Consider the following 71,879-nt stretch of genomic DNA (forward strand, 5'->3'; position numbering starts at 1 on the left):
GCTCTTACTCACTTTGGCAAGATCTTGTAATGTCTGAGAGAATCAGACAGATTAACTGAAAGGAGATGGCAACAACTCAGTGGCTCAACGACCCGAAAAGACCTCATCCAGGTTTTTTCCGGCGTTGAATTGAAGGCTCCAGTTCACAGCAAAGAAAATAACTGGGGAAGTGCTGCAATTTAATAAAAGCCTAGTTTGATCATTCAGTTAGGTACCCAAGTGATACATTTCCTAATAAAGACGAGGAAACCTCCTGTTTTTTATAGTGTCAATAATATATTTTAATCATTGCTGAAAGACATAAGCAAAATGTTAAATAAAACAAATATAAAACCGACATGTAACAGACTGAACTGAAGAATTGTATTCCAGTAAGGCAATGAATACAGTGATTACTAAAGATTGTACTTTTCTTAATGTGTGACTATCAGTAACTTTTAATCTATGTGGGAGGCATGGTAGCACAGTATGTTTTAGTTCTAGGCTTAGATTACTGTCTGTGCAAATTTTCTCAAGTTTTCTACATGTTCACATGGGCTTTCACTGGAAACTCCAGTTTCATCCCACTATTCAAAAATAGGTAGGCACAGTGTCTATACTAAATTGCCCCTCATTGTAAATATGTGTGTGGATGTGTGCAAAAATAGTGTCCTGTAATTTACTGGCACCCCATCTGCGGTAATTTTTTATATACTTCTTGGGGAATGACTACAACCAGTATGACTACAGCCAGGATAAAAAAAGATGCAGAACATTGAAAATAAGTAAAAATGCCCTAAGCTAAATTATGAATGTATACACATAGCTTTTTATACAGTTGAGTAAACCAGAGTCCCTTGAAACAAAGAACCTACAACTATATAGAAATTTAAAACTGACTAAATTAAGACTAGCCTGTGGATATTAGCATGTCTTTAATCTGGCATGTTTAAATGGATAATTTATATGCTAATACCTGATTGTCATCCATGATCCCTAATAAAAAAAAGGAACCTTTGCTTCTAGGCCTGCCCTGGTGACGTAGATCCGGGTAGATCTGGTATGTGAAAATAACAGCAACAGACAGTCAGATTTACACACCTCAGATAGCATCAGAGTAAAAATGACATCAGTAGAAGAATGTGAAACATTTTAAACATCTTATAAAGTAATGCTTAGTTGAACCATGATACTGAGGAATCATCTGCATTGATTGCTTTAAGAAACTTGATGGCATGTAGACTGTTTTAAAATATTTTAGAAATATATTGTAACTGGGGAATGTTACTTTCATTCAAGGAGTGCATAGCATTTTTATTGTGTTTTCTGTAGTGTGGTGAGTCAAAGCCATGTGTCAAACTGTCCTGCTTATGTTCAATTTAATCCGCCACTGCAAAAGGCAGGAGAGCCAGAGGAACCTAGAGAAACCCAGGAATTATGTCTACATCGGTGGTGGTCTGAAAGTGGGACCATGGCATATCTGATTTGCAATGCTGACATGTAAATTTGCCCCCAGGAACACATATAAGTGGGAAACTGGGAAAACCCTTCACATGGGCATTTTTTCAATTTTTTTGGAAGTAAACTTGGATTAAACACAAAAGTGCACAATGAGAAAATTGAATTTCAAATGTCCATTCCAATTGCACAGTGTATAAACTATCTACTTACAGAAACATACAATTGGAAGCTTACAATGTTTAATAAATTCTCACTCTGATTATTAACCTTATCCACATTAATCTCTAACTTATCACACAAAGTCACCTCACAACATTTACACATGAGTCTTTTCACTCATTACTCTGTTGATCTCTGTTAATTAAAATAATTATTGATGCATTTTGTCTATTATGTGTTTATATTAAGTGATGTAGATATTCCGATTTTAGGTGTGTGTAAGTGTGTGTGAGCTCTGCTTTGATCATGAGACAATATAGAAGCTAAACTAGCTTGTCACCAAACATGATGCTTATAGGCAGTTTGCCTACAAGCAGGTCAAAATAAGAAACAAAAATAAATTAACAATTTCCACATTATTTTGGCAGGTTTTTTTTTAGAGTTAAACTGGAATGACATCCGACAAATTATTTTTTTCAGATTGCCAAACTTGTAATGTGTAATTCTTTTAGATAAGCAAATTGTAGTATTCCAGCTTTCTCTCAAGGCAGTATTAATATGTTGTTGCTTGTGTTTTTATGCATAAATTTGCACATCACTAAATGATTTTGTCATTTTTTTATGATGTGATGCTAATGATCTCAACCCCAAAATGTGACACATCACATGACAATAGGTTATGTTTAATTTATTAAAAGTCACCAGATGCAATTTAAAAATATAAATATAATGTTATAATAATATTATAGAACGATTAAACATAATGAGACACTTCAAAGGATATCTTTAAAAGATATTGAATCAGTTTGCTCAAGTAAATTGAGTCAGTGACCAAAGCTTTGAGTGAATGATGGTGAAGCTACTGTACCATTTTTACCTTCTCTTTCTTTAACATTGACAGATGCAGTGTTGGACAGTAACAGAGTAAATGTCATTCTTTAGCTTTTCAAGCACGCAGCAAACCACCAACCAGGGTCGAGCGCGTGTTCTGTTTTTAACTTGTTTTGATTGCTGTTTGGTGGTCATGTCATTTCATTTTCTCCCGCTTATCCGTAATTCGGGTCGCGGGGGCAGCAGTCTAAGCAGACCCCCGCCTTCGACTGCTGCCCAATCCTCACAGCACCGTCCCTTACGGTCCCTCCTGCAGGTGGTGAGCCCACGGGAAGCTGTTTGGTGGTATCTTCTGATATTTACTGTTCAGCATCATTTCAACAGTAAGCAGAACATTTAAAAAGGAATAAATGATGGAAGAAACTTCTGACTCGAACTTGTCACAACACCAGTGGCCTCATAAGCATGATGTTTTGATGTAATTAAAAATAAGGTTTTGGTTTCATGATTATTTTAAAAGATATCGATCAGTGTTTGACTAATTAATATCATTCTATTAATAGATTGGTCATATTAAAATTAAATTAATAGAATTGAATTAGCAACAGTTTGTGATAAAAAAAATAAATAAAAAAAAAACAGAACATTAAAGCCCTAATAAATCATAGTACTTTGGATAATTAATTACATTTAAAAGGCAAATAGTTTTGTACTGTCACCTCAAGTGAAGATTTTAATGGAGCACTTTTTTTTACTGGAGTAATGTTTTACCTAGTGTATCTCTACTTTAGTACATGGTTAGTGTTATTCTTCCACTACTGGACAGATGCTAACTAATACAAAATGCTAGGTGCTAATAATACTGCATCTGACAAATGTCTAGCCATGTGATTAATATTTTAATTTGAACAGCACTCAGCTGGTATAGCTAAATGCGAAATGAATGAGCTTAACACTATGCTGAATTTATATTTTTCTGTATAGGTGTGACGTGCATTTCAAACAATGGAGCAGTTGAGAACATCTTAAGTAGTGGACATTCAGCCAGAGAAAGAGGAGGAGGACTTTGCATGCCTTCCATATGCAGTAAGTGTTAAGGGTTGTGTGCCCATACTAGTGTGCTAATGGTTGGAGCGTGCTCAGCCTGCGGTGGAGTTCAATCCTCCAGGCGGCTGCCAGCAGTGCTGCCATGGGACTGGAGCTCTTTCCGTCATCTGTAGGCCATAATGCCCTTATTGTGCCAAGCATAGAGCTGACTTTACAGACACCACAACGCACCATGATATTGCCACTGTCCTATGGCCGCTGCTATTAAAAACTTGACAAATTTCCAGAGGTTTAGGTCAGACTTTAGAGGACTGTACATTTACTATACTAAATGCTCTGTATACAACATAATGTAGACTTTATAGGACAGATTCCAAAGGTCTAGGAACACCTAAGATATTCATAGTGGGAAAAGTGAAGTAAATTAATTTTAAAAGGAGAAATGTAAAAGTCTTGCTTGTTTTCAGACAGATGACGTTAATAGCTTGGAAACAAGACTGGCTGTGTACCTCAAAATGAGATTACAGGAAATTTATTATTGCTAATAAGTCGAAGTGTCCTTTCATGATGACCAATAATGCATCATTACATGATGCACAGACACATCTGGAAAAGGTTTGTGAGTCATAGACATTCCCATTTACTGTGATATGACGAAAATACATATAAATCTACTCCTGTGGGTCGTACCCAACCCAGGTGCGTATGTAATGCTGTTAATCGTGAATTTTAATACTGAAAATATGGTGCTAAACAAGACACTTAAGCCATCTGGTTGTCCCTGGATTTGTCTTCAGGCCTTGATATGAGCTCTATGACATGATCTGGGCTTCAGTGCTTTGTGTTCCCAAAATAGCTTGAACCATTTGTTTAAAGGCTTGCTACTGGAAAATAACAGTAAGCTAGCTTTTATTTAGCATGTGTTTGGTCTCTCCACATTATTGGAGCACTTCAAAGAGCAGAGCACGCCCAGGCAAGTTTTGTTAAACTGTGTAAAAAGACTTTCCATTGTGGACAAAGAAGAACAGAGCCACCAGATGGATTCTGACAGACACAGTGCTAGAAGCAGGGGGGAGTTATGAATGCGAACAAAAACCAAAGCAACAGAGAAACGCCTTATTTATTGAGCATGAAATGAGGAAATCCTTAATGAAATTCAATTAGCTGCAAGCAAAAGAGAAGTAACTTGTAGGTTTTATGGATCATGTCAAATGAGTACCAATTATCAACCGCCTTCTTACCAATTACAAAACTTTATAAACATCCAAAGTGTAAATGAATGCCTTTTTATTTTGTGTGTGTGTGTGTATGTGTGTGTGTGTGTGTGTGTGTGTGTGTGTGTGTGTGTGTGTGTGTGTGTGTGTGTGCGCATGCACGTGCATGTGCATGTGTAAGTGTTAGGTTTCTCTGAATTTGACTAAAATTACTAAAGTATTGTTTCCGTTGACACTATATCTGATCTGAAATTTAGGGTGTTTTCATGGATAGGGAATTAGATCACCAAGTTTTTCACTGCAGATTTTTTTCTCTTTATTTCTTATAATTTTTTTACTAAAGCAACTCCTCCACATGTTCCTTTCCTCCTCCACTGCTCTTGGCTACATTGATAAGTGCATTAAGATGCTGAAATCTCACTTTGCTTTTCACCCATTTACCTTGTACAATCTTTGGCAAAAATCTAGAAAAGTCTCCTTTGTAGAATCTGGAAGTGCTTTTCCCAAAGTCTTCCATCTCACTTCTCTTTTTTGTAGGTTTAAATGTGCTCATGTAGCATAGGGAGTCATTTTCCCCTCAGTAGGAGAGCTGGGGTCTGTGCTTGGTCTGCACTGGAAAAGTTTATGAATCAGTTTGCAATGCATGAACCAAACAAACTGTATGCAGCTTAGGTTGTTATTGCTTATTTTACAAATTAAATGCATTTATATGCTAAGCATGTGTATATTCATCTAAACATACTGTAGCATTATGTTTATGTTTTGATTTGTTTATGAAAAATGTATTGAACTCTTTTTGAATTGCTTTGTATGTTTGCTCAGCTTCTTATCCTCTATGATTTCTGGTATTTCATTTCAAGTTTAATTAAACGGAATAAAAACAGTGTATTGACACCAACTCATTTTACTCCTCCAAAGCTGTAGACTGCTCCATTGCAATCTTCATACAGTAGAGAAAACCAACCACGTAATAATTCCTGAAAGAGGAAATCCGGGCACCAACGGGAACGAGATATTATTTTTGAGGTTGATGTCAGGATCCAAAACTGTAGACTGATCTCTCCTCTCAAATGATGCTTGACAGGAGCGCTCCTCTAAACTCCCACATTTTTCCAGCCTTTATGTAATACAGGGATAAATGAAAAACCAGCTGCTGTGTTTGAAAAAATATATATAAGGAGAGAGACAGCGTGCTGGGAAATGAGGAAAGTCTTTCTGCTCTTGCAGACTTTGGTCTTGATGGACAGCCAGGAGAACTGCATGACTAACAAACTGTGGATCATCTAATGTCTACTCTCCATAAAAACATGTTGTGCAAGTTTGCCTGCATGATTTTCGTTCTAGCTAAACATCTTTGGACCATTATGTCACACCCTTTTCAAAGCTGAACACATTTTGCAATAAAAGTATTGTTGTGCTTGTAAAAGAAAATATGTCGTAAACGAATTTTATTCTTATTTAGAGTCATGCAGTTAAACAACACAGTGTAACTTTTATTTGTTAAATGCATCATTATGATTGTGATGATTTCATAGTGATGTCTATGTACTTCAAAGTGATACCTATGTACTTCATAGTAATGAATGTGATTAATAGTAAATATTAATATTAATGAGAAATGTGTAATAAGTAATGTGTAATAAGAATTTGCTGTTTGTAGCTCCTGGTTGAGCATTTTACCAAATGTGTAATGCCTTTCCTGGTAACATTTATCAGTGTCTAAATTGAGAGGGATTAACATTGCAGATGGTGGATCACGTTGAAAAATTCCATTTACATTCCAGACCGCTCAAGGATCTTCCAAAAATACTTCTGAATGATAAACTGGTTTTCTTTTACAAAAGAATCAATAACAGATCCCAATGTCTTGCAACAGCAAATAGATTCAGCAGCATGTTGTTTACAAGACAATTTATTAAATCAGTAATTAGGTCCAAACACATCTCCAGCTTATTTTGATAAGGTCCAGAATCACAAATTGCAGTTTTAATATGGAGTTTGTTTGAGCCAGATCTCCACTCTTGACACCAACATACACCCTGATGTGAAGCCAAGAACTAAATAAACCACGGCTTGATTTATGGAAAACAGCAATCGAACTTGGAACATTGTGTGTACATGTGATGAATTGTTTATGACTGAAGAAGAAGAAAAGTAAAAACACAAGGACAAAATAATAGAAGTCTTCTTGGGTCATTGTGGATTAAAACAACATCATGGATATCCTTTATATGATGAAAGATTTGGAATAAAAGGTTAATTCCTCTTTCATGATAACTCATGGCACAGGGCTCTCGAGATTATATTTAGTTACACTGTTCTGTCAACTTTAATTCAGGCAAATGCACTGAATCGTTCGGTTTTATGGTTTGCATTGCTTCAGTGTTTTGTCTCACTTCCATTTTCTGTCACAGCTCTTTAATTCAGTGTAGCTCGCAGATCCCCTGTGGATTTATATTATGTCTGTCATCTGAGTGAGTTCATTAAAAACGGCTGAGACAGAAAAACTCACCTCAACTAATCGTAACTTTTTCCTGAATTATGGTGTCATGCACAGCCACCGGCAATTAATAGTCCACACAGCCTCAGTCAACTCTATATAATTGCTTTGGGTGTTTTTTGAGTAGTCTCTGCTGACGTGTTATAGAACACTGCCCTGTAGTTTAATCAACAGATACGCTTTGCTTTTGTACATTTCAGTTAATTTCATTAATTTATTTATATGATACAATCCTTCTGGAAAGTGGAGAAAAATGGATCTCATGATGCGTATATAAAGTGTTCGAGAGAAAGTAGCCAATGCTACTTTTAAAGGTTAATGTAAGCAAAGAAAGTGCCTTTATTGGCCTTTTAAAAAATATTTCCAAAAAAGCAGTCATAGTAATCGAGTTTCCGTTGCAGAACATTTTTTTTATTGGTTCACATTGTACTATTGTATTGGTTGGTTTATCCTTAAAAGGCCCAGCTGTTTATTATTTCTGCTAGTATGTATAATATAAACTTTTTTCTATATAATGAATGTGTACATTATGTGTACACCATTAAGTGTGACAATGAGAATAAATCTGAATATTGTAAAATTTACACATTTTAAATTTTACACTGCAAATTTACTTAAGAATAGTAATAGTATATTGAATACTAGTACACTGAAATATTAACATTGTGTATTGTTTTCTTGTGCTAGTCAAAAATAAATAAACAAAACTCATCTATCTATCTATCTGTCTGTCTGTCTGTCTGTCTGTCTGTCTGTCTGTCTGTCTGTCTGTCTGTGTTGTCAGCATTGTAATGAAATCATTCTTTCATTTGCATAAATGTATCATATAATATATATTTTGTAAATATTAGATAAGGCAATTATTACTGAAATGCAGCATAATCTCTTTAAACACAGTAATGGTAACCATCTTATTAGTTGAAAGGTGTTACACAAGCTTATTGATTATTAATGTCTCCCTCTACAAACTGTGTAGTAAACTCTGCCCCCTGCTGTTTGACCTCGAAGAGAACAACATGCGATTGTTTTTTTAAATTCACCATGTATTACTTTCCAACACTAATCAGTCCCTATATATATATATATATACATATATACAGTGGGTACGGAAAGTTTTCAGACCCCCTTAAATTTTTCACTCTTTGTTATATTGCAGCCATTTGCTAAAATCATTTAGGTTCATTCTTCTTCCTCATGAATGTACACATAGCACCCCATATTGACAGAAAAACACAGAATTGTTGACATTGTTGCAGATTTATTAAAAAAGAAAAACTGAAATATCACATGGTCCTAAGTATTCAGACCCTTTGCTCAGTATTTAGTAGAAGCCCCCTTTTGATCTAATACAGCCAGGAGTCTTTTTGGGAAAGATGCAACAAGTCTTTCACACCTGGATTTGGGGATCCTCTGCCATTCCTCCTTGCAGATCCTCTCCAGTTCTGTCAGGTTGGATGGTTAACGTTGGTAGACAGCCATTTTTAGGTCTCTCCAGAGATGCTCAATTGGGTTTAAGTCAGGGCTCTGGCTGGGCCATTCAAGAACAGTCACGGAGTTGTTGTGAAGCCACTCCTTCGTTATTTTAGCTGTGTGCTTAGGGTCATTGTCTTGTTGGAAGGTAAACCTTCGGCCCAGTCTGAGGTCCAGAGCACTCTGGAGAAGGTTTTTGTCCAGGATATCCCTGTACTTGGCCGTATTCATCTTTCCCTCGATTGCAACCAGTCGTCCTGTCCCTGCAGCTGAAAACACCCCCACAGCATGATGCTGCCACCACCATGCTTCACTGTTGGGACTGTACTAAACAGGTGATGAGCAGTGCCTGGTTTTCTCCACACATACCGCTTAGAATTAAGGCCAAAAAGTTCTATTTTGGTCTCATCAGACCAGAGAATCTTATTTCTCACCATCTTGGAGTCCTTCAGGTGTTTTTTTTTTAGCAAACTCCATGCGGGCTTTCATGTGTCTTACACTGAGGAGAGGCTTCCGTCTGGCCACTCTGCCATAAAGCCCCGACTGGTGGAGGGCTGCAGTGATGGTTGACTTTCTACAACTTTCTCCCATCTCCTGACTGCATCTCTGGAGCTCAGCCTTAGTGATCTTTGGGTTCTTCATTACCTCTCTCACCAAGGCTCTTCTCCCCCGATAGCTCAGTTTGGCTGGACGGCCAGCTCTAGGAAGGGTTCTGGTCGTCCCAAACATCTTCCATTTGAGGATTATGGAGGCCACTGTGCTCTTAGGAACCTTAAGTGCAGCAGAAATCTTTTTGTAACCTTGGCCAGATCTGTGTCTTGCCACAATTCTTTCTCTGAGCTCTTCAGGCAGTTCCTTTGACCTCATGATTCTCATTTGCTCTGACATACATTGTGATCTGGAAGGTCTTATATAGACAGGTGTGTGGCTTTCCTAATCAAGTCCAATCAGTATAATCAAACACAGCTGGACTCAAATGAAGGTGTAGAACCATCTCAAGGATGATCAGAAGAAATGGAAAGCACCTGAGTTAAATATATGAGTGTCACAGCAAAGGGTCTGAATACTTAGGACCATGTGATATTTCAGTTTTTCTTTTTTAATAAATCTGCAACAATGTCAACAATTCTGTGTTTTTCTGTCAATATGGGGAGCTGTGTGTACATTCATGAGGAAGAAGAATGAACTTAAATGATTTTAGCAAATGGCTGCAATATAACAAAGAGTGAAAATTTTAAGGGGGTCTGAATACTTTCCGTACCCACTGTATATACAGTGAGGGAAAAAAAGTATTTGAACACCCTGCTATTTTGCAAGTTCTCCCACTTAGAAATCATGGAGGGGTCTGAAATTGTCATCGTAAGTGCATGTCCACTGTGAGAGACATAATCTAAAAAAAAAAATCCAGAAATCACAATATATGATTTTTAAACTATTTATTTGTATGATACAGCTGCAAATAAGTATTTGAACACCTGAGAAAAGTCAATGTTAATATTTGGTACAGGAGCCTTAGTTTGCAATTACAGAGGTCAAACGTTTCCTGTAGTTTTTCACCAGGTTTGCACACGCTGCAGGAGGGATTTTGGCCCACTCTTCCACACAGATCTTCTCTAGATCAGTCAGGTTTCTGGCCTGTCGCTGAGAAACACGGAGTTTGAGCTCCCTCCAAAGATTCTCTATTGGGTTTAGGTCTGGAGACTGGCTAGGCCATGCCAGAACCTTGATATGCTTCTTACAGAGCCACTCCTTGGTTATCCTGGCTATGTGCTTCGGGTCATTGTCATGTAGGAAGACCCAGCCTCGACCCATCTTCAATGCTCTAACTGAGGGAAGGAGGTTATTCCCCAAAATCTCGCAATACATGGCCCCGGTCATCCTCTCCTTGATACAGTGCAGTCGCCCTGTCCCATGTGCAGAAAAACACCCCCAAAGCATGATGCTACCACCCCCATGCTTCACAGTAGGGATGGTGTTCTTGGGATGGTACTCATTATTCTTCTTCCTCCAAACACGTTTAGTGGAATTATGACCCAAAAGTTATATTTTGGTCTCGTCTGACCACATGACTTTCTCCCATGACTCCTCTGGATCATCCAAATCGTCATTGGCAAACTTAAGACGTGCCTGGACATGTGCTGGTTTAAGCAGGGGAACCTTCCGTGCCATGCATGATTTCAAACCATGGCGTCTTAGTGTATTGCCAACAGTAACCTTGGAAACGGTGGTCCCAGCTCTTTTCAGGTCATTGACCAGCTCCTCCCATGTAGTTCTGGGCTGATTTCTCACCTTCCTTAGGATCATTGAGACCCCACGAGGTGAGATCTTGCATGAAGCCCCAGTCCGAGGGAGATTGACAGTCATGTTTAGCTTCTTCCATTTTCTAATGATTGCTCCAACAGTGGACCTTTTTTCACCAAGCTGCTTGGCAATTTCCCCATAGCCCTTTCCAGCCTTGTGGAGGTGTATAATTTTGTCTCTAGTCTCTTTGGTCTTGGCCATGTTAGTAGTTGGATTCTTACTGATTGTATGGGGTGGACAGGTGTCTTTATGCAGCTAACGACCTCAAACAGGTGCATCTAATTTAGGATAATAAATGTAGTGGAGGTGGACATTTTAAAGGCAGACTAACAGGTCTTTGAGGGTCAGAATTCTAGCTGATAGGCAGGTGTTCAAATACTTATTTGCAGCTGTATCATACAAATAAATAGTTTAAAAATCATATATTGTGATTTCTGGATTTTTTTTTTTTAGATTATGTCTCTCACAGTGGACATGCACCTACGATGACAATTTCAGACCCCTCCATGATTTCTAAGTGGGAGAACTTGCAAAATAGCAGGGTGTTCAAATACTTATTTTCCTCACTGTATATATATATATATATATATATATATATATATATATATATATATATATATATATATATATATATATATATATGTATTACAGTCCTGTTCCATCCTCGATGTTCTTGTTATAAATACCATTATTTTTATAACAAGAACTTTGAGGATGTATCTGGACTGTAATTAATATTAGCAGTCTGTAATCACTGCACACCTTAACAATGATGAACTCATCGGATTTTACCCAGATGAGGATGTGTTTACTTTTGAGTCTGGTTCCTCACAATGTTTCTTCCTCATGCCATCTCAGGGATATTTTTCTTGCCACAGGCTACTCATTAGGGACAAACTTACAATAAAAAAAAAAAACTTCCCTGTAAAGCTTTTTTGAGTTGTTGTTATTGAGTTGAGTTATTATTGAGTTATTATTTTTATATAAGTTGCAGTGAGACATAAAATACATTTAGTTAATTATACACACTACATATCCTAATAGTGTATCATTAAATAAATAATGTAGATAATAAATATGATATAATGTAAGCTTAGCAATCCTTCAAAGGTTTCTTTCTCTTCATGATTGAGTGGATGAGTGGATGTTCTGCAACTGATCCAACAGTACTGTATTTAAATTGTCTATGTAGTTATCATATTCACATTACTATTTTTTAAATATATGAAATCAGTTTATTATAATTATTTCTGTATTATTATTATTATTATTATTATTATAATTATATGTGTATGTGTTGCTAATTAATGCATTACCAACTATTTCTATACACAAGCATTTGCTTTCCGAGAAACCAGTTGTTTTTCTTTCTTCACAGTGAAATTAAAAGACACACCACTTACTCTACACACACACACACACACACACACACACACACACACACACACACACACACACACACACACACACACACACAAGAAATGTATCTGTTCGTTGTGTGTTTCAGGTGGATGGTTTGTCTGGGCTTGGTTCTTCCTTGCCCTACCCTCAAGTGCAATAATCTCAATTATCTTGTGACGCATGGCAGCATCAGCTACTGTATGTAAAAATAACCCTCTGACTGTTGTTATTGGATACACTGAACAGACAGGGGCAGGAGGAAAACGGATCCTCCTGGTCCGGGTGCTGCCATGGAGACAGGGCATGGCTGTAATGCTTTAGAGACCTGTTCAGCCGGTGCTCCCTCCCACAGGGAAACTGTGTACTGGAGGTTTGGGCAAAATATCTCTGAAACATGTTCTTCAAGTAGAACAGGTCTTTAAATAGAGCACAGTAGTATGAGTGACTCTTAAAAAAAATGGAGCTTTGGCCTGCTCACCTGATTTTCTGTGCATTTGCGTGAGGTAGGGCTTATATTGAGGTGTTGCCAACAGGTGTGAGTTCCAGCAACGTCAGTACCTGGATAACCTCACATGAGACAGAAATCTGTCTGTTTGTTACAGGTCATCTACAAATCCTACAAACCGGATTTTACTTTTAAGGGCTGACAATTGCAGGTAGGACACGATTCTTTTTTTTTGGTTTACTGGATTCTGATTTTTAAAAAAAAATACAAATAAGGAAGTAGAAGAAATTTTTTTTTACAAATCTATGTAAGTAATTGAAAGCTCCAAAACTGACCAAGTTCATCAAACTATCTGTCAGCAGTGATACCAGAGTTGAATTATTTGATAGAAATTAATAAAAAGCTTTAAAACACTGTCCGTTAAACAATTTTGTGTTTTGGTTTGTTTGCTGTGTCTATTATTGATGTGAGAAGAACTAAAGAAAAGCTACATTGTACTACATTGTCATTGTTACTTCAATAACAATGGTTTAACAAAGGTCATATCACACCAGGCAGATTTCCATATATTCAAAACAAGTACATTTCCTTTCCATAGCCTTCTCTGAATACTTCCCTTTTCATTTACAGATAAAAACATTTAGTGATCTATCTTTTAATAAAAATATAAATAAATCCAAAAAAACCCTAATATGTTAATTTACTGTGTATGTATATGAAATCCTCAAAATGTGATTTACCATGTACATATTTACACAACTGTACTGGTTATATTGTGGTTGTCTACTGTAAGTTCTACAACATGGCTGTTTGCCTATTGTGCGAAACTATGCTATAATTGAGCCTAAACCAGTTAGGGGACCATTCCCTTTGTTTCTTCTCTTTAACCAGTTCACATTTTCAATGCAAGTTGTACAGGAAATTTGTGTCTCTATATGGTAAATCCTAATCGTTCGATTCGATCTAAATATTGAAATTGAAATATTGAAAATAAGTATCTCTGAAATTCCTTCACAAGACTCTTAAGATTAGCCAAAGCTAATTTTTGGTGTGTTACTGAAATACTCTTTATTATTGATCGCATTTGAGATTACTTTTTTGAGATGACTCGAGCTATGCAGCAGACGAATAAGCCAAATAACACTCCTGCATCAGAGTGCTATTATGTATACATACATACATTTATGTTTAACGAAAAAAAAAAAAAATACAAAATATATATATATATATATATATATATATATATATATATATATATATATATATATATATATATATATTTTTTTTTTTTCCCATTTATTTATTTATTTATTTATTTATTTTTGTTAAACATAAGTTTTATCAGTAAAATATTGAATAATAATAATAATAATTATATATATATATACTGACAGACACTGATTACATATTTGATTTTAACAAATGCAAAAACAATAACAGCTTCCTATACTGTTGTGTTTCTTTAATCAGGGAACGTGCGAAAGTAAAATGTATTTAGGCTTGGCCTTTGCTTCAGCTTTACTGCTGACACTCCAGAGCCTCCAGATGGTGTCAACACAAACTGCTATTCTGTTGAACGAAGTAATACCTTCTGTACCAGCCCAAGGGATACCTGATAGCTGGAAAAGAGACAATGATGCAAACTTAACAGAAGATGGGGTTAGTGGGGATTATTATTATCAAGCCAACAACCAGTCCGTCACAGTAGTAACAACACAATATAATGGTGATAACGTCAGTGTGGACGCTTTGCCTCAGACTACACTCAGCACAACAGAAAACAATGAAACTTTGATCCAGCAAAATCCAGTCACAGAGAACCCATACCTGGAACCTTCAGCCACTAATGCCAGCAGTGTAAACCTGACAGAGACCAACACCACAAGTCCAAGTCCTGGGAATTCTACTACTACTACTGCAAATACTACAACAACTACTAATACTACAACTACTTCTTCTGATCCTGCTTTTAACATCACTCAGGGCACAACATCATCAAGAAGTGGGAATGATACGACTACAAGTCCACCTCAAGACACAAGTTACACAAGCTCAAATTCTACAACGACAACCAACCAAACCAGTGTTGTACTGCTTAATGAAACAAGCTCCGTTTCCACCACATATGCAAATGGGGGATCTCTTGATGTCAGAGACAACATGAATGGAGGTAAAGGTCAAAACCAACATGACTCATAACTGAAAAATCTTTTGTTCTTATGTTCTTATTTTGTCTGTTTCACTTTATTTAAGTTCCAAGCATTATTTGACAGGGGGTGTGTGTGTGTGTGTGTGTGTGTGTGTGTGTGTGTGTGTGTGTGTGTGTGTGTGTGTGTGTGTGTGTGTGTGTGTGTGTGTGGTGTGTGTGCAGTAAAAGTTAGTAAAAGCCACAAGGTCATGCTACAGTAATCATATTCTGTCTTTTAAAACCAAGTGTGCATGCTACCTTTTCCTGGAAAAATAGCAGGTAACACGATAATTTGTCCCCTTTGTTTGCTTTCTTGTGCTAAATACAGAAATAGTTCTATCCTAATTGAAAATGAGAACAACAACAAAGAAAAAGATTTGATAGCAACCTGGAAATAGGATTCTTTATTCTTTCCGAGACACATATTGTATTGTATTGATATTTTTTAGAAAACAAAAAAGTGCATCCATAGCCAAACAACACATCTCTTGGTTTTCAGCCTCCAGCTGTCCCATATTTTCAGTGTCTCATTTCAGTTATACAACTCCCACTGGCTCAATGTGTAGGCTTCGGTTTCAGGGCTGGCTTGTCTCTTGTGCTGGACCAAGCGCTCTGGTTACTGACACCTAACCTTAAAGCACAATGAGTGCTGTGTTCCCTCATCAAGTCCTGGAAGGGGTTACACCCCCAGTTCAGGAAAACACTAGTTGATGAAAAGCTAACCACTGACCTAACTTTATTATACCCAATCAAAGAAAGCAGGTGTTTCCCATAACCAGTATTTCTTAAAACCTGAGTAGTTAACATGAATGTATTGCAAAATTACTACAAATGCCAACTAAAGTATCAGAACAAGATCTAATCAATATCATTCTCAAAATTGGCCTTATGATCAGCAATTGAGTTTGGTATAATTGAATCATGTGTTAATTGTATCATTTTGCAGGTCTATCTTCAGATGCTCAACTGCAAACCAAAAGTAAGGCATGGGGTGCCATTCTGGGTATCGGCTTTGGGGTGGCACTTATTGGCCTGGTGGTGTATATCATTGTAAAACGAAGGAACCACAGAGATTTCTCTCACAGGAAACTAGTGGAGGAAATGCCAGGTGAACCAGGTAATAACCCATTATATATCATCCTCTTTATGAATTAGATAGCATCAAGAGATGTACAGATTAAACAACATAGAAATAACAGCTTATGCTTCACAGTATAGGACAGAAGTCTTTGCATCAAGTCTTTGGTAAGGGGAAATTTAAACATAATCTGATTTACAATATATTCACATACTATTGAAGTATAAGTACACTAAGAATGCCAAATAAAATCTTTCTGTGTCTTGCAACAAGACAACAATCAAAAATGAAAGGCAAAATCAACAGAAAAATATTTTCTTGCCATGATTTTCTTTGCAGATACAAATAATACAGTCTGGTGTGATGTTTGTGTGGGATTAGAGACTAATACTACAGAACATTACATTCATATGCTGTAAGGCAAATGTATGGGCAGATATCTATATGGGGTTTTAAAACCGGCCATTTCTGAAATATTTCAACTTTTTGTTATTTGTTATAATGATGGAAATGTGTCAAATGTGTCACACTTATACTTACAGTAGTGTTACTGAACGACTTTGTCCTCTTTACTGTCTTTACTGAGGATAAACATTTATGCTAAGCTTTATATATATTCCCTATCTGATTCTGATCACAAAATGTTGCACTGATATTTCTGTATGTCTCTCTGGTTATTTCCTTGCTCTTAATTTGTAAATTTTTTCTATTGATAGTTCTCCGGTTGGACAACGGTGAGCCTCTGGACTTGAAATTTGATGGATTTGCATACTACAATCCTGGAGTGCAAGGAGACAACATTCAAATGACAAATTTTCCTCAAGGACACACTAACTAAAATCTTTTCAATGCCAAACAGACTGATATGATCAGAATTTTGATGATGTAAAGTTTCCTGTTAAGAACAAAGAGAAGCAAATTGCCAAAAGGTCTTTATCTATAGATGAGCTACGATCCAAAGCTTATGAGGTGTTTTGTTTATTCCTTTTACAGGTAAAATGCTGGGAAGTACAGATTAATAAATGTTGATTTTATACTTTAGATGTATTAATTTCCACATAGGATTAACGTGTGGCTTTCTGTCTGCTTATACTACACAGTAACCCATGTAATAATTAAATAAAATAACTTTTATAATAAAAATGATGAAATATCCCTGCCTATGGGCTTTAAAGGCTTCACTACATGTTGTAATATATGCAATTTCGAATATATTTAGATTCATTAATATATACAAATGAATAAAGTAAATGATAATGATAATGTACTGTTTAGTGTATATAGACTATACAGTTGTATAAAATCACCTCTAGAGCCTAAGGGGAAGATTTATATAATAAAAAAAATAATAATTGAAGAATCTAATGGTTCTCATTACTGTTTGTAAAGATTCTCAAAAATCCAGGTGTAATTATCTGAAAGTTAATGTCAACTGGACTTCCATCTGGTTGGATCGAAATGTTTCAACACTCATCCGAATAGACTGAAGAAGCTGCTCAGATCAGTAGTGAAATTTCCCCCAGATGCCCTCAATACTGTTCCTATCGTTTAAAGATTTGCAGCTCATTGGCTGTTTTTGTCAGTGTGTAAATATTTTGTCATTACATCACCATGGCAATATTTTCATGTAGCTATAAATAGAGGCTTTTTTATTTTTAATGGCATTGTAATGACTTAATAAATCTCAGCTAAACCCTCATGTAAATATAGTCTGTACACATTACACACCTTAATCAAAATTCGTTTGAAGGATTTATTCGTTTCCATCTAAAGTAACAATAAAGGAGCTAACTCGTCAAACAAATATTGCTAAGCACAAAGTGCTGCACATCAATATATTGCTTTTCATTTATACACCATATGGCTAAAATGTTGTGCACACTTTACCATAACACTTGTGTTATGGTCTGTACTTTAACATCTCATCCTAGATTTAGTCGTCCTTTGCTGTTATAATTATCTTCACTGTTCTGGCAAAGCCTTTCACTAAATTTGCTCATTTGGCCACACAAGCATCCAAGAAGGCGAGTAGTGCGTTCTGATTTTAATACATTTCAGAAAGCAATCAGTATAGATATGAAGCTGTATAATGTATTTTTTACATGTTGTTAGATAATAATAATATTGATTATAATTGTAATTAATAATAATAATAATCATTATTATTATTATTATTATTATTATTATTATTATTATTATTATTATTATTATCTAAAAACATGTAAAAAAAAATGCATACTTCTACAAATAATAATAATAGTACATGTCGTAGTAGTAGTAGTAATAATAATAAATATTATATTCATTATTTTCATAAAATTATAATAATAACAATGTAAGGACAGAATAAGCGTACCAAGCATACCTTGTATATACACCTTTTCTCATATATATCTTTATATATTTTATTTTTTATATAGTTTACACTTTAATTATCTGCCTTATTTTTCTTGGTTATTTTTCTCCCCCTTCCTATTCCCTCATGCCGGACCATCGTTAAAAAAAGCATTTCACTGCATGTCGTACCCTGTATGTATGTCTATGTGACAAATAAAATTTGATTTGATTTGATTTGAATACTACTACTACTACTACTAATTCTACAAATAATAATAAAAGTACATAATAATAATAATAATAATAGTAGTAGTAGTAGTAATAATAATAAATATTATATTAATTATTTTTTTATAGAATTATAATAATAACAACGTAAGAAAAAAAATACTACTAAAACTACTTTTACAAATAATGATAAGTGCACATGTTGTAGTAGTAGTAATAATAAAAAATATTATATTTTTATATAATAATAATAATAATAATAATAATAATAATAATAATAATAATAATAATAATAGAAGAAAATACTACTACTAGTAGTATATCCTCCAGACCAGTAGGTGGCCCTAGAGGGGTTTCAGTCTCTTTTGTTGCCCTATTGAAGAAAAAAAGAGGTTTTTCTTTATAATTTGTTATTGTTGTACCCTGAAGGTGGGAATGAACTAAACTTCGGAAATGATTAAAACAGAAAAAGTCTTACATTTAAAGAGTTCGCGGGGAAGAAAAGTTCGTGTGGTTCGGGAGCTCTATCTGCGGGAGCAGGTCCCGTGCGGAAGTGCGCTGTGCCAGGCGGAATGTCAACACGGTGAGCGCAAAACCAGGCGCAGTCATGGACATCACTTACATCATTTACTACAGTCCTGATTTTTATACATTTAAAGATGTATTGTCTCAATAAAAGTGGGAATTTGGTATTTCTACAGTTAAAAGTTTGCAGTAGGTAGCATGAATTATGTGTGCCATTGAGCAGTTCACAACTCAGTCTGGAGTCCTGTTTAATTAAAGAATTAATCAGATCAATTATCTACTAAATTAGTAATTAAGTGAATCTAATTAGATCATGCTTCAGGTGATATGTGTTAATTCAAATAATAATTGAATGAGAACAACAGCTGCTGTTGCTTCCAGCAGTATGTATGCTTAATCAGCTTCTGCAGGATTTCTGCCATGTGTAACATTTTGCCTCTAGATCCATCAGAACTAGATCATTGTTAGTGTTGGGTGTGAAATACCTCCACACCTTGCTTCTTCTCATTTAAGGCATGCTTCAAGCTGTTTGTGTGTGTGTGTGTCTGTGATGTTGGAATCACTGAAGGTTCACCATGTTTTGATGAAGATCTTCAGGATTGTTTTACCATGATCATCTTCATGGTGAATCCTGAGACGAGGTTGTTACGCAACCTGGAATCGGCAGGTGCCATGCACTCGTGCTTACAGGCTTTTTATTGTCATTCCAAACATATAAAGTGCAGTGCACAGTGACACGAAACATCGTTCCCTCAGAACCGAGGTGCATAAGACACACGAATTAAAAACGTGGACCTCAGAACTACACAAAACTAACTAATACTACATTTATTGCATTTGGCAGACGCCCTTATGCATTACATTTATCTAATTTGTACAACTGAGCAGCTGTGGGTTTAAGGGCCTTGCTCAGGGGCCCAGGAGTGAATGGATTTCTTGTTCTTTCAGCTGCTCTCATTAGGGGTTGCCACAGCAGATTATTCGTCTCCATACCCCCCTGTCCTCTACATCTGCCTCTTTTACACCAACTACCTGCATGTCTTTCCTCACCACATCCATAAACCTCCTCTTCGGCCTTCCTCTTTTCCTTCTTCCTGGTGGCTCCATCCTCAGCATTCTTCTACCGATATACCCCATGTCCCTCCTCTGCACATGTCCAAACCATCTCACTCTCACTTTGTCCACAAAACTAATTTGTCCAACTAAAATTACTGTACTTGTAAACAATGAAAGTTCTTCTACCCTTTGGCACGTTTTGTAGGTTTTTAAAGGACATCCTTTTAGACAAGAGAAAAACATGCATGCTTGCACACAAACTGTAACCTGAGCTGAAAATGGAGCTCCACGATGATTCTCCAATACGAACTATTGATGTTTTTCTATTACACTATCTATACTTTATGCTTATGCAGATGGCAAGCTGCTGTCCGGGGATGTGACTCATTATGTGGTGCCAGATGCTGGTGTGGTGAGAGACTACCTGGAGATTTTTGAGTTCAGGGAGTTTCGAGGGGTGGTGTTTACACAGACTGCATGCCAGGCTTTACAAAACACACGTGGGCGCAGGTAAACCCTGACTGTTATATGCAATATAGTCTATTTATGTGCATGCGGTGTTTCTTTTGTATGGAAAAATAAAAGCGTCTAAAATGTTGACATGCATTTCTTGTCCTCTTTTGTATAGGCACTATAACCGGCTGCGTGGCCTCCTGAAGGACCCACGGTATGACTGTGTCCTATATGCTAATGAGTTTCAGCGGTTTTCTTACTGTGCACGGAAAATGGGGGAATCACAAGAGAAATGGCAAACAAGGTAAGAAATTTTGGTGTTTTGTACGACTATCTGGTGTTTGGTTAACTAATCTTATGTATCTGTACTTGTTGCAGGTGTGTGTACAATGCAGCGGTGTGGTATTATAACCACTTGGCTAGTCTGATGTCAGTAGTTATGATCACAGAAGACCAGGAGGCCATTAAAGAGTATGGCAGTCAGAACAGTGGTGTTTACGTCGTCTCAACTCAGGTATGATGTCTATATTATAGACTTTCAGTCTGATTGATCCCTGTCACACCGAACAGTCATAACATTATGACCACCTGCCTAATATTGTGTTGGTCCCCCTTTTGTCTGTTTGATCGGACCACATAAACCAGCCTTCGTTCCCCACGTGCATCAATGAGCCTTGGCCGCCCATGACCCTGTCGCCGGTTCACCACTGTTCCTTCCTTGTACCTCTTTTGGTAGATACTGACCACTGCAGACCAGGAAAATCCCACAAGAGCTGCAGTTTAAGAGATGCTCTGACTTAGTCGTCTAACCATCACAATTTAGCCCTCAGCAAACTCACTCAAATCCTTACGCTTTCACATTTTTCCTGCTTCAAACACGCCAACTTTGAGGAAAAAATGTTTACTTGCTGCCTAATATATCCCACCCACAAACGTGCCATAATAAAGATATAATAGTGTTATTCACTCACCGGTCATAATGTTGTAAATAGGGGTGTTCCGATCAGGATTTTTAGGGCCTATCCCCGATCACTGAAAGTTGTATCAACCATAGGGTCTATTTGAAGCCTTTTATTTATTTATCTATCTATTAATTTATTTATGCTACTTGTTAAATAACATCAAAAAGAAAAAATTAGAGAAAATGTAAGTGTAGTTGTGTTTGGTACCTTAACTGATGTTAACTGACTTTATTTTTAATACAGAAAATCATAAATGAAGATTAATGAACAACAGAAAAAATAAATACGTATAAATCCTGCCGTTCATTGCTCTCCTCCTGTCATGTCTTTACTCCCCACTAGAGGGCCGCACCCCACACTTTAAAGAACCACTGACGTAACGTAAATTCAAGTGGGACACGAGTCGCCTGAATCCTCCGTCTTCAAGGCATATGAATTTCATTACTTTGTCAAATATTTCTTTAGACAGCTGAGTGAGTCACACTTGAACCGTCCCTCTCACTCTTTGAAAACTGATAATATAGAGACCACCGAACTTCGGCCGGTTATGTTCGGCGACCGATCAATGTCATAATGACATGGCACCCTGAGTTATAATGTCATAATGTTATGCCTGATCTGTACATAATTCACTGTACCATATTAATTAATCTATTCTTGTGGGTACAAAATATTCGCAGTTGGTTTCATTGTAGTAAGGGGAGCAATATAATATAACAGTTTGGTATATTCAGATCCAGATGTGTGTTATTTATGTCCCTGCTGTGTGAGATTGTGAGTTTGTTTTCAGTAAAGCTTGAAACAAGCACACATCACTGCAGACCAGTGGAAAGTTTCAGACAAAAAAAATCTCACGTCAACAAAATGTTTAATAGACTGTACATATGAACATTTCATAGGAATACCTGGAGAGTTTTTGGCCAAACTTGCATGCAGCTCAAGAGCTGTATGCCTCCATTTCTCAGACCCTACAAGATCGAGAGAATGAAGGGGCAGAGAAAGAGTACTCTGAGCATTTACCTGCAGAGGTTTTGGAGTCTGGGATCAAATCTGGGAGATACATTCATGTAAGAGCCTCTTATTCCAATCAGCTCTACTTACACATGGTAAATGAAGTAGCAGGACTGCTTTTTTTTTTTTGCCTTGGGTCTAAGGTGACCACTGATGTTGCTGCATCCCTTTTTTTCTTGTTTCAAGGGAACCCTGAGTGTGAACAAGCACCGTGCACAGCATGAGGCCTTTGTGCGTTTTGAGGGCTCTGCAAGCAAGAATGCGGGTAAGCAAACCCAAAAACTCTAAATCCATTTAACCACTTTTAGCTGAATTGTGATCATTTCTGTAAATTCTTTGACATGTTCCTAGAGCTTAACAGTGATGTTCTGATCAATGGAATGAAGCATCGGAATCGGGCCATACATGGTGACGTGGTTGCTGTAGAATTGTTGCCTCATGGTGAGTGGAAGGGTCGTAACATGGCTTTAACAGAGGGCCGAGGAGACGAGAAAGGAGGGGAAACTCAGAGTCAGCCTATGCCAACAGGTAACTAACACAAACCTGGACATTGTCTTTACACTGTTATCATTTACTGTTACACAAGCTTCATGCAGTTAAAACCAAAACCACATTATGCAGGCTGAACAAAGTCCTCAGAAACAAGGAGGTTAAAATGGTTTTGACTAATAAAACATGCGTTGTCTAAAAAAAAAAACAAAAAAAAAACCAGCCATATAACTTACAACATTTCATTTGTATACAACTGGTTTTCTGTACTTTTATTAGTGTTTATTGCTTAGTAAACAACTATGGCAATGCATCTTGGTACTTCATGTGTACTGGATATAAATAAGATGTAGTTTTAATTATATAACTGGGTTTTTAGAAAAAATTGCTTCCAGAAGGCAAAGTGACACTAATTAATGATCTTCATTCAAAGTGGAGAGTATTATCAGAAAGATGTAAAGTTTAAAAGGATTAATATAATTAGTACAATTTATTAATTTCAACCAATACAGCATTAACACATAAACATAACTTAATAACTAATACTACTAAGGGAAAGTTCATAGGACTGTGGTGAGACCTGCGATGTTGTATGGTTTAGACACAGTCACATTGAGTAATAGACATTAGGTGGAGCTGGAGGTAGCAGAGCTGAAGATGCTAAGGTTTTTTTTGGGAGTGACAACGATGGACAGGATTAGAAACACGTTTATTAGAGGGACAGCTCATGTAGGACGTTTCGGAGACAAGGTGAGGGAGGCGAGATTGAGATGGTTTGGACATGTGCAGAGGAGGGACATGGGGTATATCAGTAGGAGAATGCTGAAGATGGAGCCACCAGGAAGAAGGAAAAGAGAAAGACCAAGGAGGCTGCGAGACATGCAGGTAGTTGGGTTGAAAGAGGCAGATGTAGAAGACAGGGGGATATGGAGACGGATGATCCGCTGTGGCAACCCCTAATGGGATAAGCCAAAAGAAGAAGAAGACTACACGTTCCCGAAAATGATTTGTGTTTTTCCTCCTCTTTCTCTTTCTGTTCTCCTTTAGGCAGGGTGGTGGGTATCATACAAAGAAACTGGAGGGACTATGTGGTCACGTTTCCTCCTCGAGAGGAGCTGCAGACTCAGTCCCGAAACTCTCTGAAGATTCTGGCTATTCCATGGGACTGCCGAATCCCGAAGATCCGGATCAGCACCCAGCAGGCTGAAGCACTGCAGGTCAGGATTTTATATTACTTATATCTTATGGTAAATATATTACCTTTAATAGCATTTAATTCAAACGTAAATACATACTGTCATATGGTTTTAAAACATATGGACCTGTCCATTTATTGTGTAGAATCGAAGTGACACAAATATATATGTCTTATTTCAGTACATACAGCAGACATGATTTAGATTTCATTACAATTTGTGACACATATGTGATACTGAAAACTGATCAAAAATCAATCAATCCAATTAATGTGGATTTTTGCTAAATCCGTACCTATAATTGGTAGGACGCTGCTCTGACAGCAAGCATTGTGCTCATTTTATATTTAGAGCAACTTACACCTAAGCAGTTGATGGTTAAGAACCCAGGAATGGCCGCTTGGTGGTGATGGGATTTGAACTCATGACCTTTCGAATAAGAAATCAAACACCTTAACCACTGAACTAACATTTCCCATTAAAATATTGTAATGTACACCGATCAGGTATAACATTATGACTATAACAATATGACTAGTAAGTGAATAACACTGATTATAGAAGCAAATATGGTACCATGTGATGCATGTACAATATAAGTAAATGCTAATGTTTGCTGAAGGACCATAGGGTGATTGTGCGAGTGGACTCATGGGAGAGCACTTCTCTCTACCCCAATGGTCACAGTGTGAGAGTCCTGGGGAAGGCCGGTGAGGTGGAGACTGAAATTCAGACCATACTGGTGGAGAACTGCATTAGTGTGACTCCATTCTCTGAAGCCCAGGTGAGCAGCATAGGGATTGTATAAATACTGAATACTACTAATACTGATTTCCTTTGCATATATACTGAATATTTAGTTTTTTTGTGTTTTTTTTTTTTACACGTATCTGTATTTTTGCAGTTGCGTGAGATGCCTGTGAACTCTAAAGAGCAGCCTTGGCAGATAGACCAGGCTGAGATAAGTGCTCGGAAGGACCTGCGTGACACACACCTGGTGTTTAGTATTGACCCTCTGGGCTGTGAGGACGTGGATGACACATTGTCGGTGCGAACGCTGCCAGGGGGAAAGCGTCTAGAGCTGGGGGTCCACATTGCAGATGTCACACACTTTGTTAAAGAGGGATCTCTCACTGATCTGGAGGCTCGCTCCAGGTTAGTGGTTCTAAATTTGTGGTAAATCTTACATGTCAAATAAAGAGCATCCAACTATAACACATCCTATACCTATTTCTGAGTAAATGAATGAAATGGACAGCATTTATTTGATTGAATATGAGTGGTTATCTTTAACAATTTCCATTAATAAAAAAAGACATCAGGAAGTACACTTTTGATCAGATGCAAGACCATTTTAGATTCCATATTATCTGTCTATTCAGAGCAACAACCTATTACCTGGCTGATCGAAGATATGACATGCTGCCAGCGGTGTTGAGTGCTGACCTCTGCTCACTGCTAGGAGGAGTGGACAGGTGAGTCAAACACACACGACGCTTTCTTTGAAAGGCATTTCTAAAGCCCAAAGAGGAATCATGAATGTAGGCTTTTTGGAAAGTCGCTTTGAATCTTAGAAAAAGCCAGAATTTGGCGGTTCCACTTCAAAAACGTCGACTTAATAGGGTTGTCGAGGTAACCAAGGGCGAGATAACTGGGTTCCATTGTGTGTGTGTGTGTGTGTGTGTGTGTGTGTGTGTGTGTGTGTGTGTATGTGTATGTGTATGTGTGTATATATATATATATATATATATATATATATATATATATATATATATATATATATATATATATATATATATATATATATATGATACACATTAATTTAATAGTGCAGATGTATGTAAGGCACAATATTTGTAGAGAATGAAGAGTATAGAAAATTCCATATGTATTATGTACATTGTATGTATAATTGTACAGAAGTTATATACTGTGTTTTATACAGTGATCTAACGTTGTAGTGTAAAGTTCAGTAGTGTGATGGTGGATGGAAAAAAGCTGGAAAGAGCCCAAATCACTACTGAACAAAAGAAAACAAATTTGGGAATTATTAATGTATCAATAATAAATACATGGGAGTGATTGAAATATGTAAAACGATCCTCTGATGCTTTCTATAATCTTATAGATATGCCATGAGTGTTATATGGGAGCTGGATGCTAAGACCCTGGCCATGTGTAGCGTGTGGTACGGCCGCACACTCATCCGATCCTCTTACCAGCTGCACTATGAGCTGGCGCAGAACCTGCTAAATGGAAAAGATGTAAAGGTGCCGGAACTTGCCCAGCTCGAAAGTTCAGTACAGGACCAGAAGCTGGCTGAGCTCCTACAGGCCCTGAAACAGCTGACTCGAGTGGCCAGGCACCTGAGGTCACAGAGGGACAAGGGTGGCGCTTTAGAGCTGGAGGGTGTTGAAGTCAGGGCACAGCTGGATGAAGACAAGAACATCACTGCTCTGGTGCCCAAGCAACCTTTGGAGGTGCATGAGACGGTGGCAGAGTGCATGATTTATGCCAATCACTGGGTGGCACGTAAGATCCAGGAATGTTTCCCACACCAAGCGCTGCTGAGGCATCATCCGCCACCCAGGCAGGAGTTCTTCAACCAGCTGATTGACAGTGCCAAGAGTCGAGGCTTTGTCATTGATACCAGGTAGAGAATTTAATATAATATAATATAATATAATGTGTTGGAATTTTAGAGCTACAGAAAATAACTGGCGTTTTTAATGTTCATACAAATTGCTGCGTGTTTGTATGTAGGTCCAACAAAGCTCTGGCTGATTCTCTGGACCAGGCAGTGGATTCTCAAGACCCCCTGGTAAATAGGCTGTTGAGGGTGATGGCCACCCAGGCCATGTCTAATGCCCTGTACTTCTCCACTGGAGCCTGCCCAGAGGAACAGTACTACCACTATGGTAAAGCTCATACATTCAGTTAGGCCTTCAAACTTTATCATTTACCTACCCATCACCTTTTATGGAAAAGGGTTGGAGCCAACCAGCAGTGTTCCAGAGTCAAGTCAAGTCAAGTCACGTTTATTTCTATAGCGCTTTTCACGACAGACATTGTCTTAAATGATTGACAGAGTGAATGAAGCTTCATAATGACTATATGATTTTTATAGGCTCTAATTGTTAAACATAACAGACTGCAAATTTAAGGTCTTCATCTTTCAACAACTTCAACAACAATTTATAGTTAAGTATAATCATTTGGTCAACAACCAGTATAATGAGTGTGGTTCCTCTCAAGGTTTGCCATCTCGGGGAGTAAGACAAACTTACACTTATATAAAACATATTCATTTTTATCACCACATTATCTGTGTAAGCTGCTTTGAGACAACGTTCATTGTTAAAAGCGCTATACAAATAAAAATTAATTGAATTACATCACTATAAATGGAGATAAATAGGAACATAGACATTCTGTTCTGTATTTGTTAACCATATTGTTAAACTGTTAGGATCCCATCAATGTACCTTAATTTACAGCCTCTTAGGTTGTCCATTTGATGGCACTGATATGCTAATGCACTTTCTTTCTCTCTTTTTATTAATATTACAACTTTCTGGTTATTTAAGGTCCAACCTGTATGTACGATCATCATGTACATAGAAACAGTGTTATTAGCAGTGTTACACCTGCATGTGCATTTCACAGATTCTAACCTGACCACACTATTGTCAATCATAATTGTTAATTATTATTTAAATAATAATTGTACCCTCTGTCTTATTGTTCATTGTGATCTGTAAATTTAACTTAGTCTTAATATTCTGCTATATCTTTTATGTCTGTGACATTGCAGTTTTCCTTTTTTCCATCTATAGTTCACATCTGATTCTCCTCTGATTCTTCAAATTTTGCAGGTCTTGCTCTGGATCGCTACACCCATTTCACGTCTCCAATCAGGCGCTATGCTGACATCATAGTGCATCGTCTTCTCATGGCTTCTGTCCAGTCAGAGAAAGAGGAGTGGTTTCACAAGAGCTTCGCTAACAACAAGGAACTTGAGGAAATCGCTCATCATATCAACAACAGAAACCGAGTAAATAGTTTCAGTTCTTTAACCAGGGCTAGTGTCTGAGTTAATATCATCATCAAACAATACAGTATCATCCTTACACTGAATACTGATGTACTGTTTGTGACCTTATAAATTTTTATATACATTCTTATATAATCAATTACATTTTTAACTATAAAATGTAAAGAATCCAGTGTGACTGTGTATGACACACTGGCCACTATGTGGCAGTGTTTTACTGTATGAGACACTGAATGAAAACAAACTTGTTTTGAAACCTCCAGGCAGCTCAGCATGCTCAGAAGGAGTCAACAGAGCTTTTCCAATGCCTCTACTTCCGAGATAAGGACCCACTCACTGATGAGCGCTGTGTGGCCGATGCTATAATATACTCCATCAGGGCTAATGGCATACTGGTCTTTGTCCCACGGTAAACTGCAGTTTCTTAACACTTCCAAAGTAACACAGATCTTTTGTTAGTTTCTGTTTGTGTTTATATTATAATTAAACATTCACAGTACTTTATATGCAGTAAAAGAACTCTAATAGATTTTTCCTCATGGGTATGTATGTGTTCGCAGGTATGGTTTAAAGGGTGCAGTGTACCTGAAGAATCGGGAGAATCAGGTGGTGAGTGTGGGGGATGACGGTGTGTGTGTGTGGCAGGCGGGGACACTGCAGCGTTATCCAGACAGGATTTGCTCGTGTACCAGCACTGGGACAAACACCTTTTACCTATTCGACCATATAACAGTAAGTACACCCACTAAATTTTTTACATTTACATTTAAACAGGTTTTATATTTTAGGAATTATTTTAAATGATAAAGAAAGCCAAGACACATGAACCAACTTAAAAAATTTATAACTTTTTAAACAACTTTAAATTTCCATACGTTCATCGATCACTATCGACTGATATCCCACAACCTTCTGACGTACTAATGATTATTTTCTGTTACCTCTCAGGTGCGTATCTCTGTGGAAACCTCCCGTTGCCATTCTGACAACTTGCATCTGGAACTCCTTAACAACAAACCACATCAGTCTGCTACCACAGAGTCTCGGGTGAGCAGCCGTGTCCAGTCTGAGCTGATCGAGGAGGTGGTACGCAGGGAAGAGGCATCTATTCAGGCAGAAGTGGAGAAGACGAGGAGACCAAGACTGAGCAAAGAGGAAAAGGAGTTCAGACAGAGCAAAGCACCAAATCTCTACACAATCCTTCAGGAGATCAGTGAGCTCGCCCTGTCCGATACTGCTTTCTGTCACATAAAACAAAACACTGTACCAACATGCACAACGTCAGCTTGAAGATTTAGTACAAATTCCATTGGATTTTATTGCTGGATATTATAAAATGTTATTTTTAGTTACTCTGTTTGTGATTATATGGATGCACTCAAGTGTTTTAAGGATTTACTCAGATATTTGTCATGAAATAAAAACTGGTTAAATGAATTGTAGTGATTTTAGTAATGCACTGATTTACAAATTAATGATTGTGGTTTGGCTGTATTTTTTTTTCTTTTTTCTTTTATATATATTTTTGTACATGATTGTATTAATTGTAATATTTACAACCTTGCACTGAGACTTTACTGGAGTGTTTTATTAAAATATATTTTTATATGTTGTATGTTGAGTTTGTAATATAATCTTGTGATGCAAAACTTTTAAACAAAGAAAGTCCTATATCCAATGAATTAACAGAAGGTCTCACGTGTGAAAAAAATAAAAATAATACAACCTGTTTAAGTGTCACGCTGGTAACTGGACCTCACATCATATTAATGTATTAATACAGAAAGAATTTCTATTTTTGTTACCTAATAAATGTATCCAGGCTGAAGATCGAACATATAGAACACAAGCAGAGAAAAGATGATGATGATCATGTGATCAGGAACATCTCTGTTCTCATGTTTTCCCTCTGTCTCATCCACGTTAACCCCAGACTTCTTGTTGCCTTCTGCCGTGCTCATTGTTTGCTTCGTAAACTAGCCAGTAAATGATACACAAGTGTTAGGTTTAAAAAGCTGAGCAAGGACAGGAAAAAGGTTGATGGGATGAAAATAGCGCAATAAGAAGAAAAGATATTGTCACCAAACATTAAAACTAAAAGTAACAAGCCTGTTTTGAAAATGTAAGAAGTAGAAAGTACAGATATTTGTGTAAAAATCTAACGAGTAAAAGTAAATAGTTGTCTGAAAAATAGTGAAGTATTGATACAAGAAAAATCTACTAAAGTGCAGTAACAAAGTATTTGTACTTTAATTACTTCCCCACCTCTGATGTTAACAAGATCAATTCTTTAGCGTTTTTTTATGCAGATGCGCAAAACAAATCTTATTTCCGGTAAGGCGTGTGTAGCCACAGTGACACTGCGCTAACAATCTTTTATACTGCTGGAATTGCTGTGTATGTTTTTTTATTTTAATAATAAATAGATTTTTTAAAAATGGACCCAAAGTGCGATGTGGAGACTAAACAAACTTGTGATCTGCCACTTAATACGTTCCTAAGGGAACTCGGATTTTAACAAATTTACACATGTAAAAATTATTGCATTCGTTACACGTGAACGCCCTGTACCAAAATATTTTGATACAAATACATGTACTTTTACACTACTAAGAGAGAGAGAGAGCACATCCATCTGTCCATCCATCTATCTATCAAGCCATGACCATGTGGGTTTCCTGTTGGTTCTCCCCCAAACAGCCAATAAAATTAGTTTGCACATAGTTGTCAATGAGTGTGTGTGCCATGAGATGGAGTAGCTCAGAGTGTATTCCAACCTCACTTCCATTGTCCATGAGCTAAGCTTTGTTCACCCTGAGATCCAGAACAGTTTGTAGCTGTTCATGTAATTTTTTTTTTAACCCAGATCTGTTCAGGTGACATTAACACACATCATTATACAAGATACAGAAAAAACACTTTATTTTGAAAATGATAAAATAACATACAGAAAATTATACGAGAGTAATGCAAATTACAAACTTTTAATCGAATACCTTTTTAAAGTGATGTATTAAATAATGCTTTATTATATTATCTACTGAAAAGACTAGGTATGACTTTAGACCTTTAGATCAGTTCAGGCCCTGTTTTCCTTGGTAGCCCAGTTCACTCATTCATGTGTGAATGATATGGCTATCCTTTGCTTATTAGTTAATTTTACTGATGAAATAGTCAAGCAATAAACAGAAAAAAATAACAGCAACTATAAAAAAAAAAAATCTGGGTCAACAACAGCAGTTGGTTCTCATTGTATAATTCTGCATTTTTAATGATGGTTTTATTAAGCTGAAGGAAGTAAAGAAAGCATAAATTGAGTCAGGTTTTTCTCATTATAGATCCTCACAGAGGATGACAAGAACAATACAACCGTCTATTAGCATTTGGATGACTTACCAGATGAGGTATCAGTCTAACAACTACAACTGAAAGTTTTTCACTCTGAATAATTAGTTGGCAGTCATTTTCCATCTATCACAAAAAAATCTGGCGTATTCGGGAAACGTGAAACTGATCAAACGCTCTCAATATCTGGGTCGTTTGTTATTTCTGGAACTGGACTGTCACATTTATTAGTGTTAGGGGAGCTTTGAGATTCCACAGGATCCTGTTTTAAAGGTGTTTCTGGGTTTCCTGTAGTTTGATCCAGTTCTTTCTGGTCGTCTTGGCTGAGGAGATGTGCTGTGGGACTTGGAGCAGGTTCATCCGGGAACAAAGGCTGCCAGGATTCTGAGTTCAAAGAATTTCGAAATAAAAGAAATAATGTACAGACAATAAACAAAACAATATACACAATGTAGTAAAGCATATTCCATGTTGATATACAATATGATATAATAGAAAACCTGTATACTCAAAATGGTCACCTAGCTGTTTTTGTCGAGCCAGTCTTCTTTCCAAAGCCAGCTGTTTGTTGCGTTCGATGCGCTGCTGTTGTTCCTCGGTCAAAGACAGTGATGCAGGAGCAGGAGTGGAGTGGATAAACGGATCTTCAGACAAGCTTTGTTCTACAAACGGGTCTGGATCTTCCTGCAAGCGGACCTCTGCTTCATCTGAAAACAAGATTCTCAGAAGTTTTATATATACTGTATCTATCTATCATATATATATATATATATATATATATATATATATATATATATATATATATATATATATATATATATATATATATATATATATATATATATATATATATATATATATATATATATATATATATATATATATATATATAAAACTACATTCTCCTGCAGCAAACCATGTGCTTTAAGGGAAAGTTCAATGTTTTTCTCACCACCATCATTTCCAACAAAATCCTCGTGAGTCAGGGGCATGTCCAATCGGATTCGCTTCAGACACGTCTAACAGAGAACAAAGCGAGGCAGCATTACATTTTATTGACTATGTTCTGAGAAATGTCATTCTTCCTCAAATAAAGAAAAATATATATTATAAATTTTTTTTTTCAAGGGACATTTTTCTAATACAATTTATATTGTACTGAGAAACTATACGTGTCTAAATAGCATTTAGATCAGTGGTCCCCAACCACCGGGCCGCAAACCGGTCCGTGGTTAAATTGGTACTGGGCCGCACAGAAAGAATACATAACTTACATTATTTCTATTTTATTTATTATCTGATTCTGAACGAGGTTTTATTTTGAAAAAATGACCGGATTCTCTCCTCCACATCTGTCTATGACTCACTCTTATGCATGTCATGATACCTCGGTCACACGTCTTACCTCCATCCACCTTCTTAAAGGGGCTGCTCCGGCTGCTAACACATAATACATTACCACCAAATTGAAACAAAACAAATTGAAAAATGAGCAAAAATCAACACAGTGGATTCACGTCGGTCGTATCATTTTATTTTGTTGTATTTATCCACCACACATTAAAGGCCGGTCCATGAAAATATTGTCTGACATTAAACCGGTACGTGGTGCAAAAAAAGGTTGGGGACCACTGATTTAGATGACAGTTATATCACATTTTCTTATTGGATTTGGATTTACCTGTACTTCTTTCTTGCCTCCTAAAACCTCCAGTTTGTCGATGATGTCCTCAAACTGTAGTTTGGGATAAAGTCTATGTGCCCAGTTCTCCATTTTCTGCATTAGAATCTTTAAATCCTCAGCCTAATCCAGACAAAGATGCAAACACACACACGTTATGGAAAGTAAATCAGTAAATGCGCTGATTAGTGATATTTTAACACTACACCGCTAGGACACTGATGGCTCGATGATGCTTTACTGATTTTACTGCCAGTAATAATTATGCAGTTCTGCTCCACTCTGTACATTCTCCCTCATCTTTGGCTAACTGTACATAATTGTATGTTCTACCTATCTATAGATCATCTGTTGTAAATAAAATGTATTTCAATACAATACATATTTCTCTACATATACTGAACAAAATTATAAAAACACAACACTTTTGTTTTTGCCCCCATTTTTCATGATCTAAACTCAAAGACTTTTTCTATGTACAAAAAAGGCCTATGTCTCAAACATTGTTCACTAATCTGTCTAAATCTGTGTTATTAAGCACTTCTCCTTTCTTCCATCCAGTCTAGCGATATGGTCTCTAGCGTTTTATGTTCAGCTTCATAAACTTCTCTTAAAAGGAAAAAATCCTGATAATTCCACATATTGAGGGAGTGAATTAATGAAGACGTTTATTAAATTATGCTGAAATAAGTAGAACAGTTAAGCAGAACATACCTTTAGAAAATTAAAGATTAAATGTAAAAACACACACACACACACACACACACACACACACACACACACACACACACACACACACACATTACCCAAATGGGGTTTAACAAAAATACCATATTTAATTTTTTATTTAATCGAATACTCAATTTTTTCAATATTATAAAATTTTACTGCATTAGTTAGATCTATTCTATTTAATTTTAAATATTATTTTACATATTTAACCAAACAGGCATTTTATTTCAAATTGTTTTAAAAATGTAAACAAATGTTTATATTTAACTGCACTAATAAAAAAACAACAAGCAATTGAAACAATTTTCCATTTATTCCCCCAAAATCTTACGAAATTTAATTTAAAACTGCGACTTAAAAACCGATGTACTTACCGAATCGTGGATTTTGTGTACCATATCCTTTATGTTTTGTTGTTGTACATATTTCTACATATTCACCTGCACCTGTCAGTTTGCACAGTGGTATTGTATTTGCATTTATTGATGCTAAACTGCATTTTTTTGCTGTGTACCTGTACTATACCTGTATTATACAATGACAAAATTCTATCAGGCTGATGAAAGGCTGTAGTGTTTCAAGTTTCAAGTCACCTCATGTCCTTTTCCTTTGAATTTGACATCAGTGAATAATGTCCGCAAGGCTGGAAGTCCGCGATCAGACACCAACCTATGACGGAAGAAAGAGGAGTAAAGTGATACACATGAAGCCTGTATGTACCCCATAATCAATGATGTAATATGGACAATAATAATCACCTCCGGGAGTCGAGTTTAGGCTGAGGTCTCTTTACTGTTCGCCTTTTAGCTACAGGAACATCAGGGAGCTTGGAAAGCTCTCCCTCTTCACCTGCATGGAAAGAACAGCTGGTTCATTAAGCACATGATCATCTGAACAAAGACCAGGTGTGTGTGTGTGTGTGGGTGTGCGTCTTACCCTCTCCATTGGCTGTATGATCGTCATCGAGATTGTCCTGTCCAGGGGACAGCGGCGGTGGGAGAGGGGGATAAGACTCGTCCTCTATCTCATCATAATTAGACGTTGCAAACAAACCGTTTTCTGATGGATCGTACATCCTGCATAGACTCTGAAGAAAAAACCACAAGACATCATTAACCTGAATACCTCCACAATGAACTTTACAATGAATAATGAACTTTGAAGCATTTCAATGCATGTCGTACTCTGTATGTATGTATGTATGTATGTATCTATGTATGTATGTATGTATGTATGTATGTATGAGACAAATAAAATTTTATTTGATTATGACTTGAAAATCCAGCATATAATAATCAAATTATTTGCAACATTTGTCTTGAAAATATTCTAAATAGATGAGGAAATGTCTAAAGTTGGAGCTAATAAAATATACAGCACATTCTGTACATACATAAATATACAAATAAAGCGTAAATCAATAAAATATATGAAACCATACTGCTAATAATTAACTTCTTGTATTCTTACATATACCAGACCACATTATTTTTTTTCCCCACCCGTATTCGGTCACCTGGGCTAGGATTGGCCAGAATTATCCCGCCAAAAGGCTATCTTTCCAATCACCTGCCTTCTTTTGGAGTGCGAGCTGCCGAGCGGGGTTTTTCGGAATACGAGTAGGAAAAAAAACAGCGTCGCTGCTTTGTAGCCTATTAGGTTATCAACTTTTACAAAAACACACAAAAAGCAACACTAATCTCCTCATAAACTGACGCTGTGCTGTCTGCATCCTAATCAACAGATTCAATCGGACTATATGAAACACACGTACCTCCGCCAGACGAGGTGTAAATCCAGCATCTACTTATTGCTTCCGGATTTGTTTTTCTCAGCCAATCAGATTCCCGGTAGCGCTGCTTCTGTTATTCTACTCTGTGCGTCTAATTGCTAATGTCGCTCCCTGGTGGAAAATCTCATACAACACGTTAAATGGCTGAGACTTAATTTTTTCCTAATACCACTATTGCTACTACTTCTAATAAAAAAAAAAACCCACAATAATAAATCAAATTACCATACATTGCTATTTTCTCATTTAGCAGAAAGTCATCTTATACATTTGTACTTTTGGCCAAACATAGGTGCTCACATGCAAATACAGTTCCAGTCAAAAGTTTGGACACCTTTATTTTGAAAAGTTTCAACATTATACATTAATACTGTCATAAATTTTCTTATTTTAGGATCTCTTCAAGCATTATTTGTCCAAGAAGGTGAAGTGATGGAGTGCTGCATCAAATGAACTAGCCCCCAATATTACCCGGTCTAAATCTAGTTTGGAATGAGGTTGACCAGAGAGTGAAGGAAAAGCAGCCAACAAACACTTAAAACCTCTGGGAATGTATTTCTCTCTCAATATATAGATGGTGTATTTCTCTTCAGTGTGTTTGGGACAAGCTGCAAATCCACCACAACCACAACCCAGAGCAAAGAGATTTGGATTAAATTTATTGCTGGGTTTTTTTTGTGCCTGACGTTTATTTCGTCTTTGATTTGAATTGAAAATTGTTTGCCTGAGCTTAGTTTCACTAATATATAAACTATAAAGTAAAAAAAAACAACACAAAATACAAAGATCTGATCTTTATTTAAATGTATGGATGTTACACATTACATTTCCACTGTGTTTTTCCTCTCAGAAAAAAAAAAAAAATCTGTTTATTATTTGAACCAAATATTAATCCAGTGTGTCTATAACCACATGGTTATTCCAAAATTCACTCATCACCTCAGATCAAACAGCAAAACTTCAGGTTATTTACTGAGAGTTTAATGTATTTTAACATTTTCCTTCAAAAAATCATACAGTCAAGCAGATTCTTGTAATAGTTTTTGCCATGAGTATTACTTTATAATCTCATTTGCTCTACAGATGGTTTTCAATAATGCCAGAGGCTACAGATGAAGACAGTAGGAATGTGTTGAAGGTACAGGAAGTACTGGCATGTACAGAATTCAAGACCTCAGAGGTGACTTTTCAGGAGGAACATGAGGAAGACAGCAGTGAGAAGAATACAGACGGTACCCACTGTAGGAACCACAATCTCTGTCACTAGCTCCATGTGACTGCTCAGTGGATCTAAAACATAATGTTACAGTGTTCAAATTAATGGAAATAAAATTATTGCAACCAGTTAAGACTTATATGGTAAGATGCAAGCAAATCCCTGAAATCCCTTAAGCATTCTCTAGTACCTAAACCTCATCATGTGCAGGCCAAACCTTTGGCATTTCTGCATGCAACTTATTTTCCTTGGGGTTTCTTCTAGCTGGAGGAGCAAACCAAAAGAAATCCTGTTAGATTGAGTTAATTAGGGTAATTAAATGTATACAATTCGCCAGAAATCAATAGTTGTGATTTGCTGGGTTTTGTCGTAGATTAATTTAGCAGTTATTTCACTTAGAAAAGATTTCTAAAAAATTCAAGAAGGTTTTCTTTTGTTTGCCCCAGCTAGATTTGATAGGAATTCTTTAATGCTTACTATAATTTGTGTTCTACTTGTATGCTTCCTATTCTTAAGCAAAAGGTTTTCTTAACTCCACTGACCTGCAGCTAGAAGCTGATTACTGGAGGTGCAGGTTTCTATTGCTTTCCGTTTCCAGCTCTCAATCTGCAATGCACAGAAAAGCGAAACAGCGATAAAACAAAGCAGATAGAAATAAAAACCTCGAGCTGTTATGTACAGGAGAGATTAAGACGTCTAACATTGATTAATGCACTCTATCACCATATATATCATATAGAGGTTATTTTGAAAACTGAGGTATGTTTGGAAAAAATATCTATGCTGGTGGGGAGGGTTTCACGGCAAAGCTATAAATTTCACATAATTTATAGAAAATTCACCGCAAATCTTTATGTTTGAGTTCATTTAAAGTTCAACTTGTGCACAACCTCTTTTCAACACCATACCATAATTTTCTCGCAGATACATCTGGCCTGCTCAGGGGTTCTGTTTTAACTTCTTCTAGTGTGATACTGGACAAATGTTGAAAGCAGGCGTTCGAAAGTGGACAAAAATGAGGATGTCATGAGTATTTCTTTCCACTTTAATCCCTGGTCTAAGTAATATAGTAGCAGCCAGCTGGAGCTGTTCTCCTCATAAACGCAACCAGATGTTTCTCCTGTGGTTACATCTTTATTTCCTATCCTACTTTTAACACTGCTTCAGTAAGTGTTGCAAAAAAGAAATCTTACCTCTCTCTGATTGGGAAAGCCGTTGGAGCTGATGATGCGTTTGTAAAACTGAACAGAGGCCTTTGGGTAACGCTGTTTATTTTTGCTTTCAAAGTCCACGTAGTACAAGCCAAATCGTTCAGAGTAGCCCTCATCCCATTCAAACATGTCAAGCAGAGACCATGTAGTGTATCCTTTCACATTTACCCCATCATTAACCGCTGAGGAGATAAAAAGATATGAATCGTTAGCTCGTAATTAATTAAGCTGGAAAAATTCAAGTGTAAAATATTTGTTTTCCAGTTTCTCAATGACCTTTAAGCATTTCATTGATGTAATCCCTGAGGTACTGCATCCGCCATTCATCACACAGGTCAGTGCACATTATCTTCTCTGAGACACCATTTTCTGTTACATATATCATAGGGTTTCCATACGTTTTCTCAAGAAAGGAAATGAGACAAGGGTTACATCACTGTGCGTTTCTCACATCTTGGATTTGTTTCTGCTCAACTAAATGTAAAAATGTGAGTTAAAAGATTAGTACCTTCACATAATGAAGCAACCGACGGAAACCCCATGGCACAGAGTAGAGCCATTCAGAGCCAGGATCAGGCCAGAGCGGGTCTACTAACACTGCTAGGTCCCGATCAGTAAAATAAGTGCTTTCACGGTTTGAAGGAAAGTTCTTCTGTGTGATGTAACGTGTGGTGAAGTGGCCAATTCCCAGGAAGTCACAGGTGCCCTTTACATAACTTTTCTCCTGTGGACTGAAAGTGGGCAGACGGGAACTTCCCAGGCCTTGCTGTGCACTCTTCCTTCCTGGAGAATAACATTTTTTAAACATATATTTTTCAAGTTCAAACATGTTGTAGGTTAAACAATGCTATGTGATTTAACTTAAACATCTGGTAGTTGATATGGGGAACATTTATTTAATTTGAAGTAACATCTGATTACATTGTTTATTTGCTGAGTGAATAATAAGATTTTGGCAATAGAATGAGCCGATGGTCCGCAATCCGTGATAAAATATTCCCAGATCATTAAGAGCTCTCTGGACATCTCTGGAATTCCAAAGTTTGTAGCTAAATGAACAAATAGCTGCCTCACCACAATTTAACCCAGGGTGTGGATATGAACAGAATACTGTATATCTCAAACCATATGGATTCACTGAGGTACAATGGCACTGTGAGATCCCTACAAAAATACAATAATGTTCCAGAACAAATCTAATCCAATTTATACAATTACTTATTTTTATGTGTGTCACGAAAAACTACAAAGAAACAAATTGTCAATTGTTTCTATGCTTTTTCCTGCCCTTAACTATTAGAAAGTTGTGTATAGATACTATAACTTGCCTACATATTCCTTCATCACTTGAGGATAGTCTCCATTGAAGAGCGGCGCAGCAAACCAGCCCAGGTAAAATTGCATGTACCTGTCGGCAGCTTCAATGTCCTTCTGGTTCGTGATGTCCACTGGCTCCCCCCAGTCGGTAGACAGAGAGATGCCCACCATTCCTGCAGTGAAGGAGAGCTTTTAAATGCAATAATCTATATTACTACACTAAGATACTGTATAGGTATACATTTGAGCCAACCATAGTTATAAAAAGTTAAGGAATCTGTTAATTCAGAGAAAACAAAAAAATGTTGAAAGAGAGAATGGCCTTTTTTCATTTTTCATCATTATTTTTTCAAGATATTTTTGATTTTTTTGCTGACAGTAAATTCTTTTTACCTTTCTGTTTGCTTCGCCACTGGATGTCATAAGTGTGCCAAACTTTAGCATGAGCCTGCAGGTTTAAAATGAAAAACTTTATTTCTTAATTTTAAAACATTACTATAGCCATATGATAAGTCTTCCTGTATACTAAGTGTAGATTATTGTTTTTCTGTTTTGAGAGATAATAGGTTCATGTTTACCATAATGATGTTGTGAGCAGCCATGTAGGCCCCAGTGCCTTTCAGTTTTAGTCCAGGAGCATGTTCGCCAGTCTCATAACCCTCCACTGCAATCGACTGCAATGATAACGAAATTAGGTCACAGGATAGATGTGTCATATGAAGCAGGTGCACAAAATGATTTTCTGATCTTTATAATCTCATTTATTTTGGAAAATGTAAATAGTGGCTACTGAGTTTTTCTCAATGTTACAAATTTGGCCGTGCTTTTTTTTTTTATATATGTAAAAACAAATGCTGCATGCAAACTAGTGCTGTCATGACGTTGTTCAAAGAGATTAAATGTCAACTTTAGACGTGATGCTATTTGTTTTATTTACCCATGGGTTATTAAAGGTGGTCCAGTATTTTACCCGGTTACCAAATCTCTCAAAGCACAGGTTGGCATAATCATTAAAGATGTTGACCATGCTGCTGTTCTGCCAGCCGCCATATTTCTCCTGAAGAACCTGAAAATATGCAGGTGAATTTTAAACTCACACCAAAAGCAAATCTGATCAAAGCTCTGGTTGGAATTATCATTATCTCCATTCCCAGACACTACAGTTATGCACATTCCCAACCTCTAGAATATTCCTCTAGAATCTAAGTACTATATTTATTATCCTGAAAAACACGGATACCTACTGTAAATTGGCTCTAATACTCACCTGAGGCAAATCCCAGTGATAAAGGGTTACAATGGGCATGATCTGATTTTCCAGGAGCATATTGATGAGATTGTCATAGTGCTGAATTCCCTTCTCATTGATATGGTCAGCTGTTAAATACAACAACTGGCCTGTAATTGCTAAATTTAATTGTTTTATTGGTAAATAATTTAGTTAGGTAGTAACTTTTTTTTTTTTTTTTTAATTATTATTATTTTTTTATGTCTTACACTTAACACCAGTGGGTAGGATCCTTGGCCAGGAAATAGAAAAGCGGTAGTGAGTCAGCTTCATGTCTTTCATTAACAAGATGTCATCCTAAATATAGAAAAAGTTAAATTCAGTGTGATGGACCAGTTCTGCACATACAGTTTTGATACATTAGGTCTAAATATGTATATTAAATTAATGAATAGACACTGAATTATAATGTTTAGACAATATTACATGTTATTTATTAGACATGAAGACATTATACAGGCTGTACATGCAAAATATATGTGACCTTGTGCTTGTAATAACTCTCACAGGAAGAATCTCCAGTGTCGTTCAGGTGGATTTTGCCTCTTTTATGTGAAAACACATCCCAGATGCTCATCCCTTTGCCATCTTTATTCCAAGCTCCCTCAGTCTGATAAGCTGAGCTGCCAGCACCCCAAGAGAAAGCTGTGATAACGTTAGACACATGCACCCAAATTTAAACACATTTTTCCACTAGAGGGAGCCATTTTAAAATAATACAACAACAAAAAATTTATACATTGTATTTGATAGAATTGTCGTTCATTTGACTTTATAGATGTTTATGAACATTGGGTCCAAAGGGGGCTATGCACAATGCAAAATATGTACACACACACACACACACACACACACACACACACACACACACACACAGAGACCTAGGAGTAATTGTGGGTAGGAAATCCCCATGATGGCATTTTTTTTTTGGAAAATATAGAAACCCAGACAGACACAGGGATACCAAAAGAATGCCACACAGAGAGTAACCTGAGCTCAATATTAAACCCTGATCCACTAATGAGTGGCACATAGGATTAAAATTTTACAAATTTACAAGGAGACTAAACATCTCAGTGTTACTCATAATATTTTAATTCACTGTGTACATTAATTATTATTTACATTTAAATTATTATTTACTATTTAAATATTTTAATATCTGTAATCAGATATGATTAATAGATTACTTTATAGATTATAAAATCACTCCAATTAACTCCAATCTGTCTTTTTTAGAATATAAAGTGTTACCAGTAGGGAAAGTGCCATAATGAAAGGATCCCTTCTCATTCTTGGTCCAGTCAAAATCCTCTGCTGCGTAGATGCACAACACCAACACGAGAACATAGCACGAGCTCAGACGAGTACGCTGTGCCATTGTGTTCTTATGGTATGTGTCGGTCTTGCAACGATTGTCCCTACTAGATAGATAAAAAAATTCACAATGTTTTACATGTAAAACTGTATGTAAGCAGTCATGAACCATTTACACCTGAAAACATCTCTTATGCATTACAGTGTCTCAGGCAAAGCAGCCTTTTGGGATGTAAACTTGAAAAAATAACACAGTCATATCAGTAGTTACATTACAAAACTCGGACTCTAGTCTCATCACTAGTTACATTGCAATTTATTGATTATTCAACATACAAATCCATCTATTAATGCAGGAAACACACAAACCAGCACTTGCACAAGATACCTGATTTAAAAAATTGTTGTAACTTACTCAGAAAGGTCCACAGCCTGTATGTATGTGAAACACACATGACAAAATGCCACTATTTCTCATGCAATTATAAAAAAAATGCTTAACATTTTCACAACACAGATTATCTCATATTACTGTGTTCATTTCAGACAGATGGATGACACACTGACACAGAATGTAAGTAAGCCAATTTATCCAGAGCGGTTAATACAAAAGACATCTCAGAAATGTGTCAGAATTAAAAAACTATTAAATCTTATCTCTGTGTGCTTTTTTAGCACAAGTGGTTAATGCAAAGGGCTTATTCCCTCCAAACCCCCCCCCCCCTCTCTCTCTATCTGAGACAACACATATACAGTACCTGGTCTACTTGCATGGATCCCAAAATGTAACCTGAATCTCTAGACTTATTCCATTCTCAAATTGTCACCCAACGGGTGCTATTCAGCCACCACAAATTTGAAGAGAAACATCCAGCAGCTCCTGATGTTCAGCTCCTGATTCAGCCTCATGACCCACACTGACACAAATACCCCCTCATTCATGCTCAGTGGGGTGAAAAGGGAAAAATGCTGGTGCAAACAGGTTCAATAGAAACACAGATTTTGATGCTGTAAGCAAAGTAATGTTAATGAGGATGATCCAAAAGCTGGCGGGATTCCACTGGAGGCGATGATGAGTAAAATCTTTAAACATACTGTACAACCTGCCAAAAATTATTTATAAGGCACTCATTTTGAAATCTTTCCAGAGAAAATTGATTACCACCATATGTACCTCTCCCATAGGGCAGTTCTATTTATATATATATATATATATATATATTGATCATATATATATATATATATATATATATATATATATATATATATATATATATATATATATATATATATATATATATATCTGTCAATCAATTTCAATATTTTATCATGATTAATCGCATGATTGTCCTAAGTTAACTTGTGATTAATCGCACATTTAATGCCACTTAATGTCACATTTTTATCTGTTTTAAATGTACTAAAAGTTTTTTATGAAACCATAATCAACAGAGTAAATAGAATAGAGATTAAAGACAAAATATATTTTTTAATGTTTTAAAGTAATTATGGAGTTATAAATTACATAAAACATCAGGACACCAAACTAAAGTTTTGCTATGTTTTTACACAGATTTTAACTGCAGGATATTTAAATCACTGAGGATTTTGGTGCCTGATTTGAGACTTGATTTGAGGCAGTAAAATAATTGTTGTGTTTAAAAATTTGTATTTGTTGGTGTATTATTCTTTTTATATCTGAAAGGATGTCATGAATAGATGTATGTTGCATGGTTTTAATTTTGCCTTTTTTTTATATCCATTTATTTATATTTTTTATAAAAATGGTCAAACAGAAATGCAAGCTGCATAAATCGCACATCAATAAAATGAATTTGCATAAACGTGCATAATATATATATATATATATATATATATATATATATATATATATATATATATATATATATATATATATATATATATCTGTTATATCAGTTATAACTAGTGAGCTATAAGGATTATGCCCTTGCCTATTGTGCACATAAAAAAAAAATCTTATTACATTTATTTAATCGCTGAGAAGCTATTTTAAAAATAAAAGATTATACAAAAATCTATTAGTATAATAAAAAAATTTAATCATTTTTTTTCTACCTTAAATTTCATATTTACATATTTACATATATTGAATACAGCAGTCAATTTCTTTGTAGTAAAAATGATTGTAAATTAGTAATTAATGCTTAAATACTGTTTGTAAAGAGAGAAAAAGCGTTGTAGCAGTGCAGAAAATATGATGATTCATCATGGAAAAGTGTTGGCACTACACGATGTTATTGTGTGTATGTATGTGTGTGTGTGTGTGTGTGTGTGTGTGTGTGTGTGTGTGTGTGTGTGTTTGTGTGTGTGTGTGTGTGTGTGGAAAGGGTTATGACAATAATCCCCAAAGCTTGAAAGCACATGCCTATTCTTTGACATACAGTATGGAGGTGTGTGTATATGTGTGTGAGTATGTTTATGTGTGTATGTGTGTGTGTGTGAGTGCGTGTGTGTGCGTGTGTGTGTGTGTGTGTGTTTCAATACTAAAACAGTCCTCTGTACGTGCCGTACACTGTGTTTAGCATATCAATACAGAGAAGCTGTAAAGAACCAGATGAAAAAAGAATGAGTGTTCTGGCACTTCCTTATTCTCTAATGATGCTGTATTTAAGGAGCACTTTTGTTCCCTTCATGAGCTTAAATGAACATCTTTACTAAACTCTCCGGAATAGCCCATCAATCCAGGTATGTTTGTGATATGTTCAGAAGCTTTTGGCAAAACCAAAAACTGCAGTGAGGCTGTATGAACGTTGGCCTGTGAGCAGAAATGTGTCCTGATGTCCAAATGTGTTTAAATAATAACAAACCTATTATGTGGGTTATTTGAAGTTGATTTATGTGTGAATTTGCCTTGTGCTGTCATATAATTCACTCGTTACTTGAACATTTATTTGGTCAAACTTACTAAATGCACTGAACATAAATTGTAACTTGTTTTTTCTTGGCAAAAATCCATTATTATTAAAGTTATATAGAGTTTTCAAAAAACCACAGCAGCATAAAAGGCACTTCAGTATATAACACTGAACACACAAAGACACACACACACACACACACACACACACACACACACACACACACACACACACACACACACACACACACACACACACACACACACACATATCTTTCTCTCTCTTTACCAGACAGAATAATGTTTGATACCCATGTATCTGTCTTTGCATTGTGTGTTGTGTGAAAACTTTCTCTGCTTGTGATTTTATCTCTCTTCCTTATGTTCCATAGCAAAACTGGGGTCTGTGCTCCAACGTGCATTTTATGGGTCCAGTGGGAAGGTAAATCTGTTCTTTACACTGTAATTCTATGAAATTTATTGTTGTATGGTCAATTGAGTTATTCCCAGTTTGTGACGAAACGACTTGTAATTGTTGGTACCATTTTTTTTTTTTATAGAAATACATAAACAAATTTTATATCAACACTTTTAGTCAGGAAGGTTTTTATCTACAAGCCTCCAGAACACTCCAGTCATTTATAGCTGTCTACTGAAAGACCATTGTTTAATGTTTTCTAAAGCATGAATTGAAAAGAAGGAAAATGCGTGCACTCGTGTTTTGTGTCAGGTGACCCTTTTTGAGCAAAGGAACTTTGCCGGTCGCCGACTGGACCTGAGCTCGGATTGCCAAAAACTGAGCGACAAAAACTTCCCTGAAAAATGTAACTCTGTGCAAGTGGAGAGTGGAGCGTGAGTATACATTGCTTACACAAAAGCATGCACGCACGTACGCACGCACGCATACAGGGAAGTGGTTGCTCAGTGGTTAAGACTCTGGGTTACTGACTGGGAAGTCTGGGGGTCAAGCCCTTGTATTTACAAGCTGCCACTCTTGGGCCCTTGAGTAAGACCCTCAACCCTCTGTGCTCCAGAGGTGCTATATAACGGCTGACCCTGAGCTCTGACCCCAGCTTCCTAACATCGCTGGGACATGGGAAGAAATAATTTCACTGTGCTGTAATGTATGAGTGAGACGTACTGTAAAAAGAAAAAGCCAGTTTACACACAAACTGTAATGTACAAGATTAAGCAACTTTTATTTACAATTGCTTGAACTTCATAAGTGTTTCAACATAGATCTCAAAAATGACCTGAAAAGAGTCTTTTTACAGAAATGTGTTTTTATATGACTAATCAATGCATGCTGATAAACATAGCAGGCTATGCAAACATGTATTCTCATTTATCAACGAGGCTGTTTTGCAAAAAACTCACTGATGACAAAGCAGGAGACAGCATGTAAATTAAAAAAAGAAGAAAGCTGATTAATGGCACAAATTTGCAGAATAACCTGATCGTTTGCCCGTTACAAAATCCAATAATGATCCTGTCAATCGTGTGTGTGTGTGTGTGTGTGTGTGTGTGTGTGTGTGTGTCTGTGTGTGTGTGTGTGTGTGTGTGTGTGTGTGTGTGTGTGTGTGTGTGTGTGTGTGTGAACACCCACAATGTTCATAATTTAATCTGTTAATATATAGTAGTTAAGACAGTGATTAAACAAGGAAGTGTCAGTGGCCGATGAATAAGACATATAATGTATGTCTAATGATGACTGTGTGCAAATAAGAACAGATCGAATCTGTCCCTTTTGTCCATCTGAAGACATGTTTGGATTCTTCAGCCCTCTTTAGTGAAGTGCTCTAAACCATTATACCCTTATTTACAGATGTCCTTATAAACTTTGCTAATATGTGGGTGTGTTTGTTGTGAGTAGCTGGGTGGGCTATGAGCATGAGCACTTCCGTGGGCGCCAGTATTTATGGGACATGTCTGATCGTGGAGAATATAACTGCACAGATAGGTGGTGTGGCCAGGGTGACTCCATCGCATCTGTACGCTCTGTAAATCAGGTGAGACATACACTTGATCCTTTATGAATACATTCAAACTTGTGGTTTTAATATACTGTTTCACAAGATTTCCTTGAAAAAAAATTTGTGGACTGCGTAGGACACAAACCCTCCTCGTGCTCAGTTGTTTGAAAGGCAAGGTTTCTCTGGGAGAAAGATTGAGCTCCAGGATGACATCCCTAACCTTATGACGAGATATAACCTGAACAGAGCCTCCTCAATCCGGGTGCTGGGTGGAGCGTAAGTGTCTAATAAGACAATGTTTTGATTTATTTTTTAAAATAGACACTACTGCTGTGCAAATTTCTCATTTAAATCTCTATGTGTGTGTATGTAGGTGGGTGGTGTACCAGGAGCCCAATTATAGAGGATCCCACTATATCCTAGAGCGGAAAGACTATAACAACTTCTCAGATTGGGGAGCTCAGAACAGCGCAGTGGGCTCCATACGCAGAATTCGCTTCAGCTGAACTCCTCCTAACTAACCCTGTAAAATCTCTCTAAATCCCCCCTCACCCTACTCCACCCCACCCCACCATCCTGACATTTTCCACACAACATTTAAGCCACAAAAAATCCAAATGCCACCAGACAAAAAACATTTTTTAGTAATAAACTTGTAAAAAAAGAAAAACACGGTCATCTTGTGGTTCCTTTTTTTAAACAAAAAGAGTGCTGAAAATGAGACATGAACAGCTTGATAATAAGTGACTGTAGTTGGAAGTTCCTGTTTCTGTGTCAGTGCCCCCTGGTGGTGTGTTTTGACATGTTTTGCTGTTTTAAAAAATGGAAGCCATTTAAAACTAAACAGAAAGGGTCTAAAGGTTGAAGGTTCTTTATCTAGTATGCTATCTATATCTAGGTGCTGTATTTATTTATTTATATATTTAGTTATGTATTTTCTGGTTTCTTGTTTTTAATAAGTGACAGGAAAAATGATGCTCTAGCCTCCCATCCAGGGTGTAGTTCCACCTCACTCACAGAGTTCTTGTGAAAGCTCAAGATCCACCATAGCGCTGACAAGTATGTAGTGTCTAAAGAAGATGAGCGAATGAGAATTCATACTTGTGAACCAAAAATTCACGTATGCAGGAAGTTTTAATGTGAAAGCAATTGTATAAAATCTTGTACAAGTGTGGCTTTCTACTGCTGTAGGAAATGATTATAAGCATTTATTAACACTAAGATAGCTTCACTTTTAGAATTGCATGCACAAAAGGGGGTAATAATTCATGTATGACGGCATATCCAAGTTTATCAGCATATCTTACTGAACGTAATTTTGATAGCATCAGTTGTTATGGGCCTCTGGCAGTGGGCTATATACTCACTGTTCTCACCCTGTGACCCTGAGCAGTGCTTAAAGAGCTTAAGTCCTCAATGCCCTAAACGCTTCAAGCACAGCTGTAGGCACTTCTGTGCACATGAGAGCATACGATAAGGAATTCACATGGGTTTAAGGCAGGCTTCTGGCTCCTACACACATGCTAGGTCCTGCTCCATGTAGGCTACATAAGTGGTATTTCTGTGAGCCGTGGGAGCGACAGTTGCTCTCTTTCTGTTGGTCTGTTGACACCAGGATCCGTCTCCATCTCGAGCCACTCAGCTGGTCTTCAGCACTAGTGCTGAGATACGGGCTAATGCCAGCTGATGCCTCTATTAATGCAGGAGACAGGAATGTGACACTTTACACTAGTCACACATCCGTTGTGCAGTTTCTCACAGAAAGGAAGATCTTGTACACTGCTAAAGTATGGTTTATAGTAATGCAGAACATTGCATAAGATGCACGCTGAGTATTGTAATGTCTCGTTATACACAACTTTGATGAGCTCCGGTTTTTGTTTACTCCACAGGGAAAGAGCATGGGTAGAAAGGAGAGAACGAGAGCATCATTAGCAGTGGAAAGCTGTGGTTAGGCTGACATACTTTATGTTTGAGGCAACTGGTTTAAATAGAACAAAAAAAAAAATCATGTGGATCCGCTGTCTTAACTTTAAAAATGCCTCACAAAGCTTGTCCTCTCTTCCTCTCTCTTTGTTCTCTCGTTTCCTCCCTCTCGATCTCTCTTACACCCACACATGTACGATTTTTGTGTTAGTACTAGCTCTTGAGATGATGCGGTTAGATGGATAGGAGGGTTCATGTCTGTTTTTCTCTGCAAGGCAGTTGGTCACAGTCAAATCTGTAAACTAAGTAGTGACCACCCATACACTGCATTCTTCCTGACCTACAAGCAGTTATGAATGATTTCCGTGACACTCCTTCTCTTTCTCTTTCACTCTCTCACTCTCTCACACACACACACACACACACACACACACACACACACACACACACACACACACACACACACACACACACACACACACATACACATGCATGCAAAAACCCACAGTTCATATGCTATCCATCAAACCTTTCTATTCCCCCAGATGCTCCTTCACCACAGTGTGTTTATGTAGTCAGATATGCTGCTCTACCTCAGCTGACCTTCAGTAAAACCAGTGGTCACTTATTTATGTCTCAACCAGTAACACACTCCCGGACAAGCTGTCATCTGCCAGCCACAATCAATAGGTTTCAGTTAATAAGCCACTGTCAGTATTCTTCAAGCAGTTCAATCTGACCAGTGAGCCACTTTACGAGCATCCAAACGTCAGCAAGTCTTAAGAGGAATTCCAACCCTCTGCCCTTTTCCCCTTTTTTGATTCATTAACAGGGAGGCAACATCCTTTTTTGTGTTTTGCTTTGATTTAGGCATCAAAGGTCAAGTCAAAATAACCTGAGATAAGACAAATCCATGCTTGTTGAATTTGACGTGTTTTGGGGATAATATGTTTGGGCTATGTTTAAAATAATGTAGTTTTGAATCATTAAACAAAACACAATCTAGATATCATATTATCTAGCTATTGTCTGGATAACTGCAAGCAAACTAACTCATATGTAGACATGAATATGTGTTTTAGATCCAGGGTCTAAATTGTAATTGTCATATTGTCAGATTAATTTTTTTATTACTAGCCAAAGCTGTACAAACATGCCATAAATCATAATTCATGTACAAACATGCTAACTCTTCAACTGTTGATAAGGTCGAGTTTGACACACTTTAGTGGAACATCAGCATCTAGGGCTCTCATAGGATTTGCTAAGCAGTAGCCAGGTTTGTAAAAATACAATGTAAAATGTACTAAGCTCTCTAGCTTAATAGCTTAGCATGCAAGTTTTAAGTGTAGAATATTTTCAGATCTCGAGTAGTAAGTTAATATATATATATCATTTTAAATACCTGACATCACTTGGTGGAAAACTGATATCCTCAATTCTTTTTCATTCCAGGGGAGCTTACAAATGGTGCGTGGCGTGCATGTGCTTTACATGTGTAAGATAGCATAGTTTTGGGTGGTCACTGATTATAGGCCTTGGCTGAGAAATATGTTTGTGTTATCAGTGCATCTAAATAACGTGACCCTGATATGGAGTCTGCCTTCCCGAATTCTAGAAAATTCTTAGCCATTTTTCCCTTTAATCACATGAAATTCAGAGCGGTGAATTGGTTCATTTAAAAAGCTTGCATTATTGAATGCATAGCAAATTACTGCATAGTTGCAAAATGACTCTTAAAGTCAAAGCCCAGCATTGATCACACAACCCAAAAGCACACTCTTGACACTCTTTAGTTATGGTGTGCTACAGTATTTCACAATGTTTTAAATGCACTGTGTTTGTGTTTTTGTCACAGGATGGAAGAATGTAGTTGCATGGTGGCAAAACCAATCCTCCAGAGGGCTTCCCTCATCTGAGGTCTGACACTCAGAGACCAAGTGCAACCCTCGGGCTTTGTCATGAGTGTGTGAAGAGTGTTGCAGTAAGCCTGAGCTCTGATCAGCCTACACACACATACTTTCAAGGACTGCACAAACAAAACACTGATGCCTTGTCCAATTTTTAGCTCAACCTAATCTGGGAAATTTCAACAGTTTTGCTTAGCCTGGAGGAGGAAACAAGCACCTCCATGTCACTGAGGTTTACAGCCTCGGTTTTAGCCGCTGCCATAAAAAGATAAAAGAGATACTGTAGTTTTTGGTAAATGACTGTCATTACTGTTAATGTTATATCCATTCTAACTGTAAAATATAAATGCACGGAGTAAAATGTTAATAAGAAAGCAACACAAAAAGAGACGCTATATCCGAGCAGCCGGCTTCAGAAAAAAAACATAAATCAGTACAGGAAAGATTCAGGGAATAACTATTCTCACGAGACTGAAACTTTGCACTAAAAATTGTATATATGTTATATATGTGTATATCATGCACACAAATACACACACATACACCTTCCCATTCATACTATTATCCAGCCAGCTCATTATGTGACAGGTCAATGGAAGCTCTTGAATTACACTATCAACAAATGTTTGTGGATGCCTGATCATAACATTCATATATAGTTTTTGAACATATTATTCCACAATTATTACTATTTTGTTGTTATAATAACCTCCACTAATTTGGGTAGATTTGTGTTCATTCAGCCACAAGAGTGCTAGTAAAGCCAAGTACTGATGTACTGTAGGGTGAGAAGGTCTGGGTGCTCCAATTCAACCCAAAAGGTGTTTAATAGAGTTCATTGTTTCTATTCAGCCCACACATGCTCATTAGGATTGAGGTCAAAACTCTAGAGCAAGATCTTTTATACACCATATCTTCCTACATGATTGACTGATTTGATAACTGCAGGGGCTGAATACTTTAACACCTCAATCTTAAAAATATATAATTCCTTTAATTACATTATATAATAATAATGTCAGCAGCCAATCATGTTAAATTTACCTTCTAAACCTTTTAAATCTTTTTGGAAGATGTTAATAGATAAAAAGAGCGAGAATAATTATTACATATAGAATGCTAACATGTGTCCTGCAAGGCAGATGTGTATGATGCTGATGATCAGAGTGATTTGCATGTTTTCCACAAGACCTATAATCTTAGGTAATGTGTCTCTAATATGATTTTTCCACGAATAGACCAATGGAGTTAAAACAGAATCTTTAAACGTACTGTCCTCATATTTCACGTCTAGTTCTTACCAGATTTTAAAATGTTATAACTTTACTTGTGTGGAAGATACTTGCAAATTAGAAACATTTGATTTTCAGGGAATCACCTAGGTATGCAAAATATCATCACAAAAAGTTTTGAAACATATTCGAAACACCTTTGTGTAACCCAAACACCACATACTGACAATTTGCACCATTGTGCAGTGATTACACTAGGTTTTTTTATCCCCATTTGCCGCACCCATCCTGTCAAAAACCTATTTTCTAGCTGTAGATCCCCAGATACCGGTACAGCAGATCTCACTGCCCTTGCATGCTTTCTCTCAGCCAGCTCCGTCTAGGGTACGGTGAGATTTAATTACAGATGATCTCACGAGAAAATACCTTGCAGGGCTTAAATGCACATGCCTGCATGTCTGACAAGCTATTTCAGGATGATTATCAGGAAAATCTTGATGCTACAAGCCGGTATGCGGCGTGGCGTCTTGTTACGACATGCTTTCGGCTCTGTAGCCAACAGAGAAAGGAAATGCCTCGGGGAGGCTGCAGGCTCCATGATGAGGCCAAACCTACGGTTTCTGAAACCTCAACAGGAAATAGATTGCACTGTGGAGAAATACATAAAATCGAAAGAATTTGAATATCACTGACTTTACTCCCTATCCTATGAGATGACGAAATGAGTTTTAAAGCTCTTTTGTAGCAATTATGAAAATAACTTAAGCCTAAATGATGGTAATAATGAGTCAAAGCCAATGAGCAACCAAGCAACCAGGCTGAAGATTTGTGTTTTGGAATGTGTGTGTGTTTTGTCCCAGGCCCTGATGTAAACCCTCAGTCTGGATTGTGTGAGGCGACCACTATGTCCACCTGTGAACCACAGTTATCACCAGTGCTGAAACACTGACACACACACACACACACACACACACACACACACACACACACACACACACACACACACACTAGACCAATTAAGCCTCATGTACACTCTCTTCCATTCAGCCATAACTAAAAGACCCAGTGCTACTGCCAGAACTGACTCGCTCTCTTCCCTCTCACTTTTTATTGTGACCTTCAGCACTGTGTGTTTGTGTGTGAGGGCATGTTTTCCTATGTTGACGGCTGGTCTAAAAGCTATATTAACACCCCCACCCTCCCAAAAGCTATGGCTGTTATTATTTTAGGGGGAAAAAGAAAAAAAAAGAGTCCAACGTGAGTTTAATGTTAGAGATTTATGTGTAGGATAGCAATAATTGGATGAATACATAATTGCCAATAGAATGTCTTCACAAGGATAATAAGACAAATATGAGTGTGTGTGTGTGTGTGTGTGTGTGTGTGTGTGTGTGTGTGTGTGTGTGTGTGTGTGTCTGTGTGTGTGTGTGCGCGTGTGCAAAAGCACTGTTAGTTGCCAAGTATAATCAGCTATACCACACATTTATTTCCATTCTCCTCCAGCCAAGCCTCACAGAAATCTAGGATTTCAATTGTGTGTCAAGCCAAAGCGCAAAACATTTCAGAACACGATTATGTGACTTGACGGTTTTTCAAACAAACACAAAACTCATAAATTTATAGCTGAGATGGATCTTTAGCAACAATATAACAAAATGACTAACACTTTTAGTAACACATCTACACTTGCACAGCAGTATCAAAAAAATTTGCACTTGATAAAGCAGCAAAATCTCAGAATAAGAGTTTTTTTTGCAGTATGTTTCTAATTAAGCCTGGAAGCTTCAAGCATGTCTTTAAAAGAGCACAAGCTTGTTTGGTTGTTTACATTCAGGCCCAGGCAGTGAGGCAGTAAGGATCAGCCTGTGAACCAGAGAGTAGTTTTAAAAGGCTCAGCCCTGAAGTCATCAGACTCTGTGCCACCCACTGTGCTACTGATCCTATCAAACACAAACACAGGCCAAAGCACTTTACTGACTGACACACAGGCGTGCCACAGCCCTCCTCTCAGCCACTGTTCAGCCGTGGATTTCCAAAAGCTTTGACGCCCCTGTGCATGTGAATTTCCTCACCATTTAGTGTGTACAGTTGAATGATTGTTTTCTTTTTTTTTCTTTTTTTTTTTGGGAAAGGCTTTGAAGTGGATGTTACATTTGATACCCTTTCTGTTTTAACACAGAATCCAATTCTCAGGAATAATGATGAACTACAGTACAGAAATGACCTTTTCTATACCACCTCTTTTATATTCCTGTATGATAGATTTCTTGACTTCATGCTGTAGATGAAGTCATTTACAGCATATGTTGAACTGATGTCCTGTGAACACTGTGTATCCTCTCTGATTACTACCACTTTCTTTCATTTTTGAGTTTTAGTTTCTAGTTTGGACCACTATGGCACTATTTAATGCGACTTCTTCCCTTTTCATGCACTTTTTTGTTTTGAGTCCACATTTCTCCTCAGAGAGAAGAGTCACTGCAAATCCAAACAAAGTTTTACTTCCTGATAACCTTTATTTTATGTTGTAAAAATAAAGGGAGGGAGTGTATGTTTTCCAGGATGACCCTGCATCCATTCTACAGGCCATTGGGGCTCACTGAATGTTTGAACGAGGATACAAATTTATTATATGTTGTATATGACCGAATTAACCAGAGCTCAGTCCATTTGAACACCTATGGGAGATTTTGGTGTGATGTAACACCAGACAGGTCACAATAGTACTACTATCAAAGGAATATTTGTGCAGAAAAATGCCATTTATTTTTCCAGTACATTTCCTGAGACTTGTAGATTTTGTGCATTCAAGCTGTCCTAGTGACTCAGTGGTCCAACACCTTCAAACTTTTTTGCATTTGAATCTGTATGTTTTTGCATGTAATGGCTGAGTAGAATTACACTTTGATCAGTCATATTTATTAAACAAAATGATCTATATAGTACTTCTTACCCATGGAAGTAAAATGCTTCTCGAGGTTAAGTGTGACTCACAGGGTGATGAAAGACATTTGTCCATAATATCCTTTTTCCCTCGAATTACAAATGTTATGACCTTTTCAATAATTATAGTAAACTGCAGTTATTCACTGGGTCTTTTTTTTATATTTAAATCTAATTGAATTATATTTATCTACGCATCTATAGGATTTCTGTCCTTACAGAGACGAATATACTTTAATAATACAGTTCTAACTACAGTTTACACAGTTATGCACAAAGAACAAATTGACTTTCATTCTTGATTCTACATGAATGTTAGGGAATATTTTTTAGCTTGCAGTCCTGTGGAGTGCCTCTGCCTGGCTCCTTCAGCTCTTATACTGCAGCCATTATAAGCTTAAAAACATGGCCATCTAAATTAGGGCTGTTCCACATTCACATGTCATAGTCAATCCATGCTGTGAGTTGTGACATGTACCATGAAGCTATAATCCCAAGCAGCAGCACTGCTTGCATGTATGTATGTATGTATGTATGTATGTGTGTGTGTGGCAGTAGAGGGGGGTGTTTCATGGGTGTGTATATGAATCCAATTCTTGTCATAGGGCCTACCAATATCTAAAGGCAAAATTTTTTTAAACTTTGCCAGCACTACCACCATGGCCTGTGAAGCAAAATAATGTTTATTATTTTAACGGATAATCGCATTAGTGCTGTAAAATTAAATGTGGTAATGTGGCTTCACAGCATGATCCCATTTCTGTGTGTGTATGTATTTGTGTGTTTGTGTGCATGTGTACACGGCAAACAGATAAAAGTAATGCACGCTTAAAAGAGACGTGACTGCAGGCTCTTGCACATTGTATCTTTGCTCTCATGTACGTGTGATTATGTCCTGTGCGGTGTGAACAACCCTTTCCCAGTGCACAAACCTCTTCCTGTCTGGAATACAGTCTGTCTCTGATAGCAAAATAGACGGTTTAGCCCTTTACTCCTAGCTCCTGACTTTTGACTACAATCTTTTTTTTCACAGCTCTGTATTTTATATATATATATATAAGAGAAATCTTTCAGAAAGGCTCCTCGCTCTAACATTTTAGGAAAGCATAGCCACTAATGGAATAAAAACTATTTCTTGGTAATGCACACAGACTTTTGGACCTTATCGTCTGTATAGATCAAGATAAGAGAAGCTGATCTTTGATTAGTCCTTGGAGGCCTTTCTTGTTCTTTTTTTCTCCTCTCTTGGGCACCTGATCTCTGAGCATGCTTTTAACTTACTACTAATTAAGAATTGTCGCTCTGTGTCCATGACAGAGGCACAGGAAAAATGGGAAATGATTAAAACGGGAATGTCAGTGAGAGATGTCGGGAAGAGAAGGCAGGGAGAGGAAGGGGGGCTACAGGGGATTTAGTTGGCTCTGTCTGATATGAAGGGAAAATTATGCCTTGAGATATCTGTATAATGATGTATGACAAGGGACAGAATCCACGCTCAGAGATTTGCCTTATCATTCCTTGACATATCTAGAACATATTGATAAGCCACTTCTGGGAAATATTAGCCAAATCTAAAAAAAATGTAAAATCTATCTTTCACCCTAGGACTGTTTTCTTTCACTAAAGACATCTTGACAGCAAATTTAAAGGAGTTTTGACAGCAAATAAATCTTGAAGTTTGAACAACAGTTGAAAATTAGTTTTTAAATAAAAGTAAATATGGACTGCAAGAAAAATTTAAACCAGTTATTAAAATGGATATTGTAAGTGAAAATTTGAAATAATAAATCCTCCTTATAGAAACAGAATTAGTCATTTTGTTCATTTATTAATTTATTTTTATTAATTAATTAATAAAAAGCATATTATTTAGTAACCAAATGAAACTAATAGGAAAAGGATGGATATGTGTTTATCACTAATTTCTGCATCTTGTGACCTTAATTATAAAGGGTCACTTACGATTTTTTTGTATGTTAAAGCAAAATATGAGAAAACATTTAGATCTGTTTTAATCTTTTGGATTTGTCCTCCAATCGGTTTGAGGTGCATATTTGTCTCATCTCTGTTCCTATAGTGCTGGGCCTCTTGTCTTGCTTAAAGCCAGAGAATGGACAGGAAATTGGGGGACGCTTTGGTAGTAGTCTGGCCTCCGTCCCCTGAACTGCAATGTTGTACACTTTGAAGTCGGAATGAGAATCATATGCAATTACTTGTGATATAAAACACGTTCTCCAAGAGTGCTTAACCCATTCTGAGCACATCCTCCCTCTCTCTTTCTCTCTCTCTCTCTCTCTCTCTCTCTCTCTGTCTCTCTCACACACACACACACACACACAAACACACACACACACACACACACACACACACACACACACACACACACACACACACACACACACACAAACTCTGTAAACTCTATACACCATATAATAACCTCGGACCTCATACTTAAAGTCTTCCTCAAAGTTTTTTTTTCCACTTTATATAAACACACTTAGGAGGGGTGTTGGGTAGAATAATTCTAGGTTAGCAGGATATTTCATAAACATAAACTTTTGGTTACTAAGATACTCGATCTGTCAGGTCTTCTGGAGTACTGTTAACTAATGTTCTTTTGACTGTTAGGGGAAAAAAAAAAGAGTTTTTATGGGTTGCTTGGTTAATTATCAGTATAGCTTTCTCTCTTGTAGCGCTCTATATAGAACCTGAAGTTAGGAAGATTGGCTTTTCCCTTACTTTACCTGTTCTCTGATTCTTCTTGCATGCCTGCAGGGGCTGCAGAGATCCCTTTTGTCTGACTGGTGCAGTGACATGCCTGTAAATCCACAATCTAAATCTATATTATACTTTAAAATAACCCATCATGAGTTTAACTCATCCACTTGGTTGGTCAATAATACATTTTCTTTTATTTACAGATAGTTGTAGAGTCTAAAGGATACAGCCCTAATGGGCAAACTCGTTAATTAAAGACGTCAGGCGGATACAATAGTAATTTTTATGATGAGCATTCTCAAACATACTTTCTTGTGACCTACAGATATGTCTAGATCTTTGATTTAAAGTTAATTAAACCATTCTATTCAGTTAACTTCAGCATTCTGCTTGTCCAGTCAGATTGTTAGCGCTATATCCATCAGCTAGCTCTTTTGCTAAGAAGATTAGTTTGATTGTCATGTGTGTGAAACTTGCCTGAAATATTATATGTTAAATTTTCTGTGCTCCTTTTTTTATGTTTTAAAATGACATGGTGTACAAGATTGATGAATAGTGGCATGGAAACAGAGGTAAACATTACTTTTGCACAGCTAGCACCATTTTAACCTGCCAAAATAGCTTCTTGTTCCTTAGTCTTGAAGGTTTGTGTGTGTCATATATATGGTGTGGTAAAGCAAGGGAAATTTCTTGCTTCCACTAGAGAGACAGAATGCAAAGCATTCCTCATACTACCGCAGAACAACAATCAGAGGGAAGACGAAAGCAGGAGCCTGGCCAGAAAGTGTACACACACACACACACACACACACACACACACACACACACACACACACAAACACACACACACATATATATATATATATATATATATATATATATATATATATATATATATATATATATATATATATATATATATATATATATATATATAGAGAGAGAGAGAGAGAGAGAGAGAGAGAGAGAGAGAGAGAGAGAGAGAGAGCCAGGTATGTGCCACAAGACAGATGTCTTGACAGAGGTAACTCAGTTCTCCTTCTTCATTTTTCCCTCCATCCTCTCTTTTACTTTTCTTCTTGTAATTGTTAAGGTATATGTAATCATTGGATTAAATATTTTATCTCTTATTTATGTAGAATTTAGTTACTTTAAACTATATTTAGTGTGTAAAATGTGTGTAAAAAAAAAAAGATTGTAGATTTATCCTTTTCTCCTCCATGTGAAGGAATTTTTCCTGTAAGGGATTTGCACTTAAAACCCGGTAGCACTTTATTTTACAATAACTACCTACTGTTTAATAGGCAAATGTACAGTAATTACAAATAATGTCTGTCTTAATACTCAAACTGAATACATGGTAATTGGTGTAAAAGCTAACAGGTTTGTATGTTATTACTTTCCAAATAATTCAGACCGGAAAGGGTGATCGCAGTCAAGGTACTGGTACGAAATTGAGCCAAGATAATATAATAAGTGATATTTTGAAACTACTGAGAGGCTGTACAGCTTAGATTTGGTGAAACGTCAGATAGAGAGAGAGTAATCTTATTGTTACATAAAAGTTGAAGATATTTTACTGTGTGATCAGGGGGAAAGAAGGTAGCTCTCTTTGCCTTTCCCATCATTCATTATCCTACTTAGTTGTAATTTATCCTAATTCTGACTAATTACAGTTACTTTTGATTATGGCCCTGATTATGTCTATATTGTAAAAATATGTCCTATAATTGAAGCAATATATATGACGCCTAACTAACAGTCAAAAAAATAATTATATTTTATTATTGTTATCTAAGCAAAGTTCAAATCAAATAATTTTGTTTAGATTTAGGTTTAGGCTTAGTTAAAGTTAGGTTTCCATACAAATTTTAAAAATTAAATAATAGTCAATATTATTGTATGAATATGTAATAATAATAATTAAGTATAGCAACAAAGGACAATTAATCCAGTGTTGCAATAATAAATAAAGATAATTATGTATTTTTTTTTTATATTAAAAGGTCTTTCCAACAATGATTGTACAGTGTCATAAAAACAGCTCACTGATTGTTTTCTGATCATTCAAACAAGAAAGGAAGGAAGTTTTTGTGTATATGTAAAAGAAAGCATATAATGGACAGAGTGAGTAAACAGGAGACATGGGGTTCAGTAGGAGGAGAGTAGGTGTAATTATCCTTCTCTGACAATATTATGCATGCTGTGTTTTTCCCGCAGTGGTGCCAACCTTATCACAGGCTGTGCACAAACACACACATGCACATGCTTAAAAACATCCATTCCTTTAAACAATTTCACAACACAATTACAACATTCTCAAAGCAAAACACTTCCCAAGAGACACAATGTTTTCCTTTATGTCTCCTTTCCGCCTACTTTCTCTCTTATCTTTAAGGAAAAGTTCCTCTGACCCCTGGCGGGACCAGGACTCAAAACATTGCTTGCTCGCGGCCATGTTTCCTTGATGTATCGCTTTATGTGCCTTGCTAGTTTAAGGAAGAAACAGTTGAGTTCAGCTAGTCCATTGTTGCTGTTTGGTTCAAAACACAGCATAAACATGTTGTATTATTCAGGATAGCTCCGATCTTAACGTCAAATATTCCATGCTAATATTAGAAATCTAGCTAGATTTCTACACTCTTTTTACACTCTCATTTCATTATTTAGGAACACACCTTGAGGCAAATTATTCTGTAATCTATATTAATTGTTCCATTTCTATTAGAAATAGGACAAGTATGTGATTATGTGACTGGGGAACATTTGTGCAAGTCTGAACCTCTGAGTGTTGTGATCTTAAGGGATTATATATATATATATATATATATATATATATATATATATATATATATATATATATATATATATATATATATATATATATATATATATATATACACACACACACACACACACACACACACACACACGTACAGGCCTTCAGAAAACTCAGTAGATATCTTAAAAGTGCAATCTCTTGCCAGTGATTGCACCATAAACATCAGAAGAATAGCCTAAATATAATTTTATCAATTCAATCAAAAATAAAATAGAAACATAATAATGTTTTTATCTATTATTACCATTGCTTTGTTAGGATTATGGACCATCCACTATGCAGCAGCCACTGCACTGCATGCCTGGCTCACATTCTACTAATCACTCGCATCTGTTTCTTGTCACCTTGATTTACACTTCTATATAGCCTCACTCTTCACAGTGCTCACTGTCTCATGTTTGTCCCACTTGGCTGTGAGTTTATTTCAGGGTTTATGTTGTTGTTCCTTGTTTTATCGCATTTGTGATAGGTTTTAATTGAGTTTACTCTGTACTTTTGCAATAAATAAATGTATTTTTGCATAGCATTTTTAACAATGCACATTGTCTCCCTATTAGCTTTACAGAGATAAAGTAGTTATTAATTGTATTTAATTTTTTTTTTATAAGTTTAGTGCATATAAGTTTGTTTCTTATAATTGTAAGTTTATAACTAATAAACAAGCCATTGCCAGCTGTGGCAAGGAAAAACATCCGGAGATGGCATGAGGAAGGAACCTTGGGAGTAACCAGACTCAAATGAGATCCCGTCCTCATCTGGGTGGCACTGAATGTCCATTCATGACAGTTCCACCATTGTTGAGGGGTGTAGTATTAGGCACTTAAATGGGAAAATAATGCAGTTTTTGGTCCTGTGCCATTGTAGTAGACTGTTGATATTAATTACAGTCCAAATCCATCCTCATAGTCATGACATGAGATATCAATGTGCTTTTGAGGATAGATAAACCATAACACCGCATATGAACTCAGAGTGCCTTCAGCCCTATATATATAAAAAAAAAAAAAAGTAAGCAGAGACTCCTATGCAGAGAGATATGTCCTCTCATTCGAACTCCATCCATCTTCCCAAAAAGCATGTTGAGGTACATTTGATGCAAATTTTATCATGTTAACTGTACTTATGTTTCACTGTTGTTCTTGTATTTATTAATAATGTTTTTATGCTACTGGCAGGTTTGACTGCCAACTAATTTCATTCCAGTAGCCAAAAAGTGATCGGTGTTAGTTTTCTCCTAAAAAGCTGACATTAACTTATACACATTCACATTTAATGCTTGATCACAAACCAAGGTAGCAACTTTATATCTTTCATGTGAGTAAATTCTATTATAATTAGGCTTGGTTAGAATTCTTATCCACATGAATGAAGTTTCAAAGATTAAACATGAAAATAAGCCAATAAAAAAATAATTCTAATGCTTTGAAGCAATTGGGAAATGTGCCAAGATTTAATAGAAAGGATAGAGGTAAGAAGATGCAGCATATCACAATCTGGTGGAGTGCATAGGGACAGGTTTACTAGAGATGAAATTCTGAAATTCTGGGCATTGCACATAATTTATTGCATGTTTGACTACTTTTGCTTTGTTGCCAAGCATAATTCTAAAGGTCAAAGTTGAAAATGTATTACTACATTGCAAAAGATTTTAATGAGTATATGTACACATGACGAAAAGTATGTGAATGCATCACTCGTATATTCAATTCAGTCCTATTCAATTAAATAAAAAAATATATAGCACTTTTAACAATGGACATTGTCCCTAAAGCAGCTTTACAGAAAATAATACAGTGTAGCATCATAATTTGGTCCCTACATGTTTATCCTTGATGAGTGAGCCAGTGGCGACAGTGGAAAGGAAAACCTTAGTGAGATGGTATGAGGAAGAAATCTTGAATGTAAACAGACTCTAAAAGAAACCCATTCTCATCTGGGTGTCACTGAATGTAAATTATTTATAGTATCAACTGTTCAATGAATGGAGACTTGACTGTAAACTGTTCAATGTAGCACACTCTTTATATTAATTACAGTCCATATGTGATTATATTTAGTTAATGTGCTTGTTGGACATTCCATTACGAAATCATGGATATTAATAAATAATATTACAACCATTCCAGTGATTCCCCTACTACCACCACCCATGTGGCCATAACAGCCTTTTCTGTGAAGGTTGTCTACAAGATTTTGAGTGACCCTGTGTTTTTCATGCTCTTCCACTTCGTGGCTGAGCTGTTACTGTTTTTAGACACTTACAATTTCAACAGCAACTTTGGTAGATCTAGCGGGGCAGAAATTTCACTGTTTTGTGGTCTTGACAACACCATGTTAAAAATCACTGCGCTCTTCTCTACAATCCATTCTACTGCCAAAGTTTGTCTTTAGAATGTGCATGGCCATGCATTCGATTTGTCTACTTTATAGCTGAAGGTGTCAGTGAAACACCTGACCTGGGGTATCCACATACTTTAGCTCATATAGTGCATATGAGCAAGTATATTACTGTATTATTATTATTATTAATTATTATTATTATTATTATTAATTTGTACATACTTAAAATGCTTCAGAGTGAATGTATGCTTATTATGACTTGCTGAAGAATTCTTTTAGAGGAAGGCCTATGAGTCAGGATGAGGAGCAACGGCAAAGTGGCACCTGCTTAGTTCCTTTTCTGGAAGACTGGGAGACAAAGAGTGAAAAAAATGTGCACGCAAGAAAGGGCGAGAGAGAGAGAGAGAGAGTGGGAGAGAGAGAGAGAGAGTATTTGCCAGGCACAGGGAAAAAGCATGTTTGTCTATGGAGCTCAAGCCCTTATCTCCAGCCTGTACTGACGCCATACTCTTCCTGTCTCAAATCTCCTTTGCTGATTTACTCTCTCCCCCGCCTCTCCCTTTTGCCTCCCTCCCTTTGCTTTCATTCTCTCTCTCTCTCTCTCTCTCTCTCTCTCTCTCTCTCTCTCTCTCTCTCTCTCTCTCTCTCTCTCAAAGCAGTCGGCCCCTCAGGCACCCCAGCCAGTAGTGGCACTCAAGCCCCCCTTCCCCGTCTCACTCTTGGAGATTAGATACGGTCTCTGTACCTGCTGACGTAAACACTGGTGGTCAAATGCACGCAAAGGCCACGGCTGTTGACAGGACGTGTCTGCCTTTGCTTTTGTAAGGTTAGTGATGTACACAATCAATTCTTCATCTCTCTCGCTCTCTTTTCCAACTGCAAAAAAATGTACTGCTTTGCAGACAGTTCTAGATACATGCTGAGACCATGACAGTGTTCTGGACACAGTTTTTTCTAATTATCTCTTGGCCAAGCTGTGATTTTTGTCCTGCTCCTTTTTTACCCTGCCAAGATTCTTCTTGAAACAATAAATAAAATAAATTTTATATATAAAACCAGACATTTATTTATTTATTTATTTTTTATTTGTTATACCTTGCAGTTATTGACATAAACCAGGTAGGTGCTTTTTACTGGCATTCACCAACTGCTCAGCTGATATAGACAGAATCCAATCAACATTCATAAGTGCATCATAAGCACACAGATCAGTGCAGACGGGGTGTATTTGCACCCATGTGAGTGCAGAAGCTAATCTCTCTGTCTGGAACTCTGTGGCCTGCTCAGTCGGCGCCGAGCTCTTTGGAGCCTCAGCCGCAATCAGTAGCCACGCAGCCTCTGTCACACTGCCTTTCCTGCCCTTCCATTGTTTTCAACTCATTTCTTTCCTCAATTTCTTAGATATTCTCTTTCCCCCTCACAGTCTAAACATGGGCATGTTTAGAAAGCATGCAAAGGAATGAAAGGAGCTAAACACAGAACCTCAGGTCTGGAGTTGCCCTACTTGGGTTTAATACATAAATATATTATATGACTGTATTTCTGTCCAGCATAATAAAAACCTGGAGACTGGCCAAATAATTTTTGGTTAAGAGTGTTTATGAGAGTTTTTCAGGACCAGGGCCCTTATTGTATAATCCTGACATTGTTTATGATTGTTCCATGTAAACAGCAGTACCCCAGTCTTTGTGGTCCCTTCTGGTTTATTGTAACCAAAAAAGTGCTTCAAGCTTTTCTGCAGACTTTAAAGGCTTATGATCTTCCAATGACAGATTTCTAAAAACAAAAGAAGCATGACGCCTGTAATTCTGCACAACTGTCATGACGTTGCATGTTAGGAAATGCTATTTATTTATAATTGCAGTATAAAGACAGTACTGCTCTTGATCTACACGCTCATGCTGATTTGAATACACAAAAGTGATGATTGATGTAGTTTACGGCTATGCCATTATATTGGGATAGCAGAGAAATTGACACAAGGAACTCTTTTATTTTTACACAATAACATATGAAGAAATCTTTCATCCCAACCAGCTCAGAATCAAATGCTCCAAAAACCTTATGGAGAAGTAGGTTTCACATGCAAGCACTTTGGTTGAACTTGGACAATGAAAGCGCCACATAAACTGTAACTGTTTTAATGCTGTTTTCTCTGAGCATTTATGGCAGTTTACTTAGCATTTATGGAAAAAGTCTACAGTGCCCATGCGTTGAAACAATTACAGAGATGGAGGATTTGGGGAATTATCATAAATTATAACTCTTTTTGTTCCTTAACATAAAAAAAAAGACGAATCCCAACATTGTCACAGCCATTTGTGGCTAGAAGCCAAAGAATCAAAAATAGCTTTCTAGGTCTGAGGGATGGCATGCTTGCTCTTACTGGTCAATCACAATGACACTCTGGCAGTCATGGACATTTTTTAGTTTCCATATGTAGAAAAGAGTGTAGAGTACTTTATCTAGTGTGTTGGTGTGTTTTTAAATGTGTTATGCAGCCTGAGCAGCAGTTTACAAAGTACATGTTAAGCTTTACGCTCCCCAAAATTAACAATGAGTGTATGCTGTTTTGTTCTTTATTGGAAAAAAAAACTAGTAATCATTGCCAATCCTGCAGAATGAAATAAAAGATATTGGAAAATAATCCAGTATAGGAACCATACTTGGTCACATGATTTTATAACACAAGTTTATATTATTGTAAAGTACAAGAGCATGTACACATCAGTGATCTCTGTGTCTTCTGAATCTACAGAAACCAATCAGACGTTTCTACTGTGGAGTTAGCTCTGCTCAGACTTTTCCCGGCCTGTGCCACGTTGAAGAATCTACCCCATGTTTTCCCAGCAGATACTCATTGAGGGTTCCGGCTGTCTTCCTCGTTTAACCATAAATGAAGCTCCACGTGCCGAAACACCGGTTTGAAAGGCCAGAAATTTCCCCAGACAGATTCCACTGAGTGTGTCTGTCTGAGTCTTGCTGTTACAGTGCACTTCATTGTCAGTGAAATTGCAAAATTAGCAAAAAGGTCATTTATTTATTGTTGTTATTACAGTAAGTTTTCATCTTACATGCATATTTTTGATTATGAGTTTTGCTAATGACCAGAGGGTTGTGTCTTTAAATTCTATGACATCCAGTTGCTTTATATCTAACTAATATGTGTGTACGTCTTCTATTTTTGACAGGTAACATCCAAGTTGATTTTTGTAGGTATATAATTATAGACTATAGCCTATAATCTGTTTCTGTGAACATATTTTATTTCATCTGTCAGTGGAAAGAAAACCACAGCTGACCAGATTTTATTTCTGTTGTATTGCCACAAATGTCCAAGTGTATCAGGCAATATTAGAGATTTCCAACACTGTGTGTAGCAATTGGCCAGATTAAGCCGCTTAAATTCCAAATGCCGCAATTGCTAAATGCCGCAAATGCTTAAGGTGTAAAGACAAAATTATGTAATTATATGGCTGATGATATTAACCTTCTCAAGATTGTATTTTTTATAAACTCTGTAGAGGATGTAAATGCATAAATATAAATCCCTTCTAAAATCATTTCTGTCTTGTGAATGATTTATTATTATTATTATTATTATTATTATTATTATTTTTAATAATCATGAAAATCATAAAAAAGAACTCAAATCCATAAATATTCTCCAAATTAAAAGTTTGAATTGCACTGGTAACATGGTTTTACTATGCTATTAATATATCTAATGTTTTATATATATATATATATATATATATATATATAATTTATTTGAATTATGAAATTCACTCACTCATTTTCAGCATTTGTTTAACTGTGATGGTAGATTCATTGTCTATACATTTTTGTCTATCCTGGAATCACATGATCCTGGAATCCTAAAATGTATCCTGGAATACACCTAGGAGTCCACACCTATGAGTCATTTATCCTTGTTAATTCACCTACTGGCATGTTTTTGGGAGGTAAATCCCACACAGACATAACAAAATCATGCACAGAAACTCTCAGTAACCCCAGGCAAGGAGCAAACCAGAGACCCCGGATCTGTGATTGATGCTACAAAATGCACCACCATGCTGCTACTGAATAGTGCTCAGCTGTAAACAATAGCATAACCAATAAAACATTAATTCATACTATATGTTCCATTTGTGGTTACAATTGCAGCAATTCTCTTATTGACTCTGTGGAGTGGTGTTCTGAGAAACTAGGCTGGCTTGCTGTTTTTGGGCTTCTTGGAGAACTTGCTACAGTTCTTTCGTTGCACAAGAGAAGTCCCAGACAACCTTAATAATGTGCTGTTACTTAATATGGTCCATTGCAAAATAAAACAAATATTTCTCTGTACCACTAAAACATTTGAATAGAAATTAATTCTTAGAAAATCTTTTTTTCCCCTTTCCCACAGACAAACCATACAGACTTTATTAAATTAGAATGTCAGACAAAATATCTATCTATCTATCTATCTATCTATCTATCTATCTATCTATCTATCTATCTATCTATCTATCTATCTATCTATCTATCTATCTATCTATCTATCTATCTATCTATCTATCTATCTATCTATCTATATTCTGGAAAGCCAATTAGTCAGGGTTTTTCTTTGTTTAATATGTATGTTGTGAACATTCTTAAACTCTGCACTGGAGTCAGAAAGTCTGATTTATGGTCCATTGCATTACAAACTCAATACAATCACAGTACAAGTGTAAATGTACTTCAGAACGGCATCTTTCATCCAGCCTCTTAAATCACCATCTCACTGTTCTGTATCCGTTTCTCATTATCCATTTTCTCTAGTAGCTTGAGATCAATTCCAGCCTGCAAAGTCTACTCTATCTGCCCCCAATCCACTTCAAGCCTTCATAGACTCAGAGTGACTTCCTTCATTTGCTGCTTTTTGCAACCTTGCCATAGCTCCATTACTGCTCCTGATGACATGGCATTCCTGTGCTAGGTCTTGCTAGGCCCCTTACGACAGCACCATGGCTGCCCAGAGCCTGGGTGGACACAGCTATTTTGGGAGTTGGTTTGGTGCCGGACTCCCTGTCTCCTTAGCTCTAAACTTCACTGCTGATAGATTATCTTCAGGAGACTAAATGGGAGTCGGAACAGTTATGAACCTGACGCCAGGCGAGCATGTTTATCGTCCACTCAGAGCACTGATAAGTGACGGGAGCTGTATTGAGGATACCAGAACTTGTCATACAGAGGAAGGCTATAATTTAGTAATTTACTGAAGTTTGTAACATACACAAGTTTTCAGCGGCGTCATACTAAGACAATTTTTTTACATTATTTTGTAACATAAAGCTTTTTGGAAACACCTATGTAGATGCCAATTTCTTTGCAGTTAATATAATTCATTTTAATTGAAGAAGCATGTGTGAACAAAATGCCAACTGCAACAATTCAGTACAATCATTCAACACAAAGGGCAATTGTTATTTATCTTAGGACAGCAGTGTTTAGTTATACATTTTTGTTATATTCTTTGGCAATTTAACTTTTTTTATTCTAAACTTGTAAAATTTTTCTTTTTATCATTCTTTGAAAAATATATATATAAAATCTCAACTGCAAACATCAGCAAGCGCATATTTTCCTAATAATGAGCGCATGACTCTAGTAAAGATGCAAGCTTACTTTCTGTAAATAAGGCAGAAATCAACCAGGTGAGACCAGGATTCCAGATGCCTCTCTAAACGTGCACATCCCTGTAAAGAGTGTGAGAAGTCTTTCTGTCAGGATGATCAAAAGCTCTAGCCTAAACATGGGGTCTACAGGAGTTAGCCCATGATTTACAGCCTGATGATTTCATCCATTAATAGCACATGGTCACATCTGCCTTGCCGCCTCCTAAAGTATTTGAAAGGCTGGGCAAAATGGTTATTAAACTTTACACTTATCAGTTGAAATAAGAATAGTAGAACTGAATAACCCTTTTTCCGTAGAACTTTGTTCACCATGATCAAGTCAGTGTATTATGGGGTGTGTTTTCTCTTCTCAAACTCCACATGGGTAGAATTAACCCTTTCTTGGAGGTTGCTGGTACTGTTTCACTAATAGTACCACCACATTACAACCACTATGCATATCACCGTTATTAGTGTTATTAATACTTTTACAACTGATACGATACATATTGAAGTCATAAACGGAAGAAACAAGAGCACCATAACTGTTGCAATGCATGCAAGATGAATAATTTAGTAATTATGTGATTTATTTGACTTTAATGTAAATGCATGGTGCTTTTGGATTGATTGTTGTTTTCTGTGCATCACACATTCATATGCATGTTGAGTAATTTATTCATTTCTTTTGCTTGCATGCAAAAGATGATCATGCATGGTTGTCACATACACGTGTTCATTGTAGGATTTTTACACTTGTGCATGTAGTTATTTCTATATGTATATGTATATTTACTATAGTTTTTGGTTTTCCAGGGCTCCATGAGTGGGCCCTTTAAGCGTGCCGAAACCCGAAACCGCGCCTGCGCAGCGCCCCGCGCGCCCCGCGGCCGCCACCGAGTCTAGACGAGCACATGACGAGGAGCAGCCAATGACTCGGCCGCGTTCCTTCGAGGGCCCCCGCGAGTCCGTGCGCGCGTGTGTGTGTGTGTGTGTGTGTGTGTGTGCGTGCGTGCGTGCGTGTGAGAGAGGGAGAAGGAGCGCAAGGAACAATCGTAGGATCCAGTTCATCTCGGTCGGAGAGCAAGGATTTAAAGGGCAAGTCTTCCTGGCGCAGAGACTTCATGGATGTTTCCGTTGCATGAATAATTTGCATAGAGATAAAGAGATATATATATATATTGTCTGGCTGGATCAGGATGGTGGTGTTCCCCCTGGAAGGATTACTTTGGTGTTGGTTACAGAGTTGCAGCGTGCACGCGCCTGTACCGATCTGAAACAGTGTATATACTGTTTATACAGTGTAACCGAGGTTCGGCTGATCAAGAGTGTGTTCATCCTGTGATGTGAATCTTAACGGGCTGTGCAGGAATGCACCGGACTCAAGCAAGCCTTTAAATCAACTTTTTCATGTTTTGCAGACTTGGATCTACATGCATTATTTATTTTTTTATTTACTTTATTTTTTTTTTAATTCTAATTGGCATTGATGCGCCGTGACAGCGCCGCCGCTTTTTTGCTGCAAAACTGCCCTAGTCTAATGTTGTGTTCCGGCCAGGAGGAATGCGCCCGCGGCTGTGCGTCTAGGCTTGTGCACGGCGCTCACCGAGCCTTGATGTCGGACAACGAGCAGGAGCATCGTCGGGATCGGGAGCAGACGTAGGACGCAGTCCCGCACACAAATATATATATATATATATTTATATATACAGACAGACGCAGTGGGAAAGGAAAAAAGCGCGCATGAGAAACGGTTAAGGTGTCGTATGTTCAGGACGAGACGCGGCGCTCTGGTTCGGCGACTCTGGAGAAGCCGTTTGATCGCGGACGGAGAGGAGGCCGATGGAGGCAGCAAGAGCTGCGAGGATCCGGAGAACATTTCCCGAACGGAGCCTACGCCTGTGGGAAACTCCGGGGGATCAAGCGACACCCTGGCTTTGGTGGAAAGTGTAGGATCTGAGCTTGTTGTAGAACAAGCAGGCATCCAAGTGGACATGTGCGTCCAGGAGCAGCGTGGACTCCCTCCATCGGAGGAGGAGAGCGAAGGCAGGACAGTGACCTGCTGTTGGTTCAAAGACCTCCATCGAAGCAAAAGTGACCTTTCTGATTCCTGGCAGGTTCGAGACCATGGTGTTAGTGCTGCTGCAGATTCGAGAACTCGTAGGACATTACTGGAGCAAGAACTTCACAGGTGTGCCTATGCGCTCCTGAAAAGTTTTAAGGAGAAACATCTGGGCGTCTTATTGGAGTCTGTGGAGTCTAAAGGTGCTGTCATGGCTGGATGTGTTGCAGCTCCTCAGGCCGAGCTGCATGTCGGAGGTCGTGCGGTGTCTCCTCAATACCTGCTGTGTAGGTTTTTCCGTTGGCCTGACCTGCAGCTCTCATCCCCGCTCAAAGCTCTGTGCTGCTGTCAGAGTTTCAGGGCGCCAGGTGGCGAGGCTCCATGCTGCAACCCCTATCATTACAGCCGCCTTTGTGGACCAGGTGAGGATGCTCGAAGCTAAGGATTCTTCAGGGTCATGATGGCGTCTATAAAATGGCTGAGGGTAGTAATGAGGAATGTCAAGGCTTCTGCAAAGATCTTACAGATTTGATACATTTTCAAGTTACAGTGCGATATCACGCATAAATAAAGCCACATGCATGTCTTCTGTAACTCAATTTCCATTTAAAGTTAGTGTCGAGTTCACAGACAGACTGATTTTGGTTCGAGCACATGCAAGCCTACATAAAATGTCCATCATTTGTTATTAGATCTTGCACAATCTTGCACAATCCTGCGCTTGCACTGTGGGAATTAAATCGAGAGAAACAGAGAGGAGCTGGCTGTGACACTCTCTTGTTCAGGAAGTGGAACTCCCAATTCATTACCCTACTGGGACGCTTCGTTTTTTTGCTGCTCATTCAAGAGTGTTATTCACAAAAACACACACAGTCAGTGTGCACAGAGCATCTCTTAGCACTGCTGCCCAGGCAGGGTGTAGTAGTTCTCATGAGATCAGTTATTTAGAGGTTTTCCATATTTCAGGCTTTTGATTTTGTGCACTCACCAAAATTTTCCTCCGAATTGAGTCATGCTTCTGCCAAACAATCGAGCGAAGATTAGGGCTGTCCTCGAAAACAATGAAATAATACGCAAATCGTTTCAGTATATACTGACCTTTTTGTTT

The 71,879-nt window shown here is 37.1% G+C and overlaps 6 protein-coding genes and 1 long non-coding RNA gene across 9 annotated transcripts in view; 4 read left to right on the forward strand and 3 right to left on the reverse strand.

The window, feature by feature from the left end:
- Nucleotides 1-168, reverse strand: part of LOC310731545 — a 1,367-nt gene extending 1,199 nt beyond the window's left edge. Inside the window, exon 1 of the long non-coding RNA XR_014535253.1 lies at nt 13-168. This is a non-coding gene — a long non-coding RNA (uncharacterized lncRNA). The remainder of the gene's footprint in view (nt 1-12) is intronic.
- Nucleotides 169-12,605: 12,437 nt separating this feature from the next.
- Nucleotides 12,606-17,217, forward strand: LOC310730840 (uncharacterized protein). The gene is made up of 4 exons (XM_083550056.1): nt 12,606-13,019; nt 14,279-14,978; nt 15,943-16,113; nt 16,791-17,217. Exons 2-4 carry the CDS (start codon nt 14,297-14,299, stop codon nt 16,910-16,912), a joined length of 975 nt encoding a protein of 324 aa, XP_083406182.1. The 5' UTR covers nt 12,606-13,019; nt 14,279-14,296; the 3' UTR covers nt 16,913-17,217.
- Nucleotides 17,218-18,972: 1,755 nt separating this feature from the next.
- Nucleotides 18,973-29,998, forward strand: dis3l (DIS3 like exosome 3'-5' exoribonuclease). Its single transcript, XM_083549888.1, has 17 exons — nt 18,973-19,222; nt 20,577-20,730; nt 20,849-20,977; nt 21,052-21,187; nt 22,535-22,702; nt 22,833-22,911; nt 22,998-23,174; nt 24,183-24,352; nt 24,954-25,115; nt 25,236-25,486; nt 25,714-25,806; nt 26,460-26,984; nt 27,095-27,249; nt 28,207-28,385; nt 28,649-28,794; nt 28,946-29,117; nt 29,334-29,998. The coding sequence occupies exons 1-17, from the start codon at nt 19,093-19,095 to the stop codon at nt 29,673-29,675; spliced, it is 3,168 nt and encodes a 1,055-aa protein (XP_083406014.1). The 5' UTR covers nt 18,973-19,092; the 3' UTR covers nt 29,676-29,998.
- Nucleotides 29,999-31,635: 1,637 nt separating this feature from the next.
- Nucleotides 31,636-36,034, reverse strand: tipin (timeless interacting protein). 2 transcript variants are annotated; one of them, XM_083550771.1, is made up of 8 exons: nt 35,918-36,034; nt 35,080-35,230; nt 34,902-34,992; nt 34,737-34,812; nt 33,412-33,534; nt 32,683-32,749; nt 32,252-32,437; nt 31,636-32,114 (listed from the first exon to the last, which is right to left on the reverse strand). In XM_083550771.1, the coding sequence occupies exons 2-8, from the start codon at nt 35,216-35,218 to the stop codon at nt 31,900-31,902; spliced, it is 897 nt and encodes a 298-aa protein (XP_083406897.1). In that variant the 5' UTR covers nt 35,219-35,230; nt 35,918-36,034; the 3' UTR covers nt 31,636-31,899. The 2 variants fall into 2 exon arrangements, with proteins under 2 accessions (XP_083406897.1, XP_083406898.1); XM_083550772.1 differs by lacking the exon at nt 35,918-36,034 and adding an exon at nt 35,660-35,765.
- An 866-nt stretch (nt 36,035-36,900) lies between these two features.
- lctla (lactase-like a) lies at nt 36,901-43,218 on the reverse strand. 2 transcript variants are annotated; one of them, XM_083549984.1, is made up of 15 exons: nt 43,043-43,218; nt 42,222-42,388; nt 41,452-41,612; nt 41,177-41,264; nt 40,947-41,056; nt 40,617-40,745; nt 40,258-40,353; nt 40,073-40,127; nt 39,691-39,852; nt 38,871-39,145; nt 38,639-38,765; nt 38,345-38,544; nt 37,694-37,757; nt 37,342-37,415; nt 36,901-37,225 (listed from the first exon to the last, which is right to left on the reverse strand). In XM_083549984.1, exons 2-14 carry the CDS (start codon nt 42,346-42,348, stop codon nt 37,342-37,344), a joined length of 1,668 nt encoding a protein of 555 aa, XP_083406110.1. In that variant the 5' UTR covers nt 42,349-42,388; nt 43,043-43,218; the 3' UTR covers nt 36,901-37,225. The 2 variants fall into 2 exon arrangements, with proteins under 2 accessions (XP_083406110.1, XP_083406109.1); XM_083549983.1 differs by lacking the exon at nt 37,342-37,415.
- Nucleotides 43,219-43,250: 32 nt separating this feature from the next.
- On the forward strand, nt 43,251-47,823 carry crybgx (crystallin beta gamma X; the record flags this gene model as incomplete). Its single annotated transcript, XM_083551245.1, has 6 exons — nt 43,251-43,266; nt 45,573-45,622; nt 45,911-46,032; nt 47,054-47,189; nt 47,290-47,429; nt 47,527-47,823. 6 exons carry the CDS (start codon nt 43,251-43,253, stop codon nt 47,657-47,659), a joined length of 597 nt encoding a protein of 198 aa, XP_083407371.1. The 3' UTR covers nt 47,660-47,823.
- A 21,803-nt stretch (nt 47,824-69,626) lies between these two features.
- The window catches only part of smad6a (SMAD family member 6a), an 8,704-nt gene continuing 6,451 nt past the window's right edge, over nt 69,627-71,879 (forward strand). The window contains exon 1 of the mRNA XM_083550024.1: nt 69,627-71,193. Within this exon, the coding sequence (XP_083406150.1) occupies nt 70,476-71,193 (718 nt within the window). The 5' untranslated portion in view covers nt 69,627-70,475. The remainder of the gene's footprint in view (nt 71,194-71,879) is intronic.

The sequence above is a fragment of the Silurus aristotelis genome (genome assembly GCF_946808225.1).
Source record: "Silurus aristotelis genome assembly, chromosome: 9".
In the NCBI taxonomy this organism is placed as follows: domain Eukaryota; kingdom Metazoa; phylum Chordata; class Actinopteri; order Siluriformes; family Siluridae; genus Silurus; species Silurus aristotelis.

What these genes read in the sequence shown, in the direction of transcription:
- tipin (XM_083550771.1), bottom strand. Translation starts at nt 35,218, where the DNA reads ATGTACGATCCATCAGAAAACGGTTTGTTTGCAACGTCTAATTATGAT. An exon ending in CCTAAACTCGACTCCCGGAG is followed by an intron (nt 34,813 to 34,901) that starts GTGATTATTATT and finishes CTTCCGTCATAG; the next exon opens with GTTGGTGTCTGATCGCGGAC. An exon ending in GGCTCGACAAAAACAGCTAG is followed by an intron (nt 32,115 to 32,251) that starts GTGACCATTTTG and finishes CTTTGAACTCAG; the next exon opens with AATCCTGGCAGCCTTTGTTC.
- dis3l (XM_083549888.1), top strand. Translation starts at nt 19,093, where the DNA reads ATGATTAAAACAGAAAAAGTCTTACATTTAAAGAGTTCGCGGGGAAGA. An exon ending in AGCAGGCTGAAGCACTGCAG is followed by an intron (nt 24,353 to 24,953) that starts GTCAGGATTTTA and finishes TGTTTGCTGAAG; the next exon opens with GACCATAGGGTGATTGTGCG. An exon ending in GATCTGGAGGCTCGCTCCAG is followed by an intron (nt 25,487 to 25,713) that starts GTTAGTGGTTCT and finishes CTGTCTATTCAG; the next exon opens with AGCAACAACCTATTACCTGG.
- LOC310730840 (XM_083550056.1), top strand. Translation starts at nt 14,297, where the DNA reads ATGTATTTAGGCTTGGCCTTTGCTTCAGCTTTACTGCTGACACTCCAG. An exon ending in CAGAGACAACATGAATGGAG is followed by an intron (nt 14,979 to 15,942) that starts GTAAAGGTCAAA and finishes ATCATTTTGCAG; the next exon opens with GTCTATCTTCAGATGCTCAA. An exon ending in GGAAATGCCAGGTGAACCAG is followed by an intron (nt 16,114 to 16,790) that starts GTAATAACCCAT and finishes TTCTATTGATAG; the next exon opens with TTCTCCGGTTGGACAACGGT.
- lctla (XM_083549983.1), bottom strand. Translation starts at nt 42,348, where the DNA reads ATGGCACAGCGTACTCGTCTGAGCTCGTGCTATGTTCTCGTGTTGGTG. An exon ending in CCTACCCACTGGTGTTAAGT is followed by an intron (nt 41,057 to 41,176) that starts GTAAGACATAAA and finishes TGTATTTAACAG; the next exon opens with CTGACCATATCAATGAGAAG. An exon ending in CATCAATGAAATGCTTAAAG is followed by an intron (nt 38,545 to 38,638) that starts GTCATTGAGAAA and finishes TTATCTCCTCAG; the next exon opens with CGGTTAATGATGGGGTAAAT.